We start from the raw sequence: 72,089 nt of genomic DNA, 5'->3' as shown, positions 1-72,089 counted from the left end.
CTTGCTGCCAAGGCCATCTGCAGAAGGGTCTGTCTCAACCTGCTTACCTGGCAGCTTTGTGGGCCAGAGTGAAGGCACCAGCCTGCAGAAGTGAGGAAACCCACAGTCTGGCCATGACCAGGAAGCAGTCAAGATTTTGGAACCAAGGTCTAGGAGAGGGTTTGTGTGCTCCAACTTGGGATGTGAAAATAAATATTTATAAATTAAATTCCATTAGGACAGAGAAGAGCCAGTAGGCTGAATGCTTTGGACGTCAAGCTTGCAAACAGCCTGTTAACTTGCAGTTAGTTCTTGCCACGCGATTTTTCCTAATATAACATGTTTTCGTGGCAACTAATTGCATCATCTCCACTCTGCCCTAGTGTAAACTTAGGAGATAACAGAGAAAGCGCAGAGGTGCTGAGCTGCTTACAGCTCTGATCTTGTAATAAAGAAGTTGTGTTATTATTTACAAACCAAGTGATTCATTCAAAGATGCTCATCATTTTGGAATAGGATGCACCATATGTTCAGTGATTCAGTTTCTATTCGTTTCCATTGCACTGCCTCAGATGTTGTATTTGGTTCATTAAAATCTCGTATTCTGCTTCCACTCCATCAGATTTTTTTGTTGCTTGTCTACATAAAATATTCAAAGCAGTATTTTGGAGGCAGCTGTAAGCCAAACTGCTGATAGCAAGAATAAGACCTGACATCCCATAAGACACCATCCCCAGGATTTTCAGCCAGGGTGAACGATTTGAATTCTGTGTGGTTAAAAAATTCACTGATCCAGCTGCCACTGGCATCAGCAGGAGGCTGTTCCAAAGAGGGTTGCAGAGGGCCCTTCACTCTCTTTAGGTATTGGCCTTCATAATGGAGGATTTTACCCCTCAAACCAGAAATCAGCAGAGCACTTTTATTTTGATTGAGCAAAACCATAAGGAGAAGGGCTGCTGATTTCCAGGCTGTTTTGCTTGATCCAGCTTTTGCCTGGAACTGTCAATCTGTAAAGTAGCCTTCATTTAAAGTACCTTCTCTTCATAGCAGGAGCTTGGCTGTCATACCTGTGTCATTGTGCAAGGGCTGTGTTGCACTGGGACAAGACCAATTGTGTGCCTTAGGTCTCTAGCAGCCAGGAGAGAACTTCTGCTGCCTCTCCACTCTCTTCCCATTGCCAGGCATTCTGAAGTGAGCAGAGAACCAGTTTTCTGATAAAATATACCAGCCACTTGGTATGTGGGGCAACAAATGCATTAAAAACCATCACATTAAAGTAAGATTTTCAATCAATAACTATTAATTGCAGTTAATTTTTAAAAGGTCTATTGCACATGGTCACAATTTGCAGCATTTTGCCCAAGCAGGGGGTGTTATATCTTTCTGGCTATGTTTCTGGCCAGGAGACTTAGGGCACAAAATGTTGCTGTTTTATTAAATGTACCATGGGCAAACTTATGGCCACTATCTTTCTGCTTTTTTAGTTAGTCATCCCTAACTTTAATGATGATATTTAAATGTCAGTACTGTTTATTTTACTGGAAAATTCTGGGTGTTTATCCCCTCTCGTTGGACTCATAGGTATTAGAGGCAGAAACACATTGCTAACTCATTTTTTTTCCCTGTTGCCCAAGGCAAATGCAGGAGGAGATAGCATCCCATCAGCATTAACTTTTATGCTGTGACATTCTGCTCACAGCTGATATGGGAATTTATTATGGTAAACATATGGATGTACAAGGAGGTAAGAGTGCTGGGTTGAAGCCAGGCATCAAATGGGTTTGGAAAAGTTTTTTTGCATGGGTTTTGGAAGTTATAAATCCTGTTTCTTTTCTTGGCTCGTCACAAGCAAACCCTTAAGGGGGTTCAGAAAATAACCTGTGGCCTGCATCCAGGCACCTGCTGTTGAAGTGGCTTAAGAGAGCCTTGTCCTCAGCTGTCTTCCCTGCCCCACCGTGAGATGTTATTGCAGGAGCTGTGAGGTGGGACACACACACTGTTCACCAGCCAGCAGTCAGAGTGCAGTTCAAGCTATTGGACAGCGGTAACCTGAGGCAGGGGTAGGTAGGTAGCATTTCTCTCCCTGTCCCTAGCACAATATTAGTAAACTCAGGAGGGGGGCTGCAGAGATCATATGGGTGGGTGGTATCTATAACGCTGTGTGAGTAAATATGGCACATTGAATGCCCTGAAGGACCTGAGGAGTAAGCACTAGTTTAGGATTTGCAATATTATTTTGTGCTAGCAGCCATGAATAAGCAAATCCAAGAGAAGATTGGTCTGTGTGGCTCTCTGGGGAATTGTGTCCCAACAGACCACACAGTGGTTAAGGAAAACATTTGTTAAAATATTGTTTTCTTAAGTGTGGTTATACAGATTGTCATATTTTCAAAACTGTGCTTTGTTTAATGGTGGTTTCAAGCACAGCAATTTGGCAATTGAGTGTCCAAAGAAGAGCAACAAGCTGGTGAAGGGTCTAGAGCACAAGTCTTATGAGGAGCAGCTGAGGGAACTGGGGTGGTTTAGCCTGGAGAAGAGGAGGCTGAGGGGAGACCTTATTGCTCTCTACAACTGCCCGAAGAGGGGTTGTAGTGAGGTGGGTTCTGGTCTCTTCTGTCAGGTGGCTGGAGATGGGATGAGAGGAAATGGCCTCAAGTTGTGCCAGGGGAGGTTTGGATTGGATATTAGGAAAAATTTCTGTACTGAAAGGGTTGTCAGGCATTGCAGCAGGCTGCCCAGGGAAGTGGTGGAGTCACCATCCCTGGAGGTGTTTAAAAGACATGTAGATGTGGTGCTTAGGGACATGGTTTAGTGGAGTACTTGGCAGTGTTAGGTTTATGCTTGGACTTCATGATCTTAAGGGTCTTTTCCAACCTAAATGATTCTATGATTCGATGATATGGCTTTGAAGCTAGGAACAATGTCACATGAAACATTAAGCTCTGACTTCACTTTAGCAGCCTTTGCTCTGCTGCCCACTCCACTCACAGCTCTGAAGCTGTTTCATTATAATCCCTTCTTACAGCAGCACCGTTCAGCTGTTTGAAGTCTGGGACCAAGTTCTACTATACAAACTTTTTAGCCTAAGGGTAGGCTTTTCCTTCTTGAAAAAGAAGAATAAGGGTAGTAGAATTTTAATGGGCCATGTTTGTTCGTGGTGAAATTTGATGTCAGTAGGATTGTACTAAGCTTGTCTCTGGAATAAAGATGCAAGAAAAGTGATACTTGAGGCAGCTTTTAAACTGTTTTCTAAAACCAAAAACAAAACCCAAAACCACTTGTATTTCGACTGATCCTAGGAGGTGTTATTTACTACTTAAATGCAAGTTTAACTGCCAGGGAGTGGGGCTGGTTCCTGGGTGTAGTTTTGGAGGAATGGAAGGTGCCACCAACATACTTATTGTGAATTAGAGTGGAAGCAAACTAGATAAATACATGTTTAGATGCATACAGTCCATATAGAAGGTAGCATTTATCCTTAGATATCTCAGAGGATATGGTGACACTGGAAGTTTTAATTTCCCTGTGTGTTTCCGTGCAGGGCACAACTCATTAGCAATTTGTTCCTGTTACAGCATATCTTCTTCAGTGTATTGCTCCTCCTTGGGACGTAAGGGTGGTGCTGGTGTTGCTTGCCCCGACACAAAGAGCTGGGAAGCAACAGATCTGTGCAACTTGCTCCCTTTCCCCCTATATCTGCCCTAGGTCAACCTTGGCAGGAGAAAGTATAGAGGGCTTGATGTTTCATGGGGTTGCTGCACAGGCTGGTCCCAAACAGGTTAGGGAACCAGTGGCCCTGCTTGGTGTGGTCCCATAGCTGATACCTGTCCCACTGGAGAGCCAAGCATGCAGCTCCCTCTGCAAGACTGTGCCTCATGTGTGTGCTCCAGGCAGGGCCTTTAGACTCATTGCTAAAGCCTGGCTCAAAACCCACCTGTGACTCGCACAACACCTCCATTAGCAGGCATGCTAAATACCTGGTAGCACCATGCGCTCTGGTTGCACCCATACTGTATCTTAAGGATCTTAAGCTTCCTGCGAGGCCAGAGTTGCTGTCTTCCATGGAGTTAAAATGAAAGTGCACAGTGTTGACTGCTTTGGCTCTGGTTTAATTTTACTGAGCTCTCTCCTGCCCCCCAAACTTTAGGCCCATCTCTCTGTAAACAAATATGCACAACACTAATAAAAATGTACTTTCTTTGGACAGCTTAACAGAAATTCTTAGAGAGTTTTTGATCCTTGGTTTTTTTCCTATAATCTAAGCCTAAATTATCATCCTAAAAAAAAAAAGAAAAAAACCCCTAAGAGAATAAAAGACTATTAGGATACATGTGGAACCCAGTTCCTTTATTAAGACTTAATTACTGGGCTTGCACAAGCAATAATTTTATTCAGTCTCTCCAAATCTCAGGCCCCCATGTGTGGGGCCCTTTCGGAGACGATGTGTGCCTGCAGCCATGTCCCTTTGGTTTGCATCAGTTTAGCTGGCCACCATTGCAGGATCCTGGCTGCCAGCTGGACTCGCCATGCAGCCTGCACTGTGGTGCGGTGCTATTCTGCTTCCCACCCCTCTGAGTGGACGATACAGATTTCTCATGTGTTATTTTCTTTTCACTTACTCAAACTAATGGTTAGTCAGAAGCTAACGGTATTATTATTTCATGATGTTGATCTTCCTACATAAATATTAGATCTAAGGAGCTAAAACTGGAAGGGAGTTAAAAAGGTCAACTAGTTTCTTGATCTGTTCTTGCTTCCTTTTGAAGTTATTAGGAATTTTGTCACTGTGTCACAGTGTAGATAGGAACAGTTTCTTTTATGATCAAATAAGACTGGCTTTCCTATAATTAATATCTGAGATCTGAAAATATTGTACAAATAATGAGTATGTGTATATACCAAAGCTGTGTAAATGCACATATACTGCTTATAAGGAAACCCCACATGTACTCCTTGTAATGAATGCACGTATTACACTTACCATCTCCCTTTTTTGCCTAATGGCTGTAATTGTAGTTAAAATTATCTTCTTGACGCACACACTTTGGTGGCTGCAATGGGCATCTTCTTGAGAAAAGACCTTTCTTCTTATGTAGTACAAACTACTAAAAGGTGGGATTCACATCTCCCCAGCTCTTTGGTGACTTTGCATTGTCTGCACAGTAGTATAGTCCTATCAGTAAGAGATCCAACGTTTCTTCTCTAACTGCCAGCATAAATCTGGAACACCACTCCTATGAGGAAAGGCTGAGAGAGTTGGGGTTGTTCAGGCTGGGGAAGAGAGGGCTCCAGGGAGACCTTGTTGTGGCCCTTCAGTACTTAAATGGGGCTCATAAGAAAGATGGGGACAGACTTTTTAGTAGGGCCTGTAGCAATAGGATAAGGGGTAATGGTCTTAAACTAAGAGAGGGTAGATTCAGACTAGATATAAGGAAGGGATTTTTTGTGATAAGGGTGTTGAAACACTGGAACAGGTTGCCCAGAGAGGTGGTAGATGCCCCATCCCTGGAAACATTCAAGGTCAGGCTGGACGGGGCTCTGAGCAACCTGGTCTAGTTGAAGATGTCCCTGCTCATTGAAGGGGGGCTGGACTAGATGACCTTTAAAGGTCCCTTCCAACCCAAACCATCCTATGATTCTATGATAAATCCATAGTGCAGGCTTGAACAGTAAAACTTGCATAAAATGTGTCAATTGTAAGGAAGTTACAACCCGTTTAACCCTGATGCAGCTGTCGTGGTGCAGCTTTGTGACAGCAGGGAGCAATCAGACTGGCTTCTGGTCTTCAGTGATACTATGGTATCCACATCAGGGCTTGTGTACCTGTAACTGTGTGGGTGAAACCTCATGCTTGCAGTGACATTATTAGACTACTACAGTTTTTTGCTGTGGACCAAGGTACCCATGACATGGAGTATGTTAAAGACCCGTCCCTCTTCCGGGGTGAGTCTGGGTAACTCTGCTTTCAGAGGAGACTCTGTACAACAGAGGCTGTAGTTAGCTCCTCATGAGGGGAGGGTGTGTAAAAAAAACAAAATAGAAAAGAAAATACGTGGAAATAAACTGGCTTACAATTACTTACAATTAAAAAACCCACCTGGGCATTTATGTTTTTATTATGTTTCTTAGAGTATCTAATCCATATCTATGGAACAATACAAAAGGTGGTTGCTGAGGGATGGAAGTTTCTCCATGGTAAGGAGGGAATAAGCCCGTTTTCTGCCCTTAACTCCAGAAAATACCTGCACAGTTTCCTATTTTGTTTTCTGTTGGCAAAGAGTCAGCCTATTCATCTATCAAACAAAAGAAAGAGGAAATGTAATACTAGAATCACCTTTTACACAAAGTGGTAAATACAGACCACCCCCAAAGATATAACACCCCTAGACTTTGGGAAAGATGGTAGTCAGGTTCAGATATCACAGCTTAGACTCATTTTTGCTTAGTACTGTTTTTAACTCCCACGTCACAGAATTCTGCATATTCGTTTCCTGTATTTCTGTTTTCAGTTCTTCCTATTATCAAGCCCTTTTAAATTTGAATTTTATTACAATATATCATAGCAGTACCATTCACTTGATGACAGATTTTTTAAATCACTTAGGGGTTTTTTTTCTGATCAAAGAGCTGCCACAGGAAATCCGATAAACTATCAGAGACTCTTTCCCCTGGAGTCAGTAGCACATTCATATTTTTCATATTCGTATTTGCTGTCATCAGCCACAGTTCTCTTTCAGATCAAGGGAAAGGGAGCCTTTTTTTATGTGGGAGGGTAGGATTGAACCCAGCAAACTTAAAATGGGTACCATTTGTGTTGCTTTAAATCATCCTGGTTTTAAAAATCCTTTAAAGTTTTTCATTTTCTGTATGACCAGAAAACATCCAGTTCATCTCCATGTTCAAAGTGATGAACTTTGGAAGAAGCAAATTATCATGTGTTGTTAATTCTCTATAAACAACAATCACATTTCCAGCAGTCAGCTGGCTTGAATTAAGGCTTTATTAAGCTTTCATGTCTAGAAAATGTTATGCGCACTGCTTTGAAAGTGTAGAATAAACGCAGCAGTTTTTTATTTTTATTGAATATAAATGCCTTTCCTGTATGCCTACATGTGATTATTTTTTTAGGTACAAAGAGATTGAAAAAGGCGAATGGTTGGGGAGGTCTGCTCAGATCTACCAGTCTTTACTTACCCTTCACTACACTGTGCCAGTCACCTGAAGCAGCCTCTGGGGCAGGTATTTGCACCCCTGGGTGTGTGTATTAGCAAAGCACTACCAGTCTGAAGCCTTCTGCGGCAGGGTGATTGCTGCACTGGGATTTACAAGCTCCCAGCTCTAGCTTCAAAGGAACATCATTGTTTTGGGGAATAAATTCTCGTAGCAGTGGGACTTGACTCTGGAGCCTGTTTTGGGTAAGGGTTTTTTGCAGATGTAAGATTGAAACTGAACCAAAGCCCTATTTTTCTTTAGCTTAGTAAAGCTAAAAATGTCCCAAGAATCATACACTACCCTCTAATGCCAAACGCTTCCAAGATATGACTGTTAAAGAACAAAGTCTTTGCACAAGGAGCTGTTGTTACACTGCACCGCTTGAGGGAGAGGTCTCCTTCTTCACCTCTGCCCTTGAGCTAGCAGCGTGGGATTATCTGTGTCAAAACGAGATGTGTAGCTACAGCTTACAAAGAATTGGAGCTGTCTTTGATGTGTTGGCACAGGCCATAAAACATTGCTGGTGCTCAAGACCTGCCCTTCAGGGTTAATGGTGTCACAGTGGCAAAGCTATAGCTATGTCAGGTACCTCTGCTATGCCAGCATTTTGTCTGTTATCATTAATACGATGCAATGACATCCATTACTGCCTTCAGGGAAAACAGAGAAGGGAAAAACCGTGCGCTGTCACAGCAAATGCACTCTGTGATTACTGCTCTGGCTCTAAGGGGGACTGAAGTGCTTCCACTGACTCCCCTTGCCTCAGTTTTGGGCACAAGTGGTGGTGGAGTTACCCAGCCAGGACCCGGGACCTTCTTCTCCCCAAGCCCTTGGAGTTCTTCATGGCAGTGTGCCCTGAGCTCTGTGGCTGCAGAAGAGCCTTGTCTGCCTTTTCCACACATCTCTGCTCTGCCTGAGCCCTGCGTCACTGGTTCTTTACAGGCATGTGGGGCAAAAAAGTGGATGTGCCCCCATGAGGTCTTCCTCCCCAAAATTGCTGTGGCCCCTAGCGCCTGAACAGAAAAACAACTAACACAAATACAGTTTGGTGTTTTACTTTTCTGGCTATCTTAAAAACCTGGAAAGATTCTGGGAGCTTTATAATAAGTGACAGCAAATTCTATAAACATCTACCATAGAAAACATCATTTCAAACCCTGAAGTACACAGGCTAAGTGTCCCCCCAGGAACTGCACATTGTTTCACAGAGACTTAAACCTGAAAATCCCAGAAGCGGGTGCAACCTTGTTAAAATTAATCCTAGTTGCTTTCAAGCTGCCTTTAGCTTAACTTCCGTCATGATATCCTGTTATGAGCCGGCCAAGAAATTTAAAAAGAAAGAAAGAAAAAAAGGAAAACTGACATTATTTCTGAATTCAGAGTGATCTGATATCTAAGTACTCCCAGGCAGGCAGGAGGAGGACGGATAATGGGAGGGAAAAACTAGAACTTAGAGACACCGATGAACATCAGAGCTGTTTCATACCTAATAAGCCATGCTGCTTACAACATGGTTTTGAAAGTCCCTGTTGATGAGAATGTGGTGCAGGCTGTGCGAATTGGGCTTGCAGGACACCGTGAAAGGTTGTGTGAAAAGTACTGGTCCCATATACAGCGAGGCACCTCTTTCACTTCCAGGACTGGGCTGGCCCTCCTGTGTTTGAGCAGTGGTGAGCTGGAGAATGGCTGAATCCACATTGCCCCAAAGGAGAGCCAGCATCTTTGTAGATGCTAACTTCCTTCTTCATGTGCCAAAATGAGGTATTGGAAAGCTAATTCAACATCTTTGGGCACTATGCATATGCTGAGGTGAAAAGAGGTGCAAGCAGTATCCTCTGTATCTCTGGACTGTTCTACCACATACTTAGCTTCAAATGATGCTTCTAAATTAAAACAGCATAGAGAAGAGCTCATGCCCACTTGGTCTAAAGTGTTGGGGAAACACTCCTTGGGGAGTTAAGGGTCATTTCCCAACTCAGCTGAGATCAAGGAGCCCAAGAAAGCTCCCTTGCTTTGGTTAGTTTGTTTATTCTTACCCCTATTTTGGGAGAAAACCCTAATTTATAAATCTTCAGACTGCAATTGAGTGAAATTTGATTTCAGCTCCTCTTTTGTTCCAAGCCATCTACTCCATCTCCACTTGTCTTTCAATATTTTTAATGTAGAAGGTAGCAGAGCAACAAACATGGTCTTGTTGCTTTTGGTAGCAGTTGCACTAGAGGCTTTGGAGTCACAATCGTCCTAACCCCATGCCACATCTAGCATGGCCTCTTTTGTTTGTACTTTTAGCCACTGCACCATAACAGGAGTCATTTTTTTAACCTGATGTGCATTTGTCTGGTCTGGCAAGAGCTTAAAAGCCTTTGAGAAACAAATCCAGATTCTCTTTTTGCAGTGACTGAGGTCTGTGTGTTCAACTAGTGTGGTGGCTTCTGCTGTTGCTTTCACACTGCGAGGAGAAGAGAATGTTGTTGTTTTTTAAAAATTATTTATGGTAAAAAGAATTTGTTGGCTTCCCTCCCTTCCTCTGTGCTGCAATGATTCTGACTGCTTGTTTATTCCTACAGGTGGATTTCCTGGTTAGGTTTTCTAATGCCTGTTGATGACAAAAGCCAATTTTGTATCAGTGTTGGGTTTTGTTCATGGTGACTGTATTTAGTGGTGGTTAAACAATTTTTTGTTGTTTTGCTATTTGAGGCTCAAGTCATAGGCTTGAGAGGAATTTTAGAACTGTTGTGCCTTGGGAATTGTTAAACAGTTAAGAAAGAATACTGGAGTAGTACGGCATGAATAAGCACACAGGATGACGGTGAGACATTGCAGAGTGCTCATCTGGGCTCTACCACAGAGGTTTCTCTGTGGCTGACAGCAACTTGTTTCAGTTCCTTGACTTTTTTTGCCGCTTGTAAAACAAAAATTTGAAGAGTAAAGCTTATTCTACCAACTCTTATCTATACCTGGAAGTCACTGAAACCACTCAAGAACACTTAATATATACTTGAACTGCAGAACTAGGTCTTTAGTGACCTCATCATTTTCAACTGGCTCTGCCAGGCTTTTGGCTTCCTAACACTACTCCACATAAAAATTGTTAGCAATGATTTTTTTGACAATAATATCATCAAGACTACATGCAGAAAGTCAGTTGAGCAAGAAGGCTTTATTGATATGTAATTACTTTTCAGAGCAAACATGCACTTACTTGTTATTAAAAGGCTATTTGTGTCTGCTTGCAATTTTCTGGAAACATACCCATATCAATTAAAAGAACAGTATTTGTTTTGATTGCTTCCTAAGGGGAATTTGTGGTGGTGCAGGCCCCACCCCCGGGCCATGCTGTGATGTCAGGACAAGCCAACATTGTGTTCTTGTGCAATGAGTTGGGACAATCTGGTACTTTCTTATCCTGGCTACAGTACAGTGAGTTAGGATGATTAGGCACTCCCTAACTGTAGCTGAAACTCCTGCTGTTTGGATCATGGCCCACCTTTGAGGGTGGAGAATTACCTGACAAAAATTATGGCCAGAATGGAAATACATTGACCAAAGTCAATCATCACATGATCCTATAAATAGTGATCCCAAGTGAGACCCTTTGAGGTCTCTAGGATCACAGCAGGCTGTGACCCAGTATCTCCCCCTGAGCTGGGATGCTTCTCGGGGCAGATTTCACAAGGATTTTTTAAGGGTAGATTTTGCAAGGATTTTAAGTAGTAGATGTCACAAGGAGTTTAAAGAGTAGATTTCACAAGGATTTTTAAGGGTAGTTTCACGAGGGTTTCCAAGATCGTCTGCTGACAGATGCTGACAAAGAAGAAGGGGTCAAAGATCATCTGCTGACAAATGCTGACGAAGGAGAATAGCGAGTAATTCACTACAATTTGATTTCACAAGGTTTTTAAAGATCATTTAGTACCAATAATTTACTGTAATTGGCAAAGAGAGAAATCTTGATTATAGGTTAACCTCTATATCTGTGTGTGTGTGTGATTTGATTTTAGAAACTTCGTAGTGTTGATAGCAAACTTCATTGAATGACTCTGATAATTGGCTGCTGATTAAGTATTGTTAAAAATCATATACCTAATTTTGTAGTCTACCATAATAGTGTTAATAAATCTTAAATTGGTGCTACTTCAAAGTTGTAGAGGATCCATAACCACTCATTCCCCATAGTAATTTAATGGGATATTTTCCTTACCCTTTGTATCCCTTCTATCAGGCATAGACTGTTGTCCAAGTTTAAGACTAAGTTTGGATCCAGCCACACCTAAACTGTCTGAGATGGAGTTTAGAAAGCAAGCGGCTCCATTCTGAACCTCGTGACTCAACGGGAGTTTTTTCTTACTCTTGTATTAATTCCATTAGACATAAACTGTTGACCAAGTCTGGGACTAAGACAGGATCTAGCCACACCTAACCTCTGTCAGTTTTGAAAGCAAGGGGGTCCATTCTGAACCTCATGGCTCAATGGGAAGGTCTCCCTTACCCTTTTGCATCCCTGGTCTCTCTATGACTGATTCTAAATCAATTCTAACTTGATTTCCTTTTGTATGTTTCTTCCATGTGGTAAGTAATAGAGTGAACCTTGCCATCGAACTTTGTTAAGTTGCACTTTTTACAAATTCACATTAAAATCACCTTTTGCTAATACATTTTACTGTGATTCCTTAAGTGATCTAAACCACTCCATTCACGACACGGTTGCAGGTTCCTTTGCTCTCATTCAGATGTGCTTAATGCTACTTCCTCTGCAGTACTCCAGGCTTTCATCAGAGTGTGTCACCTCTCTTCATAAACTGCTGTTGGGAGCTTCATTCGTTAACAGGACACTAACATATTAATTCACGTCACAACTATTTTTCCTCATGAGCTTGCTAGTTGCTGAAAGATAGCTGCAGTGATTACATTTTGTGACTCAGTTACTTGTCTTCCTGTTGGTTATAGAAATACATTATTATTAGGCCCCCTATACAGCAAAGCTGAAGACTATGGCTGTTCTTGAATGAACCCTGATTTATAACTTGTCATGTTATTATAATTAATGAGCTAATAGGGTTAGCAACGAGTCCTTCTTTCAGCCCCAAGTGTTTATTTAAGGCATTTCGTGAGGGTAGGACATAATGACAATCCATAGCAAGTTAATTTGATTATTATATGGACCATTAATAAGACTTTAAACTGACGCAGCAATGAACAGTATGAAGCTTTGCTAAGCATCGTTTGGGACCCTCATGTGTTGTAACTCACACACACACCAGTAGTCGACTAATTGCCATTCATTATTACCACCAGAATTAGGATGCAATAGCTATGCTTCAGTAATGAGAAACATTTTCCTTTGCTGATTTTAGGTGGTGGATGATGCCCAAATGCATGTAATGAAAGTACTTGAACAGAAACTAGTACCTCTGTTGCCCAACTCTGAATGTTTTAATGGCTAAACTTGAGGACTTGGGGATGAAATTAATTCACTTTCTTTTTGGCGCAGAACATCGCAACACATGATGTTACTGAGCAAACCTAAAGAGAGAGATTTTAAATTGATTTTTTTTTTCTCTTTCTGTCCATGCTTTTATCAGCTAAGTACTGAAAGATGTCACACAACTGCCTCTTCCCTTTGCTGCAGTGAAAAATGCATAATGAGGAGGTCTGCTAGCCACAGTTTATTTGTGATAGCTAAATGTGTACTCACTCACGTTAGTTGTGCCCCCTTGCTAGGTGTTACAGATCCTGGACATGAACTTGGTACGCCACAGTATTGTGAATAAATACAGAACTTTGTTATGGCATTTGGATTTGATGAGGGGGACACTGGCCACTGGGTTTAATTCAAGTCAGTCTTGCAAAATCATTGAGACTGAAAACACTTGCAAAAGAGTAAAACACTTCAAATTTTCCTTTTGCAGTTTGCCCTATGATTTCTTGTGAAGTCTAGTGCAGCAGGATCCAACCCTGTTACTATGCTACCTTGCATTACTGCGTTGAAGGCAAAATGTCACGGCCTTTGCCTGGCCCCTGCTCCAGACAGGTGGGCTGATGTTTCTCCCCTCGGTGATATGAGGTGGGCCACAGGATGGGCTCCGTCTGTGGCTTCTAGTCCCATGAGTCTCCTACTCTTGTCATGCTCCTGTCACACGGTTGGAAGTGAAACCGTATGACAGGACCTGTGCCAGATGGTGTTTTTCTGAGGGCAGGCCCACAGGGCGTTTGGGAAAGAAGTGGTGTGGCATGGGTGGGTGAGTTTTCCCGGTGGCCGGAGCTCAAATCCCCACCTGTATCATTGCAGCTGCTGGATCAGATGATCACACTGAGAGCAGAAATGGAACTGCAACAACCAAGCTTAACCTGGTGTAGATGTGTTGTACGGTGGCTTGCTGCCTTGTCTGCAGATGTGGGCGGGCTGCTGCAGACAGGAGTACAGTTCCTCTGCAGTATGGGAAACTGAAGCGTTATCCCTGCTAAAAATCCCCATGTCTCACCCCCAAAAAGCTGCTGCGCACCCCTTTCCCTGGTTGCATGAGGTGGGTCAGAGTGAAGGTCCATCTAGCCCAGAGTCCTGTCTCCTAGGCTCACCTTTGGTGGGTGCTCAGGTAAATAAGAGTTGGTAATGTACTAGGTACTGAGGCTCTCCAGCCTCTCTCTGCACTCGGAAGGAACAGGCAAGGGTTTGCACAGATGTTGATTGCTGGTTTTTCTATTATCCTCTCAGTTATGTAGTTCTTACATGATTGGTTTCATTAGAATAGCATTTCAGCCTCCATGTTGCAAAGTTAAAGGACATTATTTCTTTTCGGTAGATGCCCAGTGGGTAGCAGTCAGCAGAGCTCTGTGGGATCACTTTGTGCTAGCTGAGGATCTGACCCTGGAAATTAAAAATGTGGTGGAGCTCCAAGTCCTGTGCAAGCTTTTGAGAGTAGTTTCTCCAGTGCCAAGTGACATGTCAGATTGCCCAGTCTGACTTCATAGACAGCGCTACATAGCAAAATAATCAACTTAATCTCATCAGAACCAGTGTGATGTGAACCTGTGTGATTGTACCATGCTGATGTCTGTGCTCACTGATTACCAAGAGTGGAGCAGGCGAAGCGAGTACAGATAAGATGCTGCTTCCACGCACTGCTGCTGTATTGTTGCTGCAGAAGCTTGTAATCTGCATGGACTGAAGGCAGGGGCCCTAATTAATTTAGAGTTTACTTAATTGCCGTGATCATTTTTTACTGTTGACAGCCTTGGCTATTCAAAAGCTTCCAGCTTTGCTGTTCTTTTACACACATTTGTAGCAGTTGTTTTGCCACTGTGTTGCTCAGTTTTTAACGGACTGGTGGAGCAGATGCTCAGATGGCAGAAGTCAATATAGTTTTTACTAAAGCAGTAAAGCTGTATTGACTTATGCTAGCTGAGTTTCTGGCTCTTTTTTTAACATTAGACTGGATGAAAAACCTTTTTGGGTATCTCGAGCATGCACTTAATTCAGTTTCTTTTTGAGTAAACTCTTTGAGTTACATGCCCTTTTAGACAAAAGCTTCAGTCCCAAATTGCATTGGCATTAGTATATTCCTTACTGGCTGAGTTTAGGAAAACCCACCTGAATTTTTTTTTCCCTATTAGCCTTTTTTTTTATCAGGCTGGCAGCTTTTCTGTCAAGTGACTGACTGCTCCTGCTGTAACAGTGACTAGTCATGTTCTATAGTGTAAAGGACTGAAAAAAAATAACATAGTTGTGTTGTAAGGCTACTTGTAGGGATCATCAAAATACAAAGATAACGGAATGTGCACCATGTCTGTGCAAAGGCAAGTGGAGAAGCTACTAGGGTTGCTGAGGTCTCTCTTAACTGTACCTTTCTCCTAGAGCAGGGGGAAAGTATGGAGGTAGAAGGGTTGTTGATGACACTTGCAAGATGCCACATGCCTGTGTGGTCCTGGTTGTCCACAGCCCCTCCTAGTGCAGTGGGGGTGCTTAGAAGGAGTAAAGGGGAGGTGGCAGCCATGGTGGCTTGAAAAGGGCAGAGGGGTCCCAGCAGAAAGCACCAAGAAAGTGTTCTTTGTAGCTGGCTGTTTTGGGCTTCTTGCTGTCTTTATCCTAGCAGCTGTGCATACTGTCAGAAGCTAACAGCAACAGGCTAATAGCCTCAGTAAGTCCCATTCATGTCTTGTCCTTTTTCTCGATACCTCCACATACAGTAACTTGGACTTGAAATATTACAAGACTTTCCAAACTTGCCTGAAGGTGGCCCTGAGAAACTTGATCTGACGCTGAAGTTAGTCCTGCTTTGAGCAGGGCATGGAAATGATGATCTCCAAAGGTCTGGTGACGATCTACACTGCTCCATTTCAGTGGGATGCCAAGGACTTCACAGCCAGTGAAGTAGCAGCAGGTTTCATTCCACTCTGTAGAACTTCACTAAAATATAGAGAATATTGGTCTGTTAGATACTCAGCTGACTTGTGAAGTTCTGAAAAATTATAACTACCCTGCCTCCTCCGCGTAGTCAGGAGCCCTGCAAAGTCAACTTACCCTTTCATTTTGTTGTTGAGGTCCTAAAGGGCGTATGGGGTATGTGCACAACTGTACCACTAGGCCTTGATGGCACTGGACTTGAGTCCAGTTTGGAGGGGGTCAGGTTTAGGAGCAGGCCTGGGCTGGATGGCTGCTGTCTCCAGCTGGCACCAGCAGCCATGGGGTCAGGGCTGTGGCAGGAGTCCTGTGGCACACACGATGGGGCTGTGTGTGTACACCAGGGAACGGCAGCTCGCCTGAGCTGTCAAACAGGACCTGTCTGCTAGTCTGTTTTTCCTTGCCAGGTCACGTATACGACTGTAATGTCCCTGACTGTTGTACTTACACACTTCTACATGGGTCTGTTTAGTTTCTGCATCTTAGGAGACCTGGCTTTACAAATAATTGCTTTCAGTCTGTAGTCTTACAAAACAAGTTGGAAACACCTCACAACTTAAAAATCACGGTGTCTTAATGTAATAAGACTGAAATGGTCTATGTTAAACTTTTTTAGAATGCTAAGCTTCAGTGGACTATGAATTGGTTTGGTTGGTTTTTTGGTTTTTGTTTTGTTTTGTTTTGTTTGTTGGTTTTTTTTTTTTTACCATTTACTCTGTGCTAGCATCTTGATGAAATAAGATCTTATAAAGCAGAAATCTTTAGCTGAAATGTGCTGGGACAGCAGGGGTCATAATCTGTAAGGCATAAGAAAATAACACCCAGAGAATGTGTTTGGAGGTAGACAAGAATAATGGATTTCATCCTATCAGCCACTTATAATCTCCTAAATGCCAAGGACCATCCTGTATTCCAGGCACCTCAGTTGATCAAACAGGGAGAAAGTTTTCATATTATTTTTACAATTTTTTTACTTTCCCATTTCTTAACATTTTCTTAAATTTCAAAAAGTGAAATTCTCTTGCAATGAAAAAGTGTCCCAGATCTGCCATCTTTAACTTTATCATGCAAGTTTAGGTAAAAGGATTTCATAGATGTTATAACACCATATCCATCACAGCTTTGTGGTGGTTCACTTGTTTCTGCTTATTTCAGAGCAACTCTGCTAATTTCTCCAAATTTTCCTGTTAATTTCTCCAATAATTGCCAGATTTCATTTTGAGAGAGTGTAAAAGACCAGACATGCTGCATCTTCATGTACCAAAGCAAGGATGTGTCATTCATATCCTTTTACCTACCTCATAGATGAGATACCTGCTCTGGACCTGTAGATATCTAGACTATAATTTTTCCTTTAGTTTCTACTAAGCAAGTTGGTATGCATGGTACTGCATGTTATCTCAGCTGTTTGAAATAATATCATGTTGAAACTTGGCATACAGCTTGCCAACTTGGAATCACATTAAAAAAAAAAAAAAAAAAGAGAGAGTATTGCTTTGATCCCTTTGGCCAAACTTGATATGTTGCCTGAGGGTGAATTAACAGTCTCATGTACAAATTTGGGATTCGTCCCCCCCTCCTCCAAATTCCAAAGAGCTTTCTGGCCTTTTGATATTCTGAAAGACACTTCTGATATGGGATGAGAAATGTAATATTTGAACAGCATGATCTTTTCTTATGTAGTGGTAACTAGTGCTTAGTGAAAGCAGAGCTTTTTTACTGATTGTTTTGCAGAAGCGTCCAGCATTTCAGATTAGTCCAAATTACCTCTGAAGTTCTTAGGGCTGCAAAATTAGCCTAGGTAATCTTGCAAGAATAAATTGCCCTTAATGTTTCCAGTAATTTCTGGTTAGGTTTGAATGACTCCGTTAAGTGGTTTTCTTTGAGCACTGTCTTGAAACTCCCAAATCAAATGCATATGAAAATGAGTAATAATTTATTACAACAATAAAATTGGGTAACTGCTGACTGCATCTGACAGTGGTGTGCATCCGCAAACAGTCCTCGTCCCAGGAGGTAGTTTAGGTTGTTGGACGACATGTCTTCTGCCTGGGGAGGAGATGGGAGCAGTGCTATCATCCAGCAGAAAGTGGCCAACCCATCTCCTACAGCAGCTGGTGGTAACTCATCACTAAAGGGGCAGTGACACTACGTAACATCTTTCTCATACTGATACTGACATTATTTTAATATATCTGATTTTTGTATCCTTTCCTGTGTGAAGGCTTTGATAAATTGAAATATTTCCTGTGTGAAAAGACAGTGGGTTTCTACCCACCTACCAGGTTTCAGAGGGATTGCCTATGACAGAAAACACATATGCTTATGGTCTGTACAGTGCTTTGGAAAAGTATAGAAGAAGGGTCAGATTTTGATTCTGCTTGCAAAATGGAAATAAAAGAACTGGTGATGTGCAGCTGGCTTATTTGAGGACTGGTGCCTGAACCCATCTTGACAGTTCAGTAATGAATCAAAATATCTTTGGCAGTCAGCGAGTTTAATGCCATTGGTTGTCCCTTGCTACAACTCCGAGGTGCACTTGCTTGGGTTGCAGGGGAAACTGCCTGTGCCCCATCATGGACATCACCCCAAGGACTGCTGGTTGGCATCACTAGAATAACCCAGATTTTTCTCTTCTGCAAATAAGAGCCAAATTTGGCCTCTAGGATTACTTATTGAGGCTGCCAAGCCAACTCTTCAAGTATTCATGAAAACACAGACTGCAAAGATTTTCCAAGGTGGCTGGGGAGTTCTCCCCGGAAGTCCTCTGTGAGTTTTTCCAGATGAAGGAAATTTTGCATCTTGGCTTTTGCAAAGTGTTGTGCTTACTGTGTAGTCACACTTTGTCCTGATTTCAGAACCCAAATCTCTCCAGACCCTTAGTGAGGTGGTAGTAGATCAGTGAGGTGGTGGTAGATAAAGATCAAAATTCATGCTCTGTTTGAGCTTTCTTATGCTTGGCAGCTGCTTCCAGACCTCATTGTTTAATCACTTTTTGTGAAGGTCTCTGGAGTTGTTTTCAGCCAGATTTATTTTTGGATGAAGGCAAGATTTTCTTTTTAGAAGTAGGTTTGATGAAATAAATGATGGAAAGGAACTGAAAAGCTGTAATTCAGTAAAGACATTCACTTATGGCATAGCGTGTGATAGCAGCTTGATGGAATTAAGGTTTTTCTGTTCAGTCCAGAAGCAGGTAATGTTATGTCAAGCATAAAATAGTAATTTTTTTTTTTTTTTTTTTTTTAGTAAAGACAAGAGGATTTACTTCTTTTTTTTTCAAATAAATATTATGTAGAAAATAATTTCTTTCTAAATACAGATGAAAAAACAGCCTACTGTTAATTCAGACATGGAATACATAGTTTCATTATTTATATTCTTTTGGTTTTGTGTTAGTGGTTTTGGCAGTACATCTGAAAATGAAATGTTATGGAGAAAATTAAAATCAGAGATCCTTTAAAACTTTATTTATAATGGCAGGATACAAACAATTATTGTGATTGGAGAAATGAAGTTGCTATATCAGAGATGATCTGGCTGGAAACATCTAACCCATCTTTGGTAAGGAGAGTACGAATAAAGCTCTGGCCAACTGCCATTGACCGTCACTGGGCCATTTTGTGGTGCTTGTGCCCCTCCACTGCTCCTGGGACACTTGCGATTTCCGAATTCCTTTCTGCTCCCCCACAGATAGTCCTGTTATTTAAAGCACAGCTGGTGCAGGCCTTTTCAGCAGCTCAGGGAAAATTAGATTCTTCTGTTGCAATGTGTTTAGGCTGGACAAATTCAGGGAGAAGTTCTGCAGACCTGGGTATACTGCTGCAGTTGGGGTGCTGGGCTGGGGGTGCAGAAGGTGCTGCTCCTCACTGGGACCCATGCTCCCTCTTAACTTGCTCTCCAGTTCCTTCCCTGGGTGTCCAGCACTCTGCAGCAGAAAAAATGCCTGTTTCCCTCACCCCAGCAAGCTGCTGCCCATGGGAGTTGTCTGCTTTGTGCGTGCACTGTCAACACTGCTATAAAATCACATCTGGCATTTCTCTATTATAGTAGATACCCACTGGCTTGGATCTTCTTATGAGCACCTGGTTGCTCCATCTCCTAACCTTAGATGATCACATTGGGTTTGGCTTGCAAGCCCCCAGATAAATGCTTCAAGATACAGTGAAAAGAAAGCACAGAGGCCCACCCTATAATCAGGAATGGATTGAAGATGAGATCCAACTCAGTCTTCCTTACACCAGCTTTATACTTAATAAAGATTCACCAGGGTCCCACAGATACTGAACTCCCAAGTTTTGTATGGGCCAGTACATTGGTAAACTAGAATAAATCAACAAACCGTAGTGTGGGATATGGATTACATTTCATTTTTGCTGCTGGAATGCTAAATGTCTTCAGTTAATCTTTTGGTTTGCCTTTCCATGTTATCAAGTTTCTGCTTTTACACTACTGCCTCTGTGCTTTGTACCTTGTGTCCTACATAATCCTGACAATGTGGCTAATTGCTTTTTAATTTTGATAGAGGATAGATTATGCCAATCTGTTGCATATGGAAACAACCGTTTTCTGTTATTTCCCATGCTCACTGACCAAATAGATTTTGGGTGGAGTGGGCAGCTAGATTATATCCCGCAGGACTACACAGCTGGTGCTGCTGGGACATAATATCCATAAAGAATGGTTACGTTCACTGCTGCTCATCATAATGTTGTGAGTAACTGAAATCTCTTTCCTTCATTACACCTGGGCAGAGGAACAGATGAGACAATTGCTGTTGGAAACTTCCTGAAGTTGTGGTCAAATTAGATGTATTTCAGCAAGAACACACTCATTCTCAATTGAATCCAACCCACAGACAGCTAGCCAGTCTCTGTGGATTTGGCCGGGAAGCCCCATTGCTGTGGCCATTTCTGGACCATCCTCCCAGATGGAAAGCAACAGTGCCAAACCTTAGTTTCCATTGATTCTGCAGTTGTCCTCATGGCAACACAAAGCTGGTTTTGAAATGGAACTACTGACCTGTCAGCCTTACATCTGTGACTGAGAAGATCATGGAACAGACCCTCCTAGAAGCTATGCTAAGGCACATGGAGGTGATTCAAGAGAGCCAGGATGGCTTCACTAGGGGAAAGTCTTGCCTGACCAATCTAGTGGCCTTCTATGATTGAGTGAGTACATCAGTGGACAAAGGAAGAGCTACAGATGTCATCTATCTGGACTTCTGTAAGGCCTTTGATGTGGTTCCCGACAATATCCTTCTATCTAAATTGGAGACGTACGGATTTGATGGATGGACTCTTTAGTGGATGAGGAATAGGTTGGATGGTTGCATTCAGAGGGCACTGGTCAATAGCTCAGTGTCTGGATGGAGATCACTGATGAGTAGTGTACCTCAGGGGTCCATATTGGGACCAGTACAGTTTAATATCTTCATCAGTGACATGGACAGTGGGATTGAGTGCACCCTCAGCAAATCTGCAGATGACACCAAGCTGAGTGGTGTGGTTGACATGCCTGAGGGATGCGATGCCTTCCAGAGGGACCTGGAGAAGCTTGAGAAGTGGGCCCGCATGAACCTCATGAGGTTCAACAAGGCCAAGTGCAAGGTCCTGCCCATGGGTCAGGGCAATCCCAAGCACAAATACAGGCTGGGGGATGAAGGGATTGAGAGCAGCCCTGCAGAGAAGGACTTGGGGTACTGGTGGATGAAAAGCTGGCAATGACCTGGCAATGTGCGCTGGCAGCCCAGAAAGCCAGCTGTGTCCTGGGCTGCATCAAAAGAAGCATGGCCAGCAGGTTGAGGGAGGGGATCCTGCCCCTCTACTCTGCTCTGGTGAGACCCCCACCTGCAGTACTGTGTCCAGCTCTGGGGTCCTCAGTACAGGAAAGACATGGACCTGTTGGAGTGGGTCCAGCAGATGGCCCCAAAAATGATCAGAGGGCTGGAACACCTCTCCTATGAGGAAAGGCTGAGAGAGTTGGGGTTGTTCAGCCTGGAGAAGAGAAGACTCTGGGCAGACCTTATTGTGGCCTTTCAGTACTTAAATGGGGCTTATAAGAAAGATGGAGACAGACTTTTTAGTAGGGTCTGTAGCAGTAGCATAAGGGGTAATGGTCTTAAACTAAGAGAGGGTAGATTCAGACTAGATATAAGGAAGGGATTTTTTGTGATGAGGGTGTTGAAACACTGGAACAGGTTGCCCAGAGAGGTGGTAGATGCCCCATCCCTGGAAACATTCAAGGTCAGGTTGGACGGGGCTCTGAGCAACCTGGTCTAGTTGAAGATGTCCCTGCTCATTGAAACCATTCAACCCAAACCATTCTATGATTCTGTGGTGGGCGAAAGGGTTCAGAGATGTTCTGGGTTGCATATTGCACTGGTCAGACCCATAGCCCACAAGGAGCCATGGTCTGACCCTGATCCTTCTCCTGCCTCAGAATGAAGTGTAAAAGCAGCACTGATGTTAGACATGGGAAATCCACTCCATGCAGAAAAAGCTCCTTACATGACAAACAGAAGGCTTTCCATTGCTGGAATATCAGGATTAAGACTTAATTCAAACAATTTTAACAGTCTTTATACCCATAAAAAAGTTATTTGCTGCTGTGTAAGCTTTATAAATTTTAGCTCACTTTAAAGACTGTTCTCTGCAAGATAAGACATACAAACTATGGTGTTGATGGATCAGCACCTATTTTTGGTGCTGGTTGAATGACAAATTATGACTTCTCCAGAGATTTTTACTTATATTTTACTTAAAAAAATAGATCAAAAGTGGGGGTTTTCATTACAAGCTCATTTCCAAATGTCTGAACGATATACAGGGAATAGTTTATTTAATTAGTTACTTCTACCAAATGTCCAATAATAAATAGGTGAAAATAGTCCATTATTTGCATGGTGGCATGTAACACATACCTTATGCAGCATAGCAGAGTCAAAAGGCAAGATAAATTACATAGGATATATTGCACCCTTTGCTTAAGTAAATTCCTATCAATAGGCTTCACTCACCTCCCATTTGCATGAGTATGGATTTTTCTTATTCAGGCAAGCTTGAGGCAAACAGTGTTGGCAAACCATTTTCCTATTCCTTTTGAACATCTATATGAATTGTTTTATGCTTACTTTTTGAAGTCCTTTGGTTCTCTTCCAAGTCACAGATGGGCACAAAGCATCTCAGCTTTCCACCTCCTGCTTTGCTATTGCTTAAGTATTTTATCCTCATTGCATTCTAATTAATGAGGATATCACTGGCAGGGGGACAGATAACCAAACTGGAGATAAAGTGGTCTTCTGCATCAAACTCTTAGTGTTAAGAGATGTGAATAAATTGATGAATATTCTTAAAACTCTTGTGCTGGTAAAAGGCTTGGTGCTTCTCCCCTGGTGGTGTTTTTACGTGTCCATGAAATCAATCTAGGTAGCTGATGTGATCTGAAGTCCCTTGGCAGATATAAAGTGAGTTAGGGAGTATTTACACACACACACACACACACACACCCCCCTTAGATGGCAGAAACAGGAGAGAAGGAGGAACCTTTGGCAAAGGGGGTAGTGGTAATCTGGAGGTTACCACCTCTCAGTGCCTCTGACATGTTGGGTCCTCTAAAGAGGAATTCAGTGGTTATGAAGATTTCACAGGGCACTGAAGCACTGTTGGGGAAGATTAGCAAACTGTAGGCCTGAGTTTACAACCTTGGATCCACCATGAGGCATAAAGTCTTGGCTGTGCTTTTTCAGCCATCTGTGCTCATTTATTAACCCCCGGAGAGGCTTGCGGCTGCTATAATTTATTTTACCATTCATTATGAAAAAAATACTAATTATCAGATGCTGTAGGGGAAGACAGAAGACAGAGCTTACATTGCTCTCAGTTTAATATAGTTTTCTGTTATCTTTCTATATAAGTTACAGGTAAGATATGTTGTCTTTTTTAAAAGGTTGTGGAATTGGAGAAAATCAAACCATCCATTTAAAACAGGGGCAGCGATACCACATTTAGAGTGTAGCAGAAGAGGCTGGAGAACCCCAAAATAATTTACTTTGGAAGGCTGATGGTATTTTTCTTTCTTAACCCATTCATACACTTGCTTTCACCCCTTCTAATGGCTTAATATTTTCCCTCTTTCTCCCTTCCCCAGTCCCCTAAAGCAAGCTCTTCTTTCAGACACAGTTTGTGTTTACAACCAGTTGCCATTAGCACACCATAGGAACAAAAAAACAGGCTTTGAATGAAGTCTGTCTAGCTTTTATAGTAAAAAGCTGGTTAAAAGGAGGCTTTCTAGAGGTGTATCTCAGCCTGACAGGGAAGAATCCTATTTAAACTCTTACATTTTCTCCATCAGGATGTTGCTCCTTTCCCCACATGATTCAGTACCTTTTTTGATTCTTCACAGCTGTCTGAGTTTCATCAGCTTGACACAGCATTAAAAGCAGTCGCGCTTTGTCTATAGCAATAAACATCAGCAGAAATGCCACAAATGCTCCTGTGATACATTGCCATGAAATACAGTTGCACCTTTTTGGATATGGGAGGGAGGACGGCTACGGCTCTCCTCTGAGCAGAAGATAAGCCCATTTGCTTGTGCAGAAGCAAGATGAGGGGACCAGATTTGCTCAGCTGTGTTTATCCTCCCGCCCACACATGTGCCCATACAAGCATCCCACCAGCCGACTGTCAGGCTAATCAAAACAACATAAAGCCCGCTGAATCCCAAACCAGCTGCGACGAGGCTTGTCACGCCTATACCATTATTGTTGTTGTTTCAATTTGTAAAATTAGCCTCTGCTGATGGCTTTGCCTGCAGCTGCCTCTCCTCCAGCCTGTCTGCATCTTCTGCATCTCTGAGCTGTCTCACATAGGGTATCTATGTGCTCCCACCCTGGTGTCCCCTGCAGCCCTCCCCCAGGACCCGCAGCTCTGACAGTGGCGGGTTCCTACCCTGCCTCCTGCCACCACGGTCTGCTCATTGAGCTGCAAATGAATTCAAGAACCTCCCTGGGAACAGAAAGGCTTTTCAGCTGATCAAATGGCTGAAAAGGAAAGCATAACCATATGCTGTTGTGTGAGCTCACTGTGGCTACATGGGCCCCTTTGTTAAAATTTCGGTGCCCTGCCTAACCCTCGCCTGGCTCCAGCTGGGGAATGGAGGGGTTTTACTCAACCGACCCCATTCTTTGTGGCCCTGCTGGGCTTGGCAGTGGCTGCTGTGGGACCCTCCACCTAACTTGTGGTCATCTTTGTCCTCCCCTCTTGTGCAGTGTCCTCCCAATGGGCTGCTACTGGATTCTCACGCTACTAGAAAAAACATAGTGTTTCTTGATGTTCCTGTGTTGATTTTTGGTGGACTAACTGGGCCTATGGAGTTCAGAGGTGATGGTATGACTATTTCTCTCACTGTGAGAAACAGGGAGCACAGTTTGGGGTTTCGAATACAGATACCAATTTGGTCTGCTGTGGCAAGCACACTTCAAAATTCATGCCAGCCTTTTGAAATGTGTTGATTAGTTTACAGAGGAAAAAAAGAGCGAAAAGTGAAAAATATGGCATGCTGAAATGGGAACCAGGTGGTGCCCAAAGCAGCTTAATCAGAACCTGTGAACGTCCCTCCCTCAGGCAGGGCTGCTGCATGCAGCATGTGGTATGTCTGTTGGTCTTTCGGAGTGGAAAAGAAGGTGTCAGTCCTGCTGTCAGGACCACTACACAGTGCAGTCCCTGCTCCTACTTTTGACAGGAAGGAGAGAACTGTGAATGGGGAGAAATCTCACTCTCCTGGTGCTTCCAGGATGGGAGGCGCTGCTTGCTCATGCTCTCTCTGCCAGGCAAGTGGGTTGGGTTGCCCACCATGGCCAGGCTTTCAGGTTGTGGTGCTTAGCTCTGCTATGTTCATGGCATCAGCCTTGTCAAGTCAGTCTTCATAGGCTGGGTGGTACCCAGGGAAATATCACAATGTGCTGTGATCTCAGGGTCTGCTGAAAAGCAGAAAAAAAAGTCAGAAGAGAAGGAAGGTGGAGGGGGAAGGTATCCAGAGGGGGCTGTGGCAGGGTCTCTGCTGGCTCAGATGTGATGGTGTGGCACCCTGTGTGCCTGCCAGTGTTTGATCTGATTGTGATGAACCTCTGTGGCATTCTGGCTCACCAAAAAGCAAGGTCTGCGTGGCTTACTAGCTTTTCAACAGGGGATCCTACAGCGCTGCTGCACACTTGAAGTCTTAGACGAAAGGAGAAAGATGTGTAGTAGGAATAGAGATTAATGCCATGAACACAAGCACTGAAATATCTGATTTATCTAAATGGTTGCCAGACTTATGGCTCCTGTGTACCTAGCACAGCTGCTGGTGAGCGTTGCAGCCCCTTCCCTCTCGTCCACATCTTTCCACAACTGTTTCGCACCCGTGTCCCACTGCTGAGCTCCCAGCTGGTGCTGTGAACACACCTCAGCCTTTACCGCACAGAGGTGATGTGAAATTATGCCCAATGCTTCCCTGTCCCCAAAGCCTCAGCCATTAAATATCACTGAAGGAAAGAAAGCTCTTTGTACTGCCTTTCTGACCCACTGTACACTCCAGTATGACTCCAGCATGTGGGGCTATTCTGGACAAGGCTCTGGGCTTCTCACCAGTATAACTTATATAAGAAGTGACAGCCTACAGTAGCATACAATTTACTCCTCCCAGTTTGATCTCATGCTGGCTTTACACTAGAATGACTGTGCTTCCTCAGTGCTACTCCTCATGTGAGTATAATTCGTGTGTATAAAGCAAGCATGATCATCCTTCATTTAAAAGCACACTTGGGAACTTGCTAGTCTCCCTGGAGGTTTGGCTAGGCTTCATCTGTGTGCTCCTGGTTTGTGTCTGATTTTTATTTCAGACACATGCCACAGAACCCTCTGGATGTTGCTTAGAAAGGTGGCTTTAATAAAACCATCCATCTAATATATACCTCATTCTGGAGAGAACAGATTGAAAATATTTCTTCTCTTCCCATGATCTCTTTTTTTTGTTTATCTTAAAAAATATCCTTTTTAATCCTATATTTCTACTCTCTAATTATCATGTGAACATGATCTGTTGAAACTTTTTCCTTTTCCCTCTTCCTTTTCTACTCCCATTTTATGTGGCTGGTGTTAGTGCTGCGAGGTGCTGCTGATTGCTCTGCCAGCATGTACCACTATCCGAGAGTGCCCTGGTCACGCACTGCTTCCCATGGCTCTACTGAGGTCGGTGATGGACTTTCCCCTGAGCAGCTCTTTAGTAGAAGGGCTAAATTGGCAGTTAGGGCAGGACCTCCTTGGTGATGGTCTCAAAACTGCTTTTGTGACCTGCCTCTGAGAGACCTATGAAGGTAAGCCCTCACCTGTGATTGCACCAGGACTTATTCAAGTCACCACATAATAAAACTACTACTAAAAATCCCACTCTTGTTGATGGGCTTGGATTAGTCTTTCATTTGTAGATCTGGGGCCAGAGATACAATATGTCTGTACCCTGCCACTGGCCCTGAGGTGGGGCTGGAGAGCCTCAGTCTTCCCTTTGAGCTATGCTGTCCTTGTCCCGTATGGTGCAGATGATGTGGAGAGCAAGGCCAAGACTCACTCATGCCTTTTTGCTGACCACGCAGTCTGCTGACCTCAACAGATGCCTCAGCCACCATTGCCTGCAGCTGGCTCCCTGGAGGCTTGTTCCTCAGAAGGGATTTTCTCTACAGGGCAGGAGATGGTATCTCCTGTTGTCCATGGACTCAGTTAGTGCTGAACTTCAAACCTGCATTTCAAAAACATACTTGGATGTACTTAGCTTATTTTTATTCTTCCTCTGATCTTCTAAAAAGCCTCATTCTTTAGCTATAAATAGCAAAGGATAGTCTTCATGGTCAGATCAGCCACATTTTGCTGAGAAAGCTTGCTCTTGGTTATTTATAGAATTAGAGTTCTTAGCATTGCTGTCCCTTGCTCTCTTTGTACAAAGCTAGGGCACACTGGGATGAAAACATGAGTTTATCCTTTGAGTATGCAGGCTGGTCATTCAGAATTCCTTGTTTTAGCAGAACTTGTGTTCCAAAAGGACAAATTGTAATTTGCAGCTTCAGATTTCTCAATTCCTTGTGCCTTGTTGGATTGGTGTGATAAATGCAGGCAGAGTTCAGGGGGCTTTTGTTAAATCCTGTAGTATTTGCACATATCTTCCATCAATATCATTATACTACTGCTTCATGATCTCAAAGTTGTTAGGATTTTCAAACAATCTGACTTTGTAGCCTTTAGGGTTGTGAAGGCAACATGACCTTATCAATATGCAATACAGTTATAAAACAATGGCTACAGGTTTGATCATGCATCTAAACAATGTATTTTCATTAAAACTTAATACTAACATAGATAGAATCATAGAATCATTTAGGTTGGAAAAGACCTTCAAGATCATCGAGTCCAACCATTAACCATGGCCACTAAACTATGTCCTGAAGTACCCTGTCCACTCGCTTTTTTAATATCTCCAGGGATGGTGACTCAACCACTTCCCTGGGCAGCCTCTTCCAATGCCTGACAACCCTCTCAGTAAAGAAATTTTTCCTAGTATCCAACCTAAATCTCCCCTGCCACAACTTGAGGCCATTTCCTTTCGTCCTATCTTCAGCCACCTGACAGAAGAGATGAGCACCCACCTCACTACACCCCCCCTTCAGGTAGTTGTAGAGAGCGATAAGGTCTCCCTTCAGCTTCCTTTTCTCCAGACTAAACAGCCCCAGTTCCCTCAGCTGCATCTCAAGACTTGTGCTCCAGGCCCCTCAACAACTTGGTTGCCCTTCTCTGGACACACTCCAGTACCTCCGTGTCTTTCGAATCATAGTGAGGGGCCCAAAACTGAACACAGTGCTCGAGGTGCGGCCTCACCAGTGCCCAGTACAGGGGAACAATCACCTCCCTGCTCCTGCTGGCCACACTATTTCTGTTACAGGCCAGGATGCCGTTGGCCTTCTTGGCCACCTGGGCACACTGCTGGCTCGTATTCAGCTGGCTGTCGACCAGCACCCCCAGATCCTTTTCCACCGGGCAGCTTTCCAGCCACTCTTCCCCAAACCTGTAGCGCTGCATGGGGTTCTTGTGACCCAAGTGCAGGACCCGGCACTTGGTCTTGTTGAACCTCATACAATTGGCCTCAGCCCATCGATTCAGCCTGTCCAGCTCTCTTTGCAGAGCCTCCCTACCCTCAAGCAGATCGACCCTGCCGCCCAACTTGGTGTCATCTGCAAACTTGCTGAGGGTGCATTCAATCCCGTCATCCAAATCATTGATAAAGATATTAAACAGAACAGGGTCCAACACCGAGCCCTGGGGAACACCACTTGTGACCCACCGCCAACTGGATTTCACCCCATTCACCACAACCCTCTGGGCTCGCCCATCCATCCAGTTTTTCACCCAGTGAAGAGTGCACTTATCCAGGCCACGAGACGCCAGTTCCTCAAGGAGTATGCCATGAGAGACAGTGTCAAAGGCCTTGCTGAAGTCGAGGTAGATAACATCCATAGCCTTTCCCTCATCCACTAGGCGGGTCACCTGGTCATAGAAGGAGATGCCATGTAATTGATTAAAACTAACAGTTATTTTCATTAAAATATCCACCTACTATAAATAGTCTGTAATCCCCCCATGTCTCTTGTGAGATGAGAGAAACCTGAAATATCTTCTATTTGCTAGCATTTCCCTTCTCCCAAGTCTTACTTCCTGATTTCTACAGCACCAGTCTTCAGGACTTACCATTAAAAATCTCCCAGCCTGTTAAAATAACAAAGACCAATGGGCATAGCACAAAATTAATTTTTGTATCAAATGAAAAGACCTTAGGAACACTGAACTTCAGTCTATCATTCGCATTATATTTTATTCAAAGAGAAGTGTCCAAATTTTCACTTACATGAGAAGACTACCAACCAGCTGCAAGAAAAAATGTTGCATGGAAGTCTGGTTGCTCCAGGTTTTAGGTCAGTCTTCGTGCATTGTACACAAGCCTTTATTAAAAAGGGTTTAATAATCTATTGTGAAATGGAGCTTAGGTTCATTACATAGACAAGCTTCATGCATCCTTTTCCTAACTTTGGGTCAACAGTAACAGCACATATCACTAGAAGTATCGTGCATCAGGTACTGACATACTTTTCTATGAAAATTTAAAATGAATGTTAAATACAGTCAGCAGGTAAAGCAAATAAGCCCACTGGACAAAAAATAGCTTCCAAAAGCTTTTTTCCAGAGGGAATTAAATCTTCTTGTGACAGGACACTGCAGAGCTCCCCACAACAATTGGTATCTGCTCTAGGAACTGCAGGAGTCATCAACACTCTTGGCAATAGCACAACACACCTACTTGCACATGAAAAGCTTTCTGCGAAATTAATAGCTTACATTAATTCCTGGTGTGACTCCAACTGAAATCAATGTTGTTACACCACTGATGAATATGGACAAATTGTTTTAACAATTACCTACTAAGTAGCAGATTAGCGAAAATCACTTTGCACAGCAGGCAAATCCAGTCAGTGGAATGTGGCTAGAAATTGTTGCTGAAGGAGAGGGGATCTGGTGGAAAGGTGGAAAGAACGGAGACAAGAGAAAGAGCAAAAAAGTTTCTTGTTTTACTTTGGCAGAGTGAGGGTTTCCAGGTTTTTTTTGCCTGACCAGAGGAACAGATGCAAAGCTATTGAAATGAAGAACTGATGCAAAGATGTAGAAATGGGAAAACTTTATTGTTCCAAAGCGGCTAGAGAAAAGCAAGTAAGCCCTATAGGTCCCAAAACAGCAATGAGCAAATTTTGCTTATCTACACTTGGGGTTAGTGATACCACTCTTCAGGAAGATTGAGAGGGGGAAAGTGGCACGTGTGTAAAGAGGAAAGAAAGTGGACAGCAATTTAGTCACCATTTTGAACCTGAATTAATAAGATAACTATGGGTCTTGAGTTCTCAGATATACTTTATTCTTAGTAGAGTTGTAGCAGAGTGGAGAAGTTTTACTCCACTGAACACACCAGTGTCCCATGAAGCCCTGAAGCTATAAGTTGGAAGCAGCCACCAAATACAATACAGTGCAGTTAAAAAAGAAAAAAAACCAAACCCAGCCAAAGTTCTTTATTCCAAGTCCATTGTGTGGAACAATGAAACCTGAGATCAACACTTATCACCCTTCCTATCCATGGAAGTTGATTTTCTGTGTCTTTACTGGTGCATGTACATGAGTGTGATTTTAAGCTTACCCACAGTTGGGAGTGGAGGTGTCTGTCTGATGGACTTGAAAATTAAAGAACCCACAAATAAGAGAGGAAGGATACAGAATATACTGGGAAGAACAACATTACATAGTAACATAGAGGAGGTAAATCTAAAATTCTTAGAAAGTGCAGCATAACTGGCAATAATGCCTCATTACTCTTATTGTAAAGACCTTAAAGGCTAGACAAAATGAAGAATGGTGAAAAGTAGTCTAAATACCAGTGGAGTGAAGCAAATGATGGTTGAATGATTTGCTTTAGGGATATTGGTGATTTTATTACTTTAGTGGAAACTGTGGTTATGTTCAGAATTACAGAATCAGATCATAGTCATCCAGGTCAGAAGGGACCTCTGGGGCTTCCTAATACAAAATCCTGCTCAAAGCAGGTCCAGTTGAAACAGATTGTTCACGGTAGGTCTGGCTGGGTTTTGAATATCTCCACAGATGGAGATTTACAGCATCTGTTTCAGCATTTGACTATCCTCAGAGTGCAATTTTTTTCCCTTGTACCAAGTTGGAGTTTCCCATGTTCCAGCTCGTGTCTGTTGTCTCTTGTCCTTCCACTGAGCACATATGAGAAGAGTCTGACTCCAACATCTCTACACCCTCCATTAAGTGGCTGATAGTAGCAAGAAGGTCCCCCTGAAGCCTTGCCTTCTCCAGGCTGAACAGCCTCTTCTGGCAGGGCATGTGTCCTGAGCATCCCGGTGGCCGCCCGTTAGGCTTGCTCCTGTTTGGCAGTGTCTCTCTGTGCTGAATGCTATGACAAGCTGAGTGATGGTTGCACTGTGACACATGTGCTGACATGTGCCTTTGGGGCAAGTGATGAGGTAATACCCAAGATACTGTTATGTGGACATTAGAAGAAATAGCACTTCTGGATTCGTATTCCCTACTTTCACCAAAACATGGAATTACACTTCTATTGGCTTATTTTTACTAGTTTACAGTGATTAATGTAACTGTTTCCATGTAGTCAAGAGAACACTTGAGTGCTTCCTTCTTGAGCTGGGGGATCTCCTGGTCCATCTCCTCCCAAAGTCAGTGGCCTGCTCAGATCTGCTTGTAGAGTTATGGTACCTCTCCTAACTTCAGCACACATCAGATGCTCCAGGCTCCTGGAAGGTGAAGGCCAACTGAAGTGTGTTTCTCTGTGAGCCACTCTAGCAGATAGAAAAGGACTATCAATCAGCTTTGCATCCTTCTGCTACAGGTTCAGCTTAAATTTCTGGTGCTAAATCACATAAGATATCAGTGAGCATCTGCAGGTCTGAAATTCTTATGACTGCTTCTCGGAAAAAAACTTGTGCTCTATATTTGATCTTACCATAAAAGAAAGCCTGTTTCAATTGAATTATCAATATTTTTTTGCCAGCTTAGCCTGCAAGTACTGATCTGACCTTGTTCAAGCCTCAAATTTAGAGAAAAATAGATTTTCTGTAGAACAGAACCTCAACAGACTTTACAGGCTTTTTCTTTTTCTTTTTTTTTTTTTTTTTTTTTCTTTTCTTTTTTTTTCCCCTTGTCACACAGCACTGGGAAAGGTTTAGGACTTATACCCCAGGGAAACAGACATGCAATAGAAATAATTCTTTTTGCTTTAGGCTGGGAGGCCCTGCGAGCGGTGGTATATCTACATGGAGTAAGGAGATGATCACATGGACTTCAAAAAGGGCTCGTGGTGCAAAGGGTTACCTCTGGTGTTCAAGCATGCTCCACTTCTTTTAGGGTATTTTGTAGGTTTAGTGAAAAGGAAAGCTACTCTGAATCCCTTTTAACCCAGGTTTCCCTTCCTGACTGCCAGCTATAAGCTTTCCCCTCTTCAAAACCTGATACTGTAGACAGTGTGTCTAGAGAAGCATGCATGTGGGAGAAATGCATAGGCTCAGTTTTCCTAATACATGTTCAGAGCTAAGTCCACTGGGCTTACGGTTCTCTTTGATGAGAGGAGATGAGGGTGGCTGTGGTGCTGGGGCTCTCTGAGGGCCCCAGGATCTCTCTCGGTCTATTACTCCTTGCAGAGAGTAATTCAGCCTCTTGTGGTACGTGGACTGCAGCACGGTGGTCCATGGCAGGCTGGCAGGTCACCTTCCCCTGGCCCTAAGCCTCCCACAACACATCTGCTGCGTGCAGCTACCTCCGAACGGTCTGTGTTTCCCCTTGTTGTGTCCTACATCTGTTCCCTATGGAGACAGGCCACTGTTGGGTTTATCCTGATTTCCCTGCAGCACCAAGAGAGTGCTTGAGAGTAGAAGAAAGCAAAATTTGTTTTTCAGTGGGATCTGAAGTCAGGCTTTTTTTATAGGACTGAAAACAGCTAAAATAAAATGTAAACTGCAATTTTTATCTAAGCCTAGGTGTTAAATATCTTCCCACTTCCTCAGCCTCTCCTCAGAGACACCTTAGAGGTGTCCCAGCTGCTGCAGTCAGAGTCTAGACTTGACCACCATGGCTCTCCTTTTCTGCCTTCAGGGCAGACTTGGAAAGCAGTGACCAGGGGTGGAGGAGGAGAGCCTACTCCAGCTCCTCCTTTCCTCCCCTTGACTTCCACCTGCTGCTGAAGCGCACCCAAGGAGTGGGTGGCCTATCTGTGCGGCCGTCATCACTGCGATTACCGTTCAAAGGGCTTCCTGGTTTCTGCTGCACTGATCATCTGGTCCCTGTTTCCTCCCAGGAGGTCTCCACGTGCAGCCCTGGCTGCTCCTCCTTGCCCAGACCAGGCATCTGGTGAGGCTCCTTGGTGCTGGGGTGGCTGTGTCCCTGGGAAGCCCACATGTGTCACCTCAATGGCACAGGCGATGGGCTGCATGCTAGGGTGCCTAATCTGTCTGCATCTCTACCCCACCTACGCACTTTCAAGGATTTTCTGTCACAGAAACTTGCAGGCTTTAAAACTGAGTAAATGTGATCTTTTGGAAAGATTTTCAGTTATTACATTTTGGGCTCTTAGACATGGTCACATTATGTTTGAATCATGCTCGTAACTACAGATGAGGGAACTAAACAATTGTTCATCTGCCAGCAGTGGCTTTTCTTACAACACACCAACTGCTGCTGACTTTATAGAAGATTAAAGTAACTACTTGTACATTCTTTGTGGTTAGGAAGCCCCTTCCTATTCACTTAAAGTCACTGCCAAATGTTGAAATAGTTGTATTTGTGGAGACTTGAAATGTCTAATAAGCAGATCCAGACTTTTCACCAATGTGCCTTAAAACAACATGCTTCACTTTAGGGAGTGTAACAAAAGTAAACAGCTTTAGAAAATTAAATTGCTCCTTTGCTGAACGCTTTCTGTTAAAGGAGACATGGCAGGAGGTCACAGGATAGATGATGAAAAACATATTGCTCTTTGATAGAGCCTTTAGCAAATTTTATAGGAAAGGATCAGATTTGCAGTGGGTCAGAGAAGAACTGTGACCAGAAACCTCATTTTCTTCTCTCCCTGTGACAGCCTCCCTCGCTTCCTTCACCTAACTTTTGTATTGTATCTGTAAGTATAACAGTTTCACTGTAAAAGTTTTTGTGAGCGTAAAGCATCTAACTTTTATATTGTATTTGGACCTTCAAGGTCAAACATGGCACAGAGACATTAAGCAGTATGAACATATCCCCATGTACCTGGCTTCTCGTTCTCTTTCAGCAGCTGTCTGGCTTTAAGACCGATTTGAAACCAGTAGAAAACCCAGTCATTCTCATTCAGTTTTGCTCCACTTTGTACTTGTATTGACTAGATAAATGTGGCATGCAGCAAAAGGGAGCTGTGCTCCATGTTAATATTAAGAGGATGGACAAAAATATCCCTAACTGATTCACATAACTTGGGCCCCCAAAATTGGACTACAGCTCTTAAAAGGGCAAGTATTTTCCAAAATGTAAATACATTTTTGTTTTAGCAATGCTTGAAATGTTGTGAGAGTAATTTTTCTCATGGCATTTTGGCCTTTCTACTTCTAGCAGCAACAAAAACAGAAGTGCAGAGACAAGAAAACTGATTGCTTGAATGAATTCAGCAGCACGGGGAAGATATACTGCTCTAGAGCTTTTCTGCAGGAGAATAAAGAAGCAGAGCAGGTAAATCATGATTAGAGAGGAAAAGGTCTTTGTAGGAGAATGCCCTGTCTTGCAGACCAGCTGAAAGCCTTCTCACTGCCCCACCGTGAAGGCAGCGAACTCCAGCCTCCTGGGGACTGGCAAGTCTGAGGGCACAGGAAATGCTGCTCTGCACTCAAAATGAATTATCTTATCTTGCATGAAAGTAACACAGAAGAGCTTGCAAATAGCACTGTATTGCTTGGCGAAGAGGCAAAGATCAGGCACGCTGGATGCTCTGGGCAGCCAGAGCCCCCTGCTCTGGATGGAATGCACTGACAAACGGCAGAGGCTACAGCAACCTCAATTTAACGCTTTCTTCCACATGCTTGGAAAAATAGAAAGCAACATACTGAGCTATGCCTACAATGCATACTTAATTTGTAAGAAAAAGAGCCTGTTTTCAGTCTCTGTACTTGTCTAGCAGTAGCACAGTTTCATACTCATTTGTTCCTGGTGCTCCTAGGTGTTGCCAAGAAATGAACAGATTTTATGTGACTAGCTGCTTGAGAGATTAGCTGTTTTACCGGAGCTATGTACAGGAGTTACTCTTTTCCAAAATGTAAATGTACACTTCAAAAGGAACACCTTTAAAAATCCTTTTACAGCAATTAGGACTTAGAGATGAAGCAAACTGTGACTTCTCCTGCAAGAAGACCGATATTGATGCAAGTGAAGGCCATTAAAAAACTTCTGATAGGGATTTAAAAATTTGTATTAAAAATTTGCCCTCCTTTTCCCTCCTGTGTTCTTCTGTCACATACTTTTTCATTTTAATTAATATTGGATGCTGCAGAAACAACAAGAAGGCTGAAATTAAAGGCAAAGAAAAGGTGACTTTTCAACACAACACATTTCTCAGAAAGAAATTAATGGCTCGTGGTGTCCTTGCTAGGATCTTTCTTCTTATCCTTCTTCTTTTTGCAAAGAGGCTCCAGAATTCTTAAATGACTCTCTCTCACATGGCTTCATTATTTTGCTTTAACCTTCTCATTCCTTGTCCTGTATGCTCATTTATTCTCCTGGCTGTGCTTCAGTGTGTATGCTTGTATAACCAAAACGGTCCCTTGCCTGTTTTGTTCTTATTTTTATTTCCTCTGCTTGTGTCTGTCAGCAGGGTGTAGCATTTTTTTCTTCTTTAACTGAAATCTTCAAGTCAAAGTCAGTTTCAAAGGGGAGAAGAAAACTGCCACAGGTTCAATTTCTCTCCAGGACACACTTTCTGGTGTGACCTGTTGGAAAGAGGGTAGAAGGACAGACACAAATACTCTAGCAGAGTTACAGGTTTCTTCTTAAGTGTAACTGTGTTTTACATATGGGACATGACAAAAGAAGGAAGTGATGAAACAAAGTAGAAGGGACAGGGGGGCTGAGGCAGCTATTTAAATACAGGGAGCAAATTATTTTCTCCAATATCTGCTTTTCAGTGGTGTCCCAGCAGGAAAGGAGGCTCACATGAATCCACCCTGGAGCCAAGGACTCTCTCAGTAAATAAGCCCTGCTGTTGCTTTACATGACTCCTTTTTCCATCCAGCAGCAGAGGGTCCCCAGCATCCCCCAGCACTGCAGTCACCCCTGGGCAAGCTGGCTGCTGGAGTAGCCTCAAGCTGCCTGCCACTGCTGTTGCAGGGACCGCAACTCTTCAGGTTTAGGCTTGTAACCTCACTAAGCCCCTTTTTATTCTCTCTTGCTGGCTCTACTCTGCACACCTAGGTAATTGATTTTGGACAAGTTTCCATTCAATTTTTGGAATAAAGTTTCTTTGGAAGTATTTAAAAAATATTTTTCTTTAATTAATCCCACACTTGTTTCTCTTGAAACCCTTCAGCCATGATGTCCAAGTTCCCAGGGAATGCAATGAACCAGCAGTCCCATATAGAAGTATTTTTTTCTGCGTTGCAAAAAATGTGCGTCCGCCCCCCCCCCCCCCCCCCAAATCTAGTTAAAACACGTTGTTTTAGTGAACTCTTATTAGTTTGCACTTCAGAAAGACCCCAATACTTAAACAGCTGTGTGTACCAACAGTCTTATATTGTAGACTCGTGAGGTATATTTTCCTATTATGGGTATGAACAATAGCTAGTCCTGACACTTGATTAATAGTCCAATATTGCCACCATCACACCAGTTAAAAATAGTTCCATCAGTAGCAAATTATCCTCAGGTTGCATATATTTAAAGTAATTAAATAATTTAAAGGAAAGTAACACTTTTTCTGCCAGTGCTTTCCATAGTCCTGCAGGGACATGCATTATGTGAAGGACAGGAGGGGTCTTCTCTTTCTTCTTGCTTACACTGACTTTATCTAAGCTCCCCAGTAGCCTCCACTATGGTGGTATTTGAGTGCTCATCTGCCTGTGTATGTGTGCTCAGGGAAGGGTGGAGAGTAAGTAGTCATCAGTATATGCAGGTAAACGGCAACATCCAGGTTTATAAAAAAGTGGTTGTAGGAAAGGAAGATTTAAGCATGTCACTTGGGATCAGATCAAAAGTCACTAGCAAAAGGTGGTGAATTAAACCACTGCCTTATGGATCCTAAATTATCACATGAACCAGCAGCATGGAGTCATCTTCTTGGTGCGAATTTTGCTGTCATTCCATTGGAGGTAACATAGTGGGAGTAAGAAAAGCAACCCATACTGTATTAGATGTTTCTTAAGTAGTTATTAAAGAAATGCAACCTTCCCATTGTAAAAGAAGGGTGGTTCTTCAGGACAGTGTTGCCATGACTTAGCAGGGCCAGTGCAGCACCTGAAACAGGATGTCGTGTTGCAAGACAGCTGTGCTATGTTTTAGTGAGAATTTCTTAACTCTGTTTCAATAGATGTGTAATGCCCCTATTCAGCATCTGTACTCTGTGTATCCTCTTTTGTGTCTAAGCCAGGGGATTTGGGAGCTGAATGCAGAAGTCTAATATTTAGTCAACAATTACTTTCTTAGAAACAACATTATTAGCTTCTCCTTAATTTTATAGGTGTTAAATTTTCTTCCAGTGAGCTGACTTAGAAAGATATGACCTCCCTTAGAGTACCTGCTCACAATGCCAGAAGAAGATGGAGGCTCTGGTGCAGGATTCCCAAACTCACTCTTCCCATGCCAGGGGCATCGAGACTCTGAGCTCCCAGGCAGCATCGGTGTATCTGAGATTGGTGCAGCCAAGAACACAGGTGAAGATATGTTGGTCTTTTGATAGGTGATGCACTCATACGGGGTACGCTCAGACTTGTTCCACTTGATTTGAAATAGGAACTTGAACCAAGTGTTTTATTCACTAGGGTTCATCATCTAGTAGATTATTATCTTGGGTACGAAACCGGGGTTAGGTGTCCAACTCCAGGTTTATGGTTGAAAGTCCAAAGCAGAGTTGAAAAGATAGTTTAGAACCCAAATTGGCACTTTGGTGCTTGCTGGTATATATGAATTTCACACTTTTGCATACCTATTCTTGAGTCCAACTTTAATTCAGTTTGTAGATGCCTGGGCTCTTGGCTATGAATGTCAGGAGTTTAATCCCAGGGAATGACTAAAGTACTATGTATTATGAAGACAGGAGAGATCAGACCCCAACTTGTGATCATCTGCATGCAATTACGAACCTACAGAATGACTTCTCAGATGTGGATTTCTTCTGCACAATGAGGAAAGATACAAAGCAGCCACATCCTCCAGAATACAAAGACAACATTGCATGTCATTCCATCTTCAGCTGTGCTTCATTTAGAAGAGCAGAGGAAATAGACAGTTATAATACCAGCTACCATCAGTTTTCTGAGTAAAGGCTATCCAGCTAGCAATGAGGTTAACATAGAGACTTTGCAGTGCAGGAATCAGTCTTCAAATCATGTATGCATCTTCAGTATTTGGGGTGCTTTGTACTTTATTTCTCCACTTTCATTCTACACCTCAAAATATATAATTCTTGAGCTGCGTTTTATCTCAGGAAACACAGGTACCAATCCTGCCTTGAAAACTTTGGGAAATACAATTCTCTCCACTCTCCTTCTCCTACCCCCAGACATTTTGTAATGCATCCTGGCTAAATGCTTTGCTGAGAGCACAAAGCCAGACTAGTTACATGCAGTTGGTAGCATATAGCAAGGACTGAAAAGCTTGAGGGCAATTTTCATACAGGGCTGCCAAACTTTGTAACTATCACATGTTTTTATGATGCTGCCATTCAATTATGATCAATGTGTGTTCCACATCTAGAAGTAAACAGAATAATTCTTGGTGTCTTCCTGTTCACTGTAGGTTGTGAAAATGTCAGCGTGCAAGAAACAAGCAAATCTTGACATGACATAGCATGGAGTATTTGAAGTAACAAAGCCACAAGAAACACACATTTCTGCCTCCTTCCTCTTCAATATTGCAGATACAGAAATGAAAATAACACCTCATGGCAGATTGTATTGAATCAGAACAGAGCTGTCTGGCTTTTCATTGCCTCTGCTGAGCAGGACTGCTCCTCAGGTTTTGTGCAGAGCAGAGATGGATACCCTCCTAGATGCAACAGAACAAAGAGTAACCGAGTTTTGGACATTCTTGGCTTAAACATGTGCAACTTTGGGCTCCTGAGACAAACACCTTGAGCCAAAATTAAATTCTGTGTACATGTATCGCCAAGCATCTAACCGAAGTATGTCAGTTTTTGAACAAAGGAGAGGAAAAACTAAATAGTTAAAAAGAGGCGAGTGTAGCATTATCACCGGAAGGGAAGAACAGGACATGTAACGATGAATTGTTCCTCCTAATGCCATCAGCAAGATGTGTGTATTTTCTTTAGAGGTTTCATTACTGTTCCTGCACTCATGCAGTTAGCTTTGGCACAGATGAGTTTACAAGGTAGTAAGTGTACAAAGCCTCTCAGATGGCCTCAAAGCAGTCTTCAAAAGAATGTTGGTGTTAATTTTCAGTGACACATCTAGGTATTATTGTACAGTTGTAAAAGTCACTTTGTCTTTGCTACTTGCTAATCCTAGCAAGTAAAGTCTTGTTCACACACAGGTTGCATTTTCATAACTGTAAGAGCATGGTTAGTGTGTTGTGTATGTTTTCTGGCCCAATATCTTGCATGGATTCAGCTATAGTGCTGTGAAGGTACTTAGCGCTGGCAGACATGTTCCTAGGGATAATGAGAGAAGTAAGTTACTGCGGTGTATGGCACAAAGCTACTTACATCTGTATCCACATGGGGACAGTGCAGTTCTACCAGACAGACAGCCTAAGCAAGTGCTTCATCCTAGAAAGGGAGGAAGATCTTCCCTGCCTTGTGCCTCCAAGCCTCAAAGTAACCTGTTCAGACGTAGCTCTTTCTGAACATCCTCCCATGAATCAATTCACCTCACAGAGCAGAAGTTCACCTTTGACTGATTTTGGTAGATTATGTTTCTGCCAGGGTATTAAAATTAGCTGGGTTATTGAGAGGTGCAACAAGACCCCAGACTGGAGGGAAGTACAGCAGCTTGTGCTGTTAGTTGTGTTAGGTCAGTTCATCTCACCATATCTTGCTTTGCCCTTGAAGAAATGTACTCTTTATTTATTGGGGAGCTGTGTCCGTGCATGAAGGTAGGAGCTCAGTATTTAAAATCACAAGTTAAATCAGTGCTAACCAGAAAAGAGCTGTAGAAAAGCATGGGGACTGTGAAAAGGCAAATCCCTACAAATAATTTGGAGGTTAAATGGGCGAATGTTGAGAATGTTGTGAGACAAATTAGAAACTTGTCTATCCCTTTCTCTCACATGTTTAGCATTTTCTTTTGCACTGAGCATATTATCCATCCCCCAAAACTTTATGCCCCCCAGCAGGGAGTTTTCAATCAAAGAAAAAAAATCCCTGAAGAAGCTTTTTGTTAAACTTTTAAGGAGCTCTGTTGTCCTGAATAGCATGTAGTGTTTTACAGGAAGGCATTCTCAATTGGACTGTAAGACTAGATCTATGCTAAATAAAGAGAAGTGTTTGCCTCTATTCAAGCAAATATAAGAGACACTTGCTTTTCTTAATTTTTTTAGAAGATAATGCAGTGTTATTCTCTTCTCTTGGAGCTGATAGGCTTGATCATGAGGCAGCGTTAGGCATTATTAGTGCAATAGATATTAGGGCTAAACTTCTGCAAAAAGTGGAAGAATAGCCCTGTAAAATAGTTAAGTGGTTTCTGTTTTCCAAGAATGTAAATACTGAATTGATTTACTTCGTTCCTACTGTTTGCTACAAAAATACCAATGCAAACAAGCCCCAGAAACATTGCCCTCCCTCTCTTGTTATCTTTGGTGCCTTAAGGCTTAAATGACCCATAGCATCTGAAGAGTCAGAGAGAGATGCCATCAATATGAGAGCTGCAAGGAACCTTTAAGAGCACCTCTGTGCCTGATGCACCCTGTGAACTTCTGTCTGCGTGCCCTATTTCAAAACAGAAGACTGTAGCGGGAATAAGGTATTTCAGTCCTCCGTATACTGTAGGGTGAGCCTTATGCAGAACCAGGAGAGACTAATATACCACAGATACTCTGTACCTGCTCCCTCCAGGGCAAAACATGCTGCAACACCTTAGCCACAGAGTGTTGCTGATCCTTTTTATGCTTCCTTCCACTGTGACCCAGGGGAAACTTCTCACCCCAGATCTGCTGTCAATACAGCCCTGAGCAAAATTCCCCCAGCCGATGTCCGGAGGATTTTTCATGCTGCATCCAAGCAAAACTACAGGGCAGCTAGAAATAGACTGTGTTCTGTGCTCCTCCTGGCCAGGGAGGAAGGGAGAGGAGTCTTGTTACACATCAGAGACATCATTTCCTTCCTCACCACCACTGACCTGAAAGGGAGCAGTAAGCTTGGAAAGATGAGCATGGACCATAGACCTTACCAAAGAGCTGTTAGATCTCAGAGAATAAATAGGGAGGTAAGAAGTACTGTGCCACACTCCCCAGTCTGTTGTGGAGGGTGGCGGTCATTAACTTGGGTCATTCCACCTCACTAGGTCCCAATAGACTTCCCCTTGGCAGGTAAACACCATCCCCAGAGAGCCGGATAGCCTCCCTGTTATAATCTTCAAACAAACAGGAGGAGTTGGAAGCCACCGTGCAGCTCGAAAGCTGTGACCTGGTTGCCATTACTGAAACTTGGTGGGACGAATCCCATGACTGGAGTGCAGCTATTGACGGCTACCGGCTGCTTAGAAGGGACAAGTGAGGAAGGAGGGGTGGAGGGGCTACCTTCTATGTCAAGAAATGGATAAATTGTGAAGTGCTGTCTCTGAAGAATAGGCACGAGCAGGTTGAAAGCTTATGGGTAAGAATTAGAGACCGAGGCAACAAAGGGAACCTTGTGGTTGGTGTCTACTACAGGCTGCCCGATCAAGGGGAGCCTGTTGACAAAGACTTCTTACTCCAGCTACAGAAGGCATCGTGCTCACAGGCTCTCATCCCACTGGGGGACTTCAACCACCCCAACACCTGTGGAAAAGTAGCATGATGAGCTGTAGGCCGTCCAGAAGACTCCTGGAATGCATCAAGGATAACTTCTTAAGCCAGGTAATAGCCATCCCTACCAGAGTGGATACAATAATGGACCTGATGGTCACCAGCACAAGTGAGCTAATTGGTGATGTCAAGATTGGAGGCAGCCTGGGCTGCAGTGATCATGCACTAGTGGAGTTAGCAGTCCTGATGGATAGGGGACAGATAAAGAGCAATGTCAGGATCCTGAATGTTAGGAAAGCAAAATTCCAACTCTTCAAAGACTTAGTCAATAGGACCCCCTGGGAAACTGCCCTCAGGCACAAGGGACCAGAATAGAGCTGGCAGATCTTTAAGGACATTTTCCATGGAACAGAAGAGCTCTTGATCTCCATGTGTAAGAAATCAGGAAAGGAAGGCAAGAGACTGTCATGGATAAGTCAAGACTTGCCGGTCAAACTAAAGGACAAGAAGGAAATGCATAGGCAGTGGAAGCAAGGACAGGTATTCTGGGAAGAGTATAGGGATGCTGGCCAGTTGTGTGTATAGGGATGGGGTCAAGAAGGCCAAGGTGCAGATGGAATTGAACCTGGCAAGGGATGCAAAGAATAATAAGAGGGGCTTCCATAGGTGCATCAGCAAGAAAAGGAAGGTCAAAGAAAGTGTAGCCCCTGATGAACATGACTGGCAATCTGGTAACAATGGACAAGGAGAAGGCTGAGGTACTTAACAACATTTTTGCCTCAGTCTTCACTAGCAATCTCTCTTCCCACACTTCTTGAGTAAATGGACCTCAAGACAGGGACTGGGGGAGCAAAGTGCCTCCCACTGTAAAAGAAGATCAGGTTCATGACCACCTGAGGAATCTGAATATACATAAGTCTATGGACCATATTGCGACCAGTACTGTTCAATATTTTCACCAGTGACATAGATGGTGGGATCAAGTGCACCCTCAGCAAGTTTATAGATGACACCAAGCTGAGTGGTGTGGTTGATATGCCTGAGGGATGGGATGCCATTCAGAGGCACCTGGACAAGTGGGCCTATGTGAACCTCATGAGGTTTAACAAGGCCAAGTGCAAGGTCCTGCACATGGGTCAGGGCAACCCCTGGTATCAGTACAGGTTGGCAATGAAGGGATTGAGAGCAGCTCTGCAGAGAAGGACTTGGGGGCACTGGTGGATGAAAAACTGGACACCAGCAATGTGTGCTTGCAGCCCGGAAAGCCAGCTGTGTCCTGGGCTGTATAAAAATAAGCATGGCCAGCAAGCTGAAGAGGTGATACTGCCCCTCTACTCCACTTTGGTAAGAGCCCACCTGCAGTACTGTGTCCAGCTCTGGAGTCCTCAGTACAGGAAAGACATGGACCTGTTGGAATCAGTCCAGAGGAGGGCCATGAAAATGATCAGAGGGCTGGAACACCTCTCCTATAAGGAAAGGCTGAGAGAATTCGGGTTGTTCAGCCTGGGGAAGAGAGGGCTTGGCGGAGACCTTATAGCAGCCTTCCAGTACTTAAAGCGGGCCTACAGGAGAAGTGGGGAGGGATCCTTTAACAGGGAGTGTAGTGATAGGATGAGCGCTAACTGTTTTAAGCTGAAAGAGGGTAGATTCAGACTAGATATAAGGAAGAGGTTTTTTGTGATGAGGGTGTTGAAACACTGGAACAGGTTGCCCAGAGAGGTGGTAGATGCCCCATCCCTGGAAACATTCAAGGTCAGGTTGGACGGGGCTCTGAGCAACCTGATCTAGTTGAAGATGTCCCTGCTCATTGAAGGGGGGCTGGACTAGATGACCTTTAAAGGTCCCTTCCAAACCAAACCATTCTGTGATTCTATGATCCTAATCTATGATCTTGTCATGTTCAGCAGTTGGAAGAGATAAGACTGGGAAACAACTTTGAGGTTTGATCTCATTAGGATGCTTTCTTTATTTGGTGTTTTTTTTCCCTCCTGTGTGAGCAGAACTTTGTCAGCTGTCCTGAGTGAAACATGTGGCCTCTGTAACCAGTGCAGTACCTGCAAATACCCAACGTTAGTGCAGCAGTTATCTAAGTAAACATCACATACAAATTAGTATAATGGGCAGCTGGTGCATTAGCTATGTTGGTGGCTTTGGGTAGTGATGCTGCAGGAGGTCTCACTTGGGCAGTCACCTTGCATTGTAGCCATGTCCCAAATGAAGCGCCAGGACCCCATGCAGTGTTGTGGATGGTACCCAGGAGGGCAGACCCGAAGTTATTTTTGTGATTAGAGTCTCAGTGAAACTCGCCCTAACCAGCAGCCCTGAGTTTAGTCTTTTCCTCGAAACAGGAATGTACACTTGACCCTTCAATGCCCACATAAACTCTCCCTGGAACAACTGTGATGTCTAGGACACTATTTTTTGCATAAGTGGATTATGAATAGTAAAGCTAATTATGCAAATAACGAATCATAGTTGAAGTCATCACAGTCACCTTCCTTCCAGATTTTCAAGTGCTTGTTGAAGTGTTTTCCTATACACTGCAGAAATAAGTATATTTCAGATGTGCTGTACCAGATCTAGCTGTAGAAAAGTGCTGTTTCTGGATGTGAAATACACAAAGTTCCAGTACTGTCTGGCAATGGATGGGACATGAACTTGTATTTAATAGGAGCGCAATGTTTTCTGCTTATTTGCAGAGTTTCATTTCACTCCTGACGGGGTTTCATATGGTGGAGGGCTAGCCCAGACCATTTTATGTTCTCATAAAGCAGGACTCTGATGGACTGTTTTCCACCACCATTGCAGGAGAGGAACTCTGATTAAATTTGAGCTCTTTAATTGCTTTAAAAGGAGCTCTGATTTAAAAGAATGCTAGTCCTGTAAGAAAGAGCATATTACTCTTTAAATAGATCAGGAAGACTTTATGATTGGAGAGCTGCCTACTATTCTTAAATAAATTTGAGAGCTATTTTAATCTCCTGTCTTAAGCTTACAGCCATACATTTATGCACTGAGTGGTTAATGAGCACTACATGATAACAGATACTAACATTAGAACAAAATGATTTAATTGACTCTATCTTTTTTTCTTTATGGAAAACATGAGCTCTAATACAGTATAAATTGCTAATTTACAATAAATTACAACTTAGCAGGTCCAAAGGATCCTTAAAGCATTAATTCAGTCTTCAAAACACACAAGTAGTTAAAAATTATACTTTTAATACTTTTGACTGACTAACATACTGATATTAGTAAAATTTGGCCTATTCATATTGCTGGTGAACAAAGTTTCATAAAGAACAAGCTAATACTGGCATTTCCCCCCTGACTTCCCCCCAGACATTTAGACTAGAAAGAAGTTTAAAGTGCTTTTCCCCTCCTTTAACATAAGCAGTTTTGTTTCAGTTGTTGAAGTCAAATCTCAGGTTTCATTACAAAGCAAATGTAACTGTGGGAAAACAAGACCCTATTGAATCTGCACAGAGCTGGAGGAGTTTCTGAAGAGCCCCCAAATATTCTGGAACCCCAGAACCAGTCTCTAAGAAGCTGTTCGGTGAACTTTACCAGTTATATCTTGTTACTTGATACATTTTGAAACATGCCTGGAGAAGGCAGTAATTTAAAAGAGGTGTCTTTAAACCACATGTGTAAGTTGTAGACCCTATGTTTGCAGGAAGAAATTTTTCATATCACTGGTCAGGATATTGCATGAGGAAGAAACCAGAAAAAAGCAAGTCTTATGTGAGTAGTTACTGTTCTTCTACCAGGACGAATATTGTTCTTGAGGAGCTAAATGTAGTTTGATATGCTAGGTGCTTTAATCATACAATAGTTATCATGAAAGTCCTTTTAGAATTAATTGCTTTTTTATGTGCAACATAGGAGCCAAATTTTTCATACATACTGTAATTTGCTAAATCAGTCTGCTGGAAAGTGGAAGAGATGCTAGAATGGAGATGTCAGTCTAGATCAAATACTTGCGCCAAGGTGGGAAAACTAATTGCATACTTATGGGACTTGGTGTCAAAGGCACAATCTGTGAATTCTGCAGGCATGGCTGAATGAGTGCTGCCCCCAGATAGCAACTTGCTTCTAGGTAAGTCCTTGCAGATGCTTGGGCTGCACTATACGGTGAAATTGTTGTTGTCTTACGGATGCTATAGGGCTCAGTGATGAGAGCAAGCCTCGGGGCAGCAGAGTCTGCTCACTTCTGTAAGGAAGCCTGTACTTCTGCATGGAGGCAGTGGCAGCAGCAGCAGCAGCAGCAGCAGCAGCAGCAGCAGCAGCAGCAGCAGCAGCAGCAGCAGCCTTTTCTTCTCAGAGTCCAGCGCAACACCGAAGTTTATTGTGTCACATACCAGTCCCTACTACATAAGTTGTGGCACATGCATAACAACTTTTAACCAAGCTTTTTGTAAGATAGAGAATAATGTGGGGAAGCCCAGAGGACTGTGAAGTAGACCCTGTCGCCAGAGACCATCATACTACCAAGGCAATTATTATGTCCGAAATAATAATTCAGACCCAAGACACATCTCCTGCTTTTGGGTCTTGACTCAGCTGAGTTATCTATTTTGACCTACCCCAGCTGCACCCTTTCTGTGCCTGTTGTGCTCCAGAACAGAGGGAAAGAACAGCCTCTGGGGCTGGATCTTGCACTTGCCCAAGCTACTGTGTGCAACTGGAGATTTGACTTTTTTCCTTAGCTTTTGATATTAGGAGAAGGTGGTACCACTAAGTCATGTATTCCCAGAATGCTCCTGTTGGAAGAAATAATAACATGACCTTGATGAACTCCAGCCACTAAAGAATGTGAGTTTCCAGCCTGTGTTGATCCCACCAGTGGCTTTTTTTTGGGAAACCATTCCTTTGGGTTTTCTGCCTGTAAGTATCCTCCCTGCCCATGCTGCCTCTTCACTGTCAGCTGTAGTCATGGCAGAGCCATTGGCCTCAGCAGGATGATTTAATCTGTTCCTCTGAACTACAATCAGATACTTCCAGTGTCACATGAGAGAGTTTTGGGGAGGGCACAGAAAAGAGACAAAAGTACTTGTTTGCAATAAGTGATTGAATAAAGTTGGATAAGTAAGCACCTCTGCAGTGCTAGAGAGGGTAAACACATCCAAATACCATGTTCTCAGAGGCAACGTGAACCTTGACCACCAGAGGCACCACCCGTTGGAAGCACCTCTGACAGGAGCCAGCAAGGGCAACAAAACTCCTACGTCCACCCACTTCTCTCCTTACCTATAACACAGTTTATTGCCCCAAGCTGTTCAGGGTGATGACCTAAGGAGAAGAGGCAGATAGCTCTGCACCTGATGAACTTGTGACCCTGAAAATGTTTTATTCAATCCCTTGAAAGCCTGATTGCTTGGAAAAGTGTGAAGGTGAGATATGGGGACTATTTTTATTGTGTTGACTTAGAAAATAAAAGATTGCAAGGGGACAAACAGCAAGTTTAAGTAATTTATTTACTCCTGTCCTATGCAAAGTTGTGCTGGGATCTCCAGCAATGGCCGTTTTATGATATTGAGCTGGTATCTGCATTTGGATGTAGGCTTCCCCACCCCCCACCCCCCTCAGTGCTCAAGCGCTACTGTATTTGTAAATAGCTGGGGGCTAGGTTCTCTTTCTTGTTTAGTGTGGTCTGTGTTCCTGCTGCTGTGGTGTTTTCTGGTTTTAGTTGTGCTTTTGAAAGGTGTATGTAAATTAAATCTGCATGTAATTTCCCTCTTAAGTGATACTTAAGAATGTCTTTGTGTCAGCAGTGCAATAATATGGACAAAACATACTCTGACATAAAACCAGAAAATGATGCATTCTTTAAATTCAGAACAAATGAAAAACACATGTCCAACTAATTAACAGGCTTTCATTTGGGTTTTCTGCTCTTGTTTTGTGTCTGCAAGTGTTATTAAAATAGAGGAGAAGTAGAGAGCTGGTTTATTTGCTTCCTTATTAAATAAAATGTGTTCTAAAAAATTTTCAGGTAAATTGTAATCTAAACTGTAAAAAAATTTATACTTTTCATTAAAATCTGTTTTGTTGTTGGGGATTTTATTTTTTTCCTGTGAACACCAAAGCTTACTGTGCTGTCATGTGGATGGCAGCACATCTATTTTTCAGGGATTGATATACCACTTTAATGGTAATTGTCATTGACTCCTTGTGTTTTAGCTCTTTGTGCTGAAATACTCTCTACTGTATGTCTGCCTCAATCTGGCTTTTTGGCCAGGGATTGGCAAGGGGAGAGTTTTGAAATGAAACAATAAAGCTATTTCCAAGTATGAATCAGAGGAAAAAGCTGTCCTTGACACCATAGCAATTTTTATTGTGAAACAACTTTAAGGTTTCCATGCTTCAGAGAAGAAGCTTTGCAATTTGGTAGAAGGTAGGGTTTTTATGCAGGACTTGTGCTTCTGCTGTTTTCGGGACAATTTGTCTTTCCTGGGTCAAGCTTATTATATTCACTTTATACTGAAATCCTATGCCTAGGATGGGGAACTGCAAAAACCCTGGACTCTGTTCTTAATGAGCACACCTAAACCTGAGGGAAAGAGGAGTACTGTGAATAAGCAGAATACCAAAACCCAGAACTGCAAGGCATAGTGCTCGTGTAAGTTAATGTTGAAGTGCTTGACAGCAGTTCCCATTGTACAAGGACTACACTTTGACAGCTTTTTTTTTTTTTACAGGAGAGGTAAAATCTTATTCCTGGTAGAAAGATTATCTACCATTATGTTTCAAGCCCTTTACCCACCTACCCTCTCAACTTTAAAGTAAGTATAAAAAAATGTGTGAACAGAAATGGAAGGAGAGATGTAAAATGACTTGCGGAAGGCCATGCAATAATTAAGTGGCAAATTAGAATGAGATTCATGAGGCTATAGCTGCAGCTCATTGATTTGTGTGGGAGACTGTGCTGCTTCTCACTGAAGTCTGTTGCAGTGTGTTGTCCCATTTGGTGAGTAGTTTTGAAATGCTGAGAATGGGTTCCTGAAGCAGATGCAGTATTCACAAATCATTGTTTGCTGTACAACTGTGTAAAACATAAATCCTAGGGCAGATAGTCATTCAAATATTACTTTCTACTAGCTGGAAGATTTTTTTCTTTTTGCTAATGTAGGAAGCCAGAAAAAACTTGCGTTCAGAGGGATTTTTGTCTTCCTTCTCATGATAAACCAAAATGGAATAAGGGAGTCTGATGTCATCTGGAGCAGTTAATTTACATAAACAATTTCTCCCTCACCAATAAATATTAACAGATGGCACCTTGTTGTGCTATCTACTCAGCTTCTGGCATCTGAGGAGAATGTATCAGTGCCTCTCCTGTTATGAAGTTCAATTATTTGTGTTATGGATATTTTAATGTGAACTTTGTTTTCATTTTGTTAGCAAGTGCACATGAAATAGGAAAGCACTGCTGCATTCAGTTAGTATTCAAAATAACACAGTTCAATATTGGGAATTATTATTCATGTTCAAATAAAATGGAAATACAGTTCACATACAGTCCAGAAAAAAGATAAATTACACTGGATATAAATATAAATGCAATGTCTTGGCAGCCTTTTAGTAAACAGAAACACTCTGATTAACATGACTTATAAGCTTTGCTTTCCAAATCGTTGATTTTGACAGGGTTGGTGGGTTGACATAAGTTTTTCAAGTGAGAGAGAGGCTGGGGAGAGAAGGTTTGAGATCTGACAGTAAGCCAGGTTATCTTTATGTGACCTCTCTTGAGCATTTAAACTGTGTTTTAGCATAAAGATTAACACTTGCAGAAAACGCATCTCACTTATTTTTCTGGTCTTCTGTTTGTTTTTACATACCTTTCAGAATAGTTGTATGAAAATAAAGCAAATTGGCGCAATGTTATCAGTATCTGTTCACTGCTTTCCCTTGTACAGTTTGTATAACTCCGTGTCAGCTTTAACCAGCTCTTGTGATGTCTCAGTGGTGTGTCTTAAGTTTCATTTCACATAGTGAAATTTCACCCAGGCCAGAGGAAGCTTTGGGCAGTGGGAGGTTGTTTCTGGAAGGTTGAAAACTGGCGTAGCATCGCAACCTGAAAGGGCCTCCTCTCTTGCTGGGGAAGGGCTCTTCTTGTCTGACTAGTGCCTGCCCAATGGTCTTCACAGGGCATGTTAGTCCAACAGCTTGAAAACTATTATATCATGACAAGAGCTGCATATTAAGTGCATTTTTAAGCAGCTTCTGAGATGCGAACAGTCAGCGTAGTCTCGTCTTAGTTTGGCAGGGCTTTGCTGGGTGGGAGCTTGGACAGTCTCTGTTTTCTCACTGAGACCTTCACCTGGATTCCAGCATTTGTTCCCCTCTTTAACATACTTACATTTCTATCCATGCGATGCAGGTGTGGCCCAGGTTGCCTGCTCTTGGTGGTGTGCTCACTGTGCAGTTAGGACCATGCTATGCCCCTGCATTTGGGTGCAGATGTGGGGCAATGGCCCACCTCCCCAGCTGGGGAACCACAGGATGCTCCTGGGGGTTTGTGTACAAACCTGCTAGGTACCCTTTACATGTCCAAAATGGGGATTATAAAGGCAAGTCTCTCTTTCAACTGTTTTCTGCTATTCTTGGATCCAGCCACCTGGAGACTGGCAGCCCTGGGCATCAGCTGTGCCCGCTGGTGGCACCAGTGTTTTGTCCCCACCTGCCTAGCAGCAGCAGGAGAAAATGCAAAAATGCCTGAAACCAATGATTATTTGGTAGTGTGCCTGCACACAGGTTTACAGCTAATGTGCAGCATGATGTACCTCACTGCTCTGGTGTGGCTTTGGTGTCTTCACTACAAGCAGGAGTGTCTGACTGCTCAGCTCATGTAGCTTCTTGCTCTTGGGCTTCACAATGGGGCAACTCTGCATATAGGTATGCTGGGCCTGGTGGGTGGCAGAGCGGGGTGTCAACATATGGACCTAGCCACACAGCACAGACACGTCTGAGGGTCTCATTAAACTAAAATTAAAAAAAAAAAATATGAAATTAGCCCACAGGTTTGTATCCAGCCCAGGACCATTTTGCTCCCCAGCCAGCTTCTCCAACATAAGTTGGGATGTATCTCAGTGTTTCCATGTCACTGGTGCCAAACTGATGTGCGAGTTCTGGTCCCCCAGTTATGCCATGTTTGCAAAGCTGCTCATTTAACCAGGTCGGCAGGTTGATCTGGATTAAGCTTTCTCATATCTTTCCTTTTTGGGAAAGGAAGGGGTGTGCATTTGTGGTTTTATATTTCTTTTTTTAATTTAACCTAGCTAGTTTCACTGGCTATGCTTACACTGCACACCTCAACTTACTTGCATAAACCCAACTTGGGGATCAGGAACAAGTGGGCAGAAGAAACTGGCGATCTCTTAAACTGTTTAGTTGCCAGAGATTGTGACATGAGAAGATTCAACTTTTGTTGCTGATTAATTCAAATAAATCCCTACTCTTTAATACTTTTAAGTGTCTGTATGCAACAGCTAAACCCAAAGTGTATTTCTCTGCACCTGCTTTTAAAAGAAAAAAAAAAGAAACATTGAAGTCCAGAGAAGGCATGCAAAAATAAAGCATAGATGTGATGATAACATGATGGTAATTGTTCCGAGTGCACTTTTACCTGTTCTTTGTATTTAATAAGCACCTACCTAGAAATTTTAATCTCTGAAGTGCTGCTTAGATTTAACACTGTGCTTCTTTCAGGTAGAAACATGAATTTTACAGGTGGGGAAACTGAGATACAAGAGAGATTTCGTAATTTGTCCAAACAAATCAATGCTGTAACAAATGTTTCTGAACCAAGCAGTAACTCATACCCTCCTCCTGTGGAGAAGAGCCCCATTCCTGTGCCAGGACCCTCTTCAGCCACACATGGGAAATGTGGGCTGTGTTTTCCTTACAGAACCTTGGGGAGCGCTGGGTAGCTCCAGCACTGGGAAAAAACTGTCCTGGTCAGAAACAAGGAACACTGGAGGCTGTGTCTGTGCTGGCGGGTGTGAGCTCCTCCGTTGTGCAGTGCAGCACCGGGTGGCTCTGGGAGAAGCTGTGCTGTAGTACAATGCTTGTGTCCTCTCATGGTGTGTGGCCGGGTCTTGGCTGTCCTCCAGGTTGATGCTGAAGCCAGTTGTGCTTGCCTGTGCAGACAGGCGTGCTGGTAAAAACCTCGGGGTTTGTTGCTAAGTCTGCTTTTTAGCTGTCTGTGATATTTTCTGTCCTGTGATTGCAGCAGGTACAGCTGTACATGAGGTAGCTTTAATTTAACTAACCTGGATATTAATAGCTACAAAATTGTAGTTTAAGCTATAGGCATCCTCCAGGGAACCTGGCAGATTACACAGTAGGTAGATGTGTGTCTGTCTTTGCTGCTATATCTACTGATGATAGCTTGAGCACAGCTACAGGTGCTGCAGCTGTATCTCCAGTTGGGGAATAAACATTGCTTTAGTCTGAGCAGGGGTTTTGCACTTTAGCAGTAAAGGCATAGGTTATCCTAATTTCTGAAGTGAGGTATAGTATATTTATTCTTTATAGGGTTTTATACAGCAGTGAGGAACACAGGATCTTGGGTATCTTCTGGTCACATCTACAGTAATTGCCTCATCGAGGGTAGTGTGCCATGGAGAGCTGCTGAAATGTGCATTATGATGTGCTGAACCTGAAAAAGGGGGGATCAAAGAGATGTGCCTTCACCCTGAAACAGAGATCACAAGGTTGTGATGATCATTAAATACCTAGAAAGTTCATGGTCACTGACAGGGACTAATTCCTGGGAAAGTTCATCCTTGTCCTGTGTTCAATGTTTGTGCTAGAAAAGCTTGTGTCCTTAAGAAAAAAAGCTGTCAGCTATGGGCTTTTAGATGTTTCCTAGGGCTTTTGCATCTTGATAGTTAAGATTTGAGTCTGATAGACAATTGTTCTTCTTTATGGAAGAGAGTGGAGGACAGGCTTGATGTGTTAGTGGTGGCCAGTGGTACCAAGGGGACACTGGTATTGCAAAATTTTTGTCACTAACATTTTCATGCCCTGGGTATGTGGCATTGCTGTTTTTGAGAGGGTTCTGGAGGTACAAATAATCAATGCCTGATTGTGATTTGCCAGGCTGGAAAAGGATGATGCCTACCTCAAGCAAGCAAGCATTACTTGCAAAAGCTAATAAAAGGGAAAGTGGTATCCCAAGAACTACAAAAGCACTCCTAAGTGATAAACTGCATTAACCTTTGTTGGACATGTGGTTTTGGTAAGAAAAGACTGATCCCTCAGTTTAAAAAATTTGCTGTAAACCTTTTCTGTGTCTTCAAGTTTGAACTTCACTTTGCTTGTCCCACTCCACTGTTTTTGCCTTTTGTAAATTAAATGTCATAACCAAATAATGAAAAACAATGGTCCAGATATTCTAAGCCACGCGGTCCTCCTTTCTTACACAGCAGTTTTTTCCCCAACTTTAAAAATTATTACTTATGATACAGTTGCGCAACACCACATTTCTAGCATGTAGAATGGAATAAAAAGTAAATACAAAATCTGAGCTTGTAGGTGTCAAAGACCATGCCTACGGAAGCATTTCTGGGCCCAGATGAATATCCTTCATTCCTATGTTTTTGAGCTAAGTGAATTGGTAAAAACAATAATAATTTCAGAGTAAAAGAAATATGCTTAAGGTATTTGTGTGGCAAACTATGGCAGAATTTACTCAAGTAGAAAAGTAGTTGGCATACAAACTTTTGTGGTGAATAGGGCACATCACTTCAGAAATCAGAGAGGCAGCCAGCAGAAATGAGGTTACATCCATGCTCCCTAAATGAAAAACTTTCCTCCCCTCCTGGGAAAGGAACCACCAACCCTCCCTGCTTTATTTTCTCAATGTCTGAGGTAAATGGAGGAAGATACCTCTGAGCGATCATCGCCACTCTGTGCCGCGCACCACGCTGTGCTTCCCACAGGATGGAGCAGGAGGAGGGGAGCCAGGGACAGAGCAGCGGTCACAGCCGTGAGGGAGCTGACTGAGAATGCCATCCAGATTTCTGTTCAGGGCACATGAATATGGAATTAGGATGTAATAAATGAAGCAGACTGTTTGCAGCATCTATAAAACACTGCAGCAGAAGGAACTCCTTTTATTAGTGTGGAATAACCCTACTGGTAAAATTTAGGGCAAGAGATTCTAGCTGAGAGCCCAAGGTAGTTTTCCTAAATGAGAACACATGATACTACTAATTAGATAACTAAATACATATATACATATAGGTGGACATAAATATGACTTTTTACAAAAATATTTGCTGGAGTCAGTTGTTTCTTTAATGTCCTTTCCTGTGCCATCTCCATCTGATAGCATCTGTTGCCTGTTTTTATGTGTGAGGTTGATTTTTGAACCACTTCAGAGAGTTATGCATACACATACACAGAATAATAGAGCAAATAAAAGTTATTGCCTTTTACTGTTGGTAAAATTCTATTCTGTCAGTGTTATTACATTTGCTCTATCAAATCTAGTCCTTCTATTACAGTGAAGAAGGTTGTGGGGGAAGAAGTTTCACTAGGTTTTTTCTCCTGTTAAGCAGTGTGTGGAATCTCAGTAAAGGTTGCCAGTTAGGGTAACCCTGTGTCTCCTTTTATGCTGCATCAGTAACTCCTTCTAGCTAAGTATTTTAGGAAGAGAGGCCCATGGGCTGGAATAACCTCAGCATTTAAAATACATGTGCTATTGATGGGTTAAAGCTAAAGGAGATGAGATTTTCATTTAGTCTAATTGCAAATCATGGAAATGCTAGAAGTCCCTCTTTCATGTATCTATGACTCCCTTTTCATGCAGTCCCATCTTGTCATGAAAAACATTGTTATCAGGAATGGGTGCTTAAGCTGTTTTGAGAGTAAGTGATGTTGGGCAACAGACAAGAAGAATTGTCTGCAATATTTCCTGAAAATTAATTGAATTTTCTCACTATGATTGTCGTCTTAGTCTTATTTGTTTTCTTAATGTTAGGGAATAGGGACTAAAAGCAGCAGTAAGGTAACACTAAGAAGTCACTAGCTGACTTGTTGGCTGGCAGGTCAAGATCTTACTGCAGCTGATATACTCAAACCTTGCCAAGCCTATTTTAAAAAGTCTTAGTAGTTGTTTAAACATTCTTTTTTTTCCTCTATTTTTTTCCCCTTCACTGCTGACAGAGTGAAAAATTTTGTTTGTATCCTAGCAGTCCAACTTTGCATGCTGTTTCCTTATGTAAAAAGTATGGGCAGCCTAAATTAATGAACTAGCTTTCACATGATTGTTTTTCATAAGGGAAATGGGTCAGTTACAAGGTCTTTGGAAGAAAAGCAATGACCACCACTTTTACCAGTGCATTAACATTACTTTTTGGAGACCTTAAGGTGAACTCTCAAGTTTTTTGCCAATATTTATCAGTTTCCTTGCATACCATTAGTTTCTGTTTGCCTGTGGCCTCCCTAAAATGGCCTGAGGTGACTCTTAATGCTCTTAGTTTTAGGCTTTTGCTTATTATTGCCTTTTTTTTTTCTTCTTCCTTTTTTTTTTTTTTCACGTCATCTCCTCCTCTTTAAGCTCTCTGGATAATTACTGCAATTTTATGTGTACTGCTCCTTGGACTCTTGCTCTTCATGACAAATATTAGTGTCTCACTGAAATTGGCAGCCTGTGACTGAGTGTCCTTAATGAACAGCAAATCCTACTGGAGATTACAGATTCCTTCAGGCTGGAGCTGATGAAGACCTGCACCTCTCATCTTTCTCAGCTGGTACAAGTCCTCAGTTGATCTCTTAGAGGATACGTGTTTTACATAAAAACTCACAGACCTTTAACCTTCAGCTCTCACAGCCTACCTGCGTGTTTGCCGTCATTAGTCTCCTTCATATGCGTTCTCTTGCAGCAAGGGTAGGCTTGCAGAAGCTTGAAGTGACCAGATGAAAAACCTAACAGTCAGCTTGCAGTCTCAGGTTAGAATTTAACAACTCTATCTGGAAAACACAGTCATGCCCAGGAATTTTATTGTGAGGTCTGGGTAGCCTCACATTTGATTGATGCAGAGAGCCATTGGTCTCCACATATGTGTGTCCTCATGTGCTGTGTCTGGATGCCCAAACAGTCATATTCTTCTCACAGCCCAGTGAAATCTGGGATTGGTGCTGCTATGCTACTGATGCAAAGCTGAGTCTGAAGTTAGGCAAGAATGCCTTTCCCAATGTCTTGAGCTGTGGTCACCTGGATTTCAGTGTGGTGTCTTGTGAATTGCCACTGTATCTCCAATACTACACTGTTACATCTTGAAATAAAACTTAGGGGAAGAATAATTTAATTTTTTTTTTTAAAAAGCTGGATTTCTCAAATTATTTTGTGAGGTAACACTGAAACTAAACAAGCCAACTGAGATGTGCCTCCTTGTCAGACTTATTGGAGAGCCCAGTTGCCACATTCATCCCTAAGGTACTGTGGTTGTCACTGCGGGTGTGACTGAATGTGACTGAGTGTGTTGAGTGGGGGTCTTTTTTAAAAATTGCTTTCATTAATTATGGGGTCTTTTCAGTTCAGACCAAGGCCCTGTTAGTTTCTGTGTCCATTTGCCTATGTGTTTCCAGGTTTTTCTCCTAAACTCAAGCTGCCTTCTCTTAAGTCCTCCTATGTCACCAACGTGAGTTGTTGGAATGGAAAACCACAGATTGGCTCAAGCCTTTTGTGTTTGCCAACTCCCTGTTTAGGGCTTTCCTCAGTCACAAAGGCACTGGCAGTGTCGCTGGATTTAAAGAAGGGTTAGCATTTGGGGTGTGTAGCATCAGGCAGTATGAAATATCTGCCATTACCCCACAGCCCTGATGCCAGAACTGTGCAGAGGGTCTGAGCAGAGAAGCCTGGGATGAAACTCACAGCCACCACTTCATCACGTAAAGGAGAGTTAGCTAGAAAGCATGCACAGGTGCACAAAGCTGGACAAGGAAATTGGGGAAGGGTTCCTTGCTAAGGAAACCTTGCTCTGAGGTCACTGCAGAGAAGGAACTTGCTTCCACTTTAAGCAAGGTAAGTAATTTTGCTTCTTTGTAAGATTTCACTTCTTTTGAAATACATGACATTCCCACATCCCTTTCTTTTACAGATGAGTCTTTGTGAAGGAGTTTCTGTTGAACGGTACTGAAGCAAACACAGCCTGATACTGTCATACAATAACCACAGAGCCACATGATGACTATTGCTAGAGGTAGTTCATTTGCCTTGAAGAGGAGGTGGAGAGAACAAGGCAGAAAAATTACTATTTCAGTTTTCATTATTTTTCTTAAATCTCAGGGAAAGGGGAAAACCCAGCAGCAATCTTTTTTCTTTGTATTCTTGCCCATGTTACATTAAGTTCAGATTCTTTGTTTTAAACAAGAAACAAACGGTCAAAATTAAGCCCTTATTGCATCAAAGACCTGGCTAGTTGACAATTTATTTATTAATAAGCAGTGTTTATTGTAATTATGACCCAAGTCCTAACTGCCTGTGCCACACTACTAATTACTATTCTGGTTTATAGCTGTGGTAAATTTCACAAAGGAATTTTAATTAAAAAGATGTTTGAACAGTGAGTAGGTTTGTTTGCTTGTTATTTCAGATAACTAACACTGCAACATGGTCTGATGACATTTATTAGTCTATTATTTGAGAAAGATGGTCCCACTGGAACTTCGGGGTTTCAGCTACTCAGGTGCAAAGTCAAGATAATTGTAGTTCTTCATGCGCAGGACCATGAGATGATAGTAGTAGCAGCATGAATGTTTATGTTCTAGTGAATGATGATATCTTCCTGACCATTCAAGTCTTGGTATGCTTGAGAAGCGCAAGTTTCAGATTTTACTCAATAGATTTTTTATTTTTTTTTTAATAAGATAAGTGGTAAGATCAGCTGCATGAAAAACTTACAAGAACACCCTTTCAGAAGGGAAAATAAAACAGGAGTAATGTAGATAAGATAAAATGATTCACTAAGCAATAGACGATGACAAATAAGTGCAAACTACCACCAGCCAAGGCAAGATGAGCTTTCTAGAGAAGGCATGGAACAAGAACCAAAGTCTGCAGAATTTTGCTTTTTCTGACTTTCTTTGCATTGTAATATCACACATAGAAATAACTAATGCAAGAGGAGAATGGAACAGAATAGAACTGCTCATTACCCCTGCATTTACTAATGATTTATCTTTCTTTCTTTCCCTCTCCCCTCCCCAGGGCTGCTCCTGCTCTCTGCCTTTCACGGGGGAGATGCACAACCTCTTCCAGGACAGCCCAAGGACAGCTTGCTCAGCAGGCTGGACCATGCTGGTCACCACCTGTGGCTGGGATCCCTCCCATCCAAGGGATGATTGTCCACATTTGTATCCACCTGTGAATGAAGTGGTAAGTGACAGGCGAGTCAGAGCTGTGGACACAAGGAAACACTTCCGAGACACACGGTGTAGTCCTGGTCTTGGCTTTGTGGTTAGAAACCATGGTCTTGCAGCACTGTTTTTTAGTAGGTTTGATCTGCTCCCAGCATCAATGGTTGCTCAGCTACACCACCTGCCCCCAGCACTGGGGATAGTCCCAGTAGGGGATGGCATTATTTACAAGAATCCTAGAATGATGCTTTGTCCAGCTAAGCTGCACATGTGTAGTTGTTAGGTGGCTCTGGGAGCCTGCACACAGGTGGCTGAGTGATGAGCAGGCCCACGGCATTGGCGTTGGCTGCACAGCTCCGGGAGAAGGAGAGGGGAGCGAGTGGAGGCGTGTTGTGAGGGGATGACTCCTGGCACATCTGGGGGAGGATGGCTAAGAGGAAGGTCTCTCTGGGCCAGCACCTGCCCAGCTGACCGACGCAAGGTGGCAGCTCTGTCAGGAGCTGCCCGTACGTGCCAGGGCTGCCCATGGCCACGGGGTGCTGGGCCACGGTCTGCACTAAAGGCTGGACCTGCCCTGGGGTTTATGGCAGGGGAATGCGGCAGCATGGGCAGAGACTGGTGGTGTCTCCTGCATTTTCACATTGTACACCAAGCTCGATGGAATCCCTTCTCCTGTGGGGCTTCTGGGGATTGCTGCCCTCTTTTAATGCTCCCATCAACAGTGTGGGCTGCAGGCTCAGGCGAAATATCTCAGGCAGGTATTTTGGTGTTATTTAATGGACAGCTTAGAAAGAAAACTTTCTCCTGAGAGAAAAGCTAGAGGAAATCAGGTTCAATATGACCAGAGCTAGTCATAGAAGAAAATACTTATGTTACTAATTACATTACATATACATCTAATTATACATCCAGATGATGACACATTTGCAAGTTTTAGGCTTCTTGGAGGTCACTGCCTTTGTCCAGAAAAGAAGACAGAACTGAACTAAGAGTTTGTTTCCCACACATGGTTAAAGTTGTAGACATGTCTGAAGTCCTTCTAAGTTATGGGTGCTGGCCTCTCTGAAATAACAGGGGGTAAAAAATGCTGCCTAAATTGTACGGTGCTGCAAAACGAGGAAGGTGGAGTGGGGCAAAACCTACAGTTTGTCTTTGTTTTCATCACATTTATTCACCTTTTTGGAGGGAAATTAGAAATTCTTTAATTAGGGGCAATTGTATGGTGCTCCAAAATCTTTCAACTAGACTTTTTCTAGGAGACCCTTTTTGTTGGATTAAAAGAAGAGCTAGACTCTACTAGAAAACTACACAGCTCTGTCTTCAGGGTTGAAACAGGTGGAATGTTGAGAACTATGGGAAATTCTCAAAGATGAGAGGAGATGCTTTATGTAGCTTACCTGGAGGAAAAAAAGATGGTTTCAAAGAAACACAATGAGTAAATTTACCTCTTATTTTTCTTCTTACTGGTACTGTAAATCTTCAGATTTGTTGAGGGACTTCTGATGCCAGTTTTTCCTCAGGGCACTCCAAGACATAGCAACAGTTCATACACTGCTACAAGAAAGTACTGTATTGGTCCAATCCACTTTTCCTTTGCGATCTCTCCTGCAAGCTGTTTATTTTTTTTATTTCCTTTGAGGCTGTCTTCCTAGATGACTTTACTGGAGTAAGTTTTTATGGTTTCCTGGGCTGGAGGCAGAATGCACACTGTTTCACAACAAATAATGAGCTTTACCAGCTGCAAAGCAGATCCCTTGAGGATGTGTAAATGATGACCCTTCCCAGAGCACCTCAGGACAGTTTGTTTTGTTTGTCGTTTGTTTGTTTGTTTGTGTTTTTTTTTTTTTGGTGGGGGGCGGGGAGGGGTGTGTGTGCTTTGTTTGGGATTTCTTTTCCTTTGACATTTCTGCCTTTACCCTTGTTCAAGGAGACATTTTTCCTCTGAGTTGATTTTGGAAAGTACTGGCCTGCCCTGAAGTCCCAGCCCATTACTAAAACATGTGAATTTGGTGTTACGTGAAGAGGAAAACAATGTTGTTGGACCATCTGGACTGGAGATAATATAGAGGAAATACATTAAACCTGATACATGCATAGGGGAGAGGGTAGATGTGAGGAAGGAGAAAACATGGGGTGCAACTTTCCTGACAAGAAGTTTCCCAACTAATCTGAGAGAACAGCAAGTGTATGGTCGGTCTTCTCTGTTCTCTAAGTGGCCAGATGGGTATAACTTCTGTGGCTGGATATAAGCATTTGTCTTGGTTTTAATATTGATTTCCTTTACACTAGTTAGAAACCCAACGAAGTCTGTTAGTGGCTGACACAGAACCCTCTCCTTTGTGCTTAGTGGTCTGCATAAAATGCTCCCCCCTCCTCACTTCTTGTTTCAGTGCCATTAGTTCATCAGCAGCACCATTAGGAAAAAGCATCACCACAGCTGATATTGACTGGCTTCTGTCTTGCCTATCTCGTGGGATGCCTGTAAGCCATGCTGCCTTCACACAACTGAGAACAGAGCAGGCAGAGTTGCACTTACCCTGCCGATAAGCAGAGGACTTAATTTCCCAGGCATGTTGTCCCTCAGCCCTAAATGCAGTTGACCATTCCAAGCATTTGTTACAGCTTTGCTCAGAAAGAAAGCTTTTGCCAGCTTTCATCTCTGACAAAATTATTACATAGATCAGTAAGGCAACTCAATATAGTCTGTGCAACTAGTATTTTGTCTCAAGTTAACTTGGAATTTTCTGATCCTATTTTTGTGTTACATATGTTCAAAGATGCAGTTTTGTTGTTTTCAGCAACAGCTTAAAGATAATAGTAGAATTAAATGTCCTTAGCAGAGAAGACAACTCAGAAGGCCTTGTTTTGGCTTTTGCTGACTGTTTTGGTCATACTATGCCAGCTCTTACCAAACCCTTCTGCTTCTTGGACAGAATCATTACTAGCTGTATTCCTTAGAACCCAGCATCCTAGTAAATTAACAGATTCATTATCTTGGCATAAAAGTACAGACATTATCTCGTCATAGCAATGCATTTTTACCTGTAGCATATGCTTGAATTTTGTTAATAAATCCTATTTGACCATCTGCTGAAGCTTTGCTACTGGTTGTAATGCATGAATCATACAATTTCCCTGTAGCAGTCTTTGGATAAATAACGCCACAATAACTTAAAAGAATTTCCTGTCTTTTTTGGAAGCTAAAGCAATCAAACATAGAAGGTTCCTGTCAAACTCAGAGGCAATCTGTTCTCTCATAGGAGCTCAGCTCGTTTTTTGTCCAAACCATAGTCACGTTCTCCTCAAAATCAGGTTCTCTCATAGTGAGGTACACTGCAGTTAATCATCTCATGTTAAGAAGGAACATGGTTCAGTTGACAGCTCGAATAACTACAAGACCATGCATAAACTGTACCACAGGTTCCCTGCAAAGTATCCTTGGCTGCCTTATGGTCATGCATACAATGGTCCACAGGTGTAGCTGTGCATCACTTCAGTTCCACAGATCTCTGAATCCTTTGGGCGGAGGTGGTGTGTGCCCTAATCTTTACTCTCTATGAATAATGAAAAGGACATGCAAGTCAGAAATTTTCTAGGCAGACAAATAGGTTTTGCTCTGTATCAGACTTGGTAACTAGCCTGGATGACCATCCATTCTCATTCGACTAAATTTTATTAATATATGAACGAGCACTTATAATAGCTGAGAATATGTGACAGGGTTGCATGTTTGCTTGCACTGATGGTTGCAGTTGGAATAATTCTGGATAATGTTTTTACACTAGTCATTGCTATCTTTTAGAAAAAGTTGATAGTTAATGTTCCTTATTTCCAAGTTCCACAATCCTTTTAATGATCCTTGGGGAATTATAGAAGCAAATTTGTTTACGCTTTGTAGACTGGAGTTTCCATGCCCAGTGAAAATGTAGAGTGGGCTGGGAAATATTGATACAAGAAAATATCAATTTTCATAAGAAACCTGGACCACCTGGAAAATGAAACCTCTTCTCTGAGCAGCACCCTAAAAATTTCCTATACATATGTGGGAAGCAGATTTCTTTTCTTCTAGATAAATGGTTAAAGAGATCATGGTTCCTAGTCTTCTTTTTCTGGATTTTTTTTTTTGTGTGTGTGTGTGTGTGTGTGTGTTTTGTTTCTTTTCTTTATTTTTTTCTTTAAAAAAAAAAGCGCCAAACAAAAAAACCCGCATGTACCTTGCCAGCTCTTTGCAATGTGCTTTGTCATTTAACAATGAACATCCTTGGCTGTCTAGTGCTAATCGTTACGGCTGCAATCAGCAATGACAATGAACGAGCAATACAGGGTAGGTTGCTCTTTGTTGATCATTACTGTATGTGGGTCAAAGCACTTGTTTTGTCTTTTTTTTTCCTTATGCTGTCTGAGTTCATTCATGCTCAATTACACTTCTTGGTTTTACACCTATAGCCTTGAAAAAAGACAATAAAAAGAAAAACCTCAAGCAAATCACCAATAAAAAGCAAATAATCAATAAAGTGTAATCTTCTTTTTTAAAAAAAGAAAATCTGTGGGAAGCCAAGTGCCTGCATGACCTGGGGCAACTATCAGTCCATCTTGCTTGAGTAGCTGTCAGATGTATTTCTTTCACTCCAGACAGGCATTAGAGTGCAGGCTGAAATGGTTCAGAGGTGCTTTCCATCATGTGTGGACTTACCCCTCCTTTTATGAAATACTCCAGGTTCTTTGTGTTGATATACGGGGGTGAGGGGAGAGGCTGCCAGGGGCTGCCAGGTGGGCAGAGGCTGTGGGGCTGCCTGGGGCTGCCCTCTGCGGCTCCCTGAGCCCCTCTGCTCGGAATCAGTGCTGCGGGGGTGGGAGGGTGGGTATGACCCAGGGTACAGTTTTCACATAAGATTCAAATTCCTGTCTATTTACCAACTGTCTGTGCTTTCTCCATCCTCTTGAGCCCCATTTGTGGGTGAGCCTTCCTTCCTTTCATGGAGGTTAAATCATCCCAGTGAGATATGGTGTTACGCAGAGAGGAGAGCCCAGTTTTGAAAGGGACGGTTAGGTGGTTGAATCCAGTCAGACATGTTAGCATGATGCTTTTGGGCTGATTTAGCCTACTTTTAATACCTGAGCTCTACCAAAGCTTGACTGGATATTTTTTCACAGTGCTGCTTTCTGCTGCGTGGACTTACTCTGCACTGACAAGCACAAGCTCATTTTGTCAGACAGCAGCAAGGAATGATTCTCCCCACAGGACTGTGCCTCTGTGAGGGAGATGAATATGAACCAAACTGGACATTTGAGAACATGCTTCAGCTCTGAATTTGATATAGGGCCATGTGGCATGAGGGCAGTGAGTACTGCTGTCCCTGGGTTGCCCTTGTGGGTACCAGCTCAGCAGGTACCAGCTCAGCAGCACGAGCCTTGGGCAAAGCAGTGCAATGTACCGTGCTGTATGTAACACTCTCGTGCTTGGGGAGGGGGGAGCAAGAGGCCGCCTGATGGTTTTCACTGTCTTCCTCTCTGTTTGTAAGTACTTGTGGCTGTCTCTACCTGCCCTGGGAAGCAAGCTGTAATCCTGCCTGCATGTCCAGGCATATCCCTTTGCTGAACTACTTTCCCCTCTCAAAAAATTGTTTGTGAGCATGCAGTGTCTCTTCAGTTTTCCACAGAAGAGTTGTGGGGAGGAAGATAGTCACTGGGATGGAAGAATGTCCCCGGTGTGCTAGCTGTAAGAATAGTGAGAGGTATGTGTGTGCATTTCAAAATATTGGACAAACCCCCTGTAGTGCACCTAGATTTCAAAGTAAATTCTTCTCATACTATTAGGCTGACTTAGGATTGAAGACAGCTGAAAGGGCTCACCTCTACTGCTGGCAGAAGAGCTTTTGGGACTGTAAGGTTAACTGGACCAGCTTCCTGATGGAGCTGAACACTCATCTCTAGCCCTTGGTCAATGCAGCCAACAAAGAAAGGATCAAGGGTTGAGGGTAGAGACACCCTCTTTGTAGACAGCACAGGCTCAGAGCGGCTTGTCCTGCCTGTAGAATAGCACTGCTGCCTTTCCTTGTTAATCTCTCGTTGCTGGAGCAAACTTGACTGGTGTCACACTGGGCACAAAGAGACCCACCAGCTGCTTGGTGCTTCTTGTAGTTCTGTTTCACCATTCCTAAGGGGCCAATATTGTACAGATGCAGCATTAGTAACTCGTACCTGTTTGCCTGTCTCCTAGTCCTCTGTGACTAGAATTGAAGAGTGGATACTGAGAGGGAAAGCTGTAGACAGCCATCACTGCATCGCACCCACTTCCAGCTAAGTCATGCACTCAGGAAACAGGTCTGCTTCTGCTTGGTGGAGGGTCACTATGAAATAATGTAGTATCTAGGACACTGCCTTTTCTGGTGGAGAAAGCTGATGTTTTAACCCAGCATAGTTGTTACAGTGCCCAAGAAACTGCTCTGTCCTCTTACTTATGGTATTAAGTAAAAGCACACATGGGGCTGGGCTGGTGCCCCATCATCGTTGAAGGACTGGGGTTATGCTCTGCACTGCTCAGAGCCCAGCACAGCCTGCTTTAAACAGTGAGCAGCACAAATTAAGATGGGATGAGGGTGGCAATGAGCACAGAGGAGAAAACTTGCTGAAATAAGGCTCTGCTGTCTGAACATTAGTCAGTGCTGTATAGTCTGGAAAATGCTGTCTTTTCCTTGAGTCTTTTTGTAAGTTGTGAGACTGAGATAACTGTCTTATCACCTGCCCCCCTCCCACTGCTCCAGTAAGGTAAAGCTACCTTCACTTTCAAAGATGATCAAATTGATACATATGTAATAAAACTGTGACAGTTTGCTCTCAGCTTGTACTTGCATTTGCAATTTTCTGCTTCTGCTTCAGATACCAAAAGGAGCTTGTCTACTCTTTGAGCTGTACAACTTAGTCTAATAAAAGATACCACCGCTACTGCAATGCTTTACTGAGAGTCTTATTCATCTGAATTCCACTGGGGCTGAGCCTTGTTCTCTCTTCTTTTGGGTCACAGCTAAAGTAAGGCCTTCGTTTGAGTAATGTACATCCAAATGGAAAGAAATGAGTCAAGCACAAGCTGCTGCAAACCACTAAACTCTATCAGTAGTTTGAAATGACAGGGCTGCAGCCCTTTCAGTTCTTGTGCTCAGTGCTTGGTAGCAATGTTGACAGCCTGAATAATCACTATGAGTCTTGAATGTTTTTTAGAAAAATCCATTGTAAATGAAGTGACTTTGGTCTGATGTGTTAAACTACTTGCCGCCCTGCTATGGTTCACAGGGCCCTGGAGGGGATTTCTTAGAGCTGAATGGTGAAATACAGAGTAGTTGAGATGATAGCTTTGCATGGATGTGGGGGTGTGGCTATAAATACATTTAATCACAAAGAGGGAAGAAAAAAGTGACAGAGAAGATAGTTTTTCATTCTCCACTGTGTGTCCATAGTAGGTATCATGTGTCACACATATTGTCTGGCACTTGAGGAGAACAGCAAAGATGACAGTTTTTTAGGACCTTGGCTGCAAACAGAGCCCAGGGCTCTGCTCTGACCCCTGTTCCAGCCTGTGGGCTCACAGCTGCCTGGGTCTCAGAAAACTGCAGCCAGTAGCTAAAATGTCACAGTGAATGGGATCAACCTACAGGATGTTCTTTCCTGAGGTTACCAAGATTGCATCTGCACAGACAGTTGAGCATTACACCAGCTCTGGTTTGGAAGCTGTCTGCCATGCTGGCATAGCATTGCGGGGCTGTGCTGCATTTTGGTGACTGGGCCTGGCTTATGTTTGTCTTTCCAGAAAACAGTACAGAGGCATTCAGATCTGTCTGCACTTGTTGGAGTAGATGGACATGGCCTAAGGCTGTGAAAGAGCAGGAGACTGCCTTTTCTCTATAAGCCTTGCTCTGTCAGATTAAAAAAAGTTGCTTTCTCACATAGAGCTTTGCTTCATTTTTCTTTCAGTTTAAGATAAAATCTATTTTGGAGTAGACTAGCTGAGTCTCTCCAGCTGTAGAGCCAGTTCCTCTGTTTGACGCCCTCTTCATGTCCTGTGCAAGTCTGCAAATGAAATTACAGTATACTGAACACTACACTAACACGATGCTTCCTAAGTAAGTAAAGCTGGAGTAATGCTAACCTCTGTCCATATGGTACATGGCTTGTAAGGCAGCTCTTTAAAAAACCATGTTTCTGGTTTTGGTTTCAGCGAATCCACAGAGCTCTTTTAAATTGCTGTTCCATAAACTTTCTCCTTCCCCAGGGTCTCAGTAGTGCAGCTCCATGAGGGCTGACTGGGCATGATCTGCCATGTAGGCTGCCTGCAACAGTGGGAGCTGCTAAATAGCCTACATAAGGCTTTTGACAGATTGCTTATGTTAAACTTCAGGGATATATTAAAATAGGGATCAATGGCTTTAAAGCTGTGGGTGACGTGGTGTGTGGCCTGGCTGTGGTGTTGGGAGTCATGTGCTGGATGGATCCTCTGCTGTGGATGAAGACTGGAGGCCAATGATGAGTGCAAGTGCTGCATGTCCTTAGGGGAAAACTTCCCAGGCAGCTTCTGAAATGTCTGTTCCAATATCTAACTGCTAAATTGAATCCTTGAGCCTGGCTGCCCTGCGTGCATATCCAAACACAAAGCAATGCCTCCTCTCTGTTTATTTTCTCAGTTTCTTCGAGCTTAGCAAACCTCAAGGCTGCAGTTTACAACTTGTGACACTTCCTTTGCCACTGTCATACAGCTGCCTTTGACAAGTTCATTTCACATGCAAAACTGAAGTGTGGAGATGGAATGCTGCTTTCTTTCAATTTCATACTTGTAAACTTCTGTTGTATTCACAGATGTGTGCCAGGGGTACCCAGAACTCTGAATGGTGACCAGCTCAGGGAGATTTTTAGTACAGAAACCTCATGAGCAAATATATTTAGAGTGGCAATGAAGGATAAGTTTAAACTGAGATTACAGGGGAAAAGTCCAACAGGAAAGCCAAGATGGGAATACTTAGGGGAAATTTTGCTGGTTTAGGATTACCTCCACTGTCTTGCAGATAGGACAGTTGAAGGGCTGCAAGAAGTCAGTTCTTCAGTTTCACACTCTTATTTTAAAATCTCCCGCTCTTGTGGTTTCTTTTCCTCTCTTCAGTGTATTACTGGAGGGACCAGTTTTGCCTACTCAGTTCACGTGCCTATAAGGGATGTTTATTTTGACTGCTCTTTACCCAGTCAGAGAAAACTACACATCCCTTTAAGTCATAGCATGTTTTTAGTCTCAGCAAATTGACACTGTGGCAGGATCTTTTGTGAAGTGGTGTGGAAGGATGGTTCAGGTCCAGGAAGAGACTCTGCAGGGTCTAAGTACGAAGTCACGGCAAAGCTGTTTGCTGTGACACGTGTGTCACAGTGGCTTTGTGTATGTAACAGTGATCCTCCCTGAGAAGTTATTTCCTGTAGTTTTGTAATCTACAACATCAGAAAACAATTCATTCAGCACTCTCTGGGAAGGCAGAATAACGTTTTAGCTTCACAGACTTAAAGTCTACCAGCATTACAATCATCTTCTCTGACTGCTGTCAAGGAGGGGCCACGTTTAGCCAGTGTTTCCTGATTTGGGCCCCATAGCTTCTGGCTGGACTGAGCAGTGTCACCAAGTGTCAGTGCAGCACCGTGAGAGGTCTCAAAATGGCAGCAGAAACGCCAGTTTGCTGTGGTGTTGCTTTCTGCTTGTTACTCTCATTTCAGTGCTAAAGCTGCCAAACGCTTTGGCGTGACCATTGCTGAGATGTACTTAGCATTTATCCTTTCAACTTTGCCCAGAAGCCAAGCTGGTGGAGAGGCAGAGAAGTGAAGCCCTGGTGCGTTGTTAGACTTGAATTTGAAAGGCAAGGTGTGCATGCCCCTTCTGCTCCATGGTCAGCGTGTGGGGTGAAGCCAGATCCTTAAAGAGAGGACAGTGCCTGCTGGGCGTGCAGACAACTTCACATCAGAAGTGATGAGGGAGGAGCTGAGCAACCTGCTCCCTCCCCACTAGCAGGGTCATACCTAGAGGAAAATGCCTTGCTCCAAAGCACATCAAATGCAGGGCAGGTCTTCAGCAGGATTTACTCTAACAGCTCATTTCACTCTGGTGTTGTTTTCTTCACCACAGTATTGTTTGTCATTTTTTTTCTCTGTCAAGACACAGAAAGGCTGAGTTTTGTCACCTCCTCTGCTGGGGCCTATGGGCCATCAACATGGCCTCGCACTGCCCTGCTGCTGTCCAGTTAGGTGCTCCTCTCCATTGAGGTGGTAAGTCACTGGCTAGTTGCCAAGGCTTTTTTGGAAGGCAATCTCTTTCTGTGCTGATATCGCCTTGCTTTCCCATTCCTGCTTATGCTGATCTTGCAGCTGACTGGTTTCTGTATGGAGAGGATGTGGTTTGACAACTTTGCTTCTGATTGATCCGGTGCTGTGATAGTCCTGGAGGGTCCCACGGCTGGTCATGGCTGCTGCAGCTTAAGGGTTTGCATGGACCTGGGTTGAATTTTGTTCCTCATTCTCACCTGCTTATGTTTGAAGAGTGTAGGAGGCTCCAGCCTGCAAACAGCAGTGGTGTGCACCAACAGCCATCATGACAATAGCAATGAAATGCTGAATAATATCTGTGTGCCCTTCTGTAGGACTATTTGTTAAAGTGTCTTGCTGAATTTAGCCAGCAAAAACATTATTATGTGAGCAGATACTGAGTCGCACGCATTCAATAGTTTGGTGGAAAACTTGCTTTTTCTTAAATTCCTTAATGCACTGCCACTTGTGAATTGTTGCTACCTATCGTGGTTTAACCCCAGTCAGCAACTAAGCACCACGCAGCCGCTTGCTCACTCCCGCCCCCTCCCCAGTGGGATGGGGGAGAAAATCGGGAAAAGAAGTAAAACTCGTGGGTTGAGATAAGAACGGTTTAATAGAACAGAAAAGAAGCTAATAATGATAACATTAATAAAATGACAACAGTAGTAATAAAAGGATTGGAACGTACAAATGATGTGCAGGGCAATTGCTCACCACCTGCCTACCAACACCCAGCTAGTCCCCGAGCGGCGATTCCCTGCCCCCACTTCCCAGTTCCTAAACTAGATGGGACGTCCCATGGTATGGAATACACCGTTGGCCAGTTTGGGTCAGGTGGCCTGGCTGTGTCTGCGCCAACTTCTTGTGCCCCTCCAGCTTTCTCGCTGGCTGGGCATGAGAAGCTGAAAAATCCTTGACTTTAGTCTAAACACTACTGAGCAACAACTGAAAACATCAGTGTTATCAACATTCTTCGCACACTGAACTCAAAACATAGCACGTTACCAGCTACTAGGAAGACAGTTAACTCTATCCCAGCTGAAACCAGGACACTACCACATACATTTTTAAGATAAACCAGACAAGTTCTACACAGAAGGGTGTGCTAGTCCATTGTCTGCATTTGCCCAGGGCTGCTGCTCTTCAGGCCTTTGCAATGTGAAGTGGAGGCTGCAGGCACAACCCCTTTGGCAGCACGTTTGTTCTACCTCCTCCTTCTGCTATTGATTTTAAAGCTTTACCATTAATTGCTCCTATCAGAGTCTGTATCCTTTTGTGGTTATAGCAGGACCCTTCAACTGCTTAAAGGGAGCAGACTGATATTGAGGAAGCAGATTTGCTAAATGATAAAATAATGGCACATTTCAGAGCAGATCAAACAAGAAGACACTTCCTGTTACCAACATTGGAGCATTTTTCAGGCAAAGCAAAGCACATGAGATAGTGGCTCTGCAGTAGAGATGTACGTCATTGTAACTTGACTTTAGGTGCTGGGGGTCCTGGAAGTTGGGAGTCTGCTATGTCTCTGAACATAAGCAAAACAGTGATGAATTAAAACGGGGAATAGTATATCTCTTTCATAGCAAGGACCCTTGCAGACCATTGCTGTTACTTGAAGACTTTAAGAAATGCACGGACACCTTTTTAGGCATAGTCTAGAGTGAAAAAATAAAAAAAAAAAAAAAAAAAGAAGAAGAATTGGAGGATGGATATACAAGTGACAGACTGGCGCTATAAAGTTCTGTGGCTGGGTGGTCTCCCACTTGCAGACAGAAAAGCTGCATGTGCCGATCAAAAGACTGTCTTGTCCTGTCTTTACATTTTCCATTATTTCTGTCTGCAGCTTCCCCCTTCCCTCTCCTTTTGTTGTATGTGTTTCTTGGGAGGGAAATCAAACGGATTGTATTACACTCTGCCTCTAGCTAACTCTTAACTGCCCTAATTGCTGCTGGAGGGCCAGGCATGGAAAGTTTGAAAACAATTACAAAGAAAAGAGGAGAAAGGAAAAACACTCCTCTGAGGCTGAGATGTCTTGTGGGGAGAACTTGCTGGATAAAACAAATGAGATAGCAATGAGGCTTGTGCATTTTACTTACTGTAGTACTGCTGTTTTCTTTTGACTGCTTATAAGACATGCTTATTTGGGGACTTCTCCCCTTAGATTGCAGGCATAAAAACAGTCATTACATGTAGAGAAAAGAAACCCTGATCCTGAGAAAGGCAGACTAGCCCCTGCACTAGGAGGGAGGTCTGGACACATCCTTGGAGTAGCTTTTCCTGGTTCTGACAACAAACAAAACAATTCCTTTTGCTGTAGTCTTGTCTTTCCTTGCAGGAGGTGCATTGGTGGCTTTTGTCCTGACTCAACATGCTTAATAAAACCTGCTTTTCAACATTTCTTTAGTCAATACTGTTGTCTTGGAATATGGCAGCAGCTGGAGTCCACATCTCTAGGGCTGGGTTCGTTTATACTCCTACCTGGAAAGAAGAAAGCCTGTGATAGCTTCCACAATACATATTTCACTTCATTGAGAATGAAATTTTAAAATTATCTTGCCTTTGAAACTGAAGCTAGCAGAGGTGGTGGAGCAAAGATTGTGTTGGAAGAGAGAAGGGAGAAATGAATCAGCCAGCACTGTTAGCACAATGTTTACAAAGTCAGCAGTGACCTGAAATGAAGAAAATCACCCTGAGAGTTAACTAGGTTTCAGTATTAATCAAGGATATGTCTTGCTGGTAAGGGTTAAAATTATAATAAACACTAGATTTTTCTGAATGCTTGGGACAAATGTGTTCCAGCACTTCACCTCATTTTTTTCAAACGTGATCATGTTAAAATCAATATAGAATACTTGGAGAATGCAAGAAGTGGAATAGTTTTCTTACAGTTGTACCTAGATATCTATTTAGGACTTTTAAAGATTAAAAAAAAAAAAGGGGGGAATTATTAAAAAAAGAGAGGGAAGAATGATTGAAAGTTGTGGGCATTTGAAGATTTCATAGCTGGTAATTTATTCCAT

This window comes from Accipiter gentilis, chromosome Z (assembly GCF_929443795.1).
Source record: "Accipiter gentilis chromosome Z, bAccGen1.1, whole genome shotgun sequence".
In the NCBI taxonomy this organism is placed as follows: Eukaryota; Metazoa; Chordata; class Aves; order Accipitriformes; family Accipitridae; genus Astur; species Astur gentilis.
This window is presented reverse-complemented; position numbering follows the sequence as displayed.